At 43.3% G+C, this 72,089-nt stretch overlaps 2 protein-coding genes across 3 annotated transcripts in view; one reads left to right on the forward strand and one right to left on the reverse strand.

Moving 5' to 3' along the window:
- The first annotated feature begins 24,363 nt into the window (after window positions 1-24,363).
- LOC144109558 (uncharacterized) lies at window positions 24,364-51,077 on the forward strand. The gene is made up of 10 exons (XM_077642383.1): window positions 24,364-24,380; window positions 26,400-26,438; window positions 29,395-29,436; window positions 34,822-34,851; window positions 35,765-35,861; window positions 40,595-40,698; window positions 43,444-43,470; window positions 44,717-44,740; window positions 48,044-48,191; window positions 51,046-51,077. The coding sequence occupies exons 5-10, from the start codon at window positions 35,807-35,809 to the stop codon at window positions 51,075-51,077; spliced, it is 390 nt and encodes a 129-aa protein (XP_077498509.1). The 5' UTR covers window positions 24,364-24,380; window positions 26,400-26,438; window positions 29,395-29,436; window positions 34,822-34,851; window positions 35,765-35,806.
- Window positions 51,078-69,580: 18,503 nt separating this feature from the next.
- LOC144110150 (uncharacterized) overlaps window positions 69,581-72,089 on the reverse strand; it is a 20,282-nt gene continuing 17,773 nt past the window's right edge. For both annotated transcript variants that reach the window (XM_077642988.1, XM_077642987.1), the window contains exon 9: window positions 69,581-69,812. In XM_077642988.1, the coding sequence (XP_077499114.1) occupies window positions 69,648-69,812 (165 nt within the window). In that variant the 3' untranslated portion in view covers window positions 69,581-69,647. The remainder of the gene's footprint in view (window positions 69,813-72,089) is intronic.

A 72,089-nucleotide genomic window follows, 5' to 3' on the forward strand; every position in this document is an offset into this window, starting at 1 on the left:
AAGACGAGCACTGTGCTTTCTGCTCAAATTGTTATGAATGATGCAGCGGGCAGAAAAAAAGAGGGTAATATCTGGCATATCATAAAATACAAGAAAATATATTTCTCCTCCTTTTCCTTGCTACACAACTACTGCAGATGTCACTCATCCCGCCCCATTTATTACTGCAGTAAACACTGCGCTTGGTTCATTTCCATTTGTTAACTTTTTTATATGAGTGACCAAGAAAATTCCTTCGGAGGGCATGTTTGATATGTTGTGATTTTCACTTCCCGATGCTTCCATTTCGGCCGGTATGCGTAAAAAGAGATCGCTTTTCTACCCGCAGACTTCTTGTAACGGCCTTCCGTCCGGTTGGAATATAGTCGCGGCGTCGGCGGGCTCACTCTGCGACTTACAGTTGGGAACGCGGTAACGCCATGTTATGTAGAGTCACGTGGGAGGAGCTCCCGCCTCGGAAGCAAAACTTTTTTTCATAAGAAAAGCTGTCTTGAATATACGTAAAAGTACCCTTCATTATAATAACTTAAGCATATTTTGTGTTGTGTTACTGTCGCGTCTGGTTAACTATGTACGCGCTGCATGTGAAATCCTTGACCGAAAATTGCATTGCGAGGTGAGCGACACCGACAGCGTCACTATTCGCAATGCATTATCACACCAACCGCCCCAAGCATTCTTGCATAAGGACACACTTTTACCCAAGAGGTAACCCTCACGTGGTTTCCTGGGCAAGCCTCGATCCTCGGTAATCAGCGCGTTCATGTGCTGGCTCGAGAACTATTCCTCCCCGGAAGATCGGACACCCAAACCCACGCAGGAACCCACGCGGGATCTATTCAGATGCCACCCAATCCCCATTCATTACAAAAACAGCCGCTTTGCCCTCCCACCACCTCACAGTACACTAGATTAGAAATACAGCGTGGTCTGGCGGCAACTACGGACAAACTCCAACGTCTCACCTTACCTCCTTTATCGTTACTACTCTACAGCGACCCAGCCAGTTTGCTTAACGTGAGGAGGCTGAGGCCGCCATCATGCGGAGCCATTTTATTGTGCACGGATAGCAGGCCAGCTCACTCGCGTCGAAGGAAGGCTCTCTTGTTGATTGCAAAGCATGTTTCAACATATATGGAAACTACACGAACATACAAGGGCGTGTTCATTGCAGTTAATATTTACTTGGGGCTATTTAATATGAACGATATTAACATATTTGATATATGTAGAGAGGTCTCTTAAAATGTGTCACAAATGCATGGTCACGTCGGTATGTTAGACTAGTGCACTTCAACGTGTTCGAAAAGCCACGTAAGCACGTTTAGCTCTATTCATTGCATAATGTCTCATAAGCTTTTTATTGAGGTTGTGCGTGGTGGGGAAGCTTTGTTTGTCTCTGTTGTCTTGTGGAAAGCGCTGTGTTTGTCTCTTTCTTAATCCTGTCCTTCGTGCGCTGTGTCTTCAGTTTGAACCATGTACCGATTAGCCCAGACAAATACCTTAGTGTAAACAGGAGCAGGCGGGAATTTCCTGAGTTGCAGCGTTCTTTGGTTTTCGTCTCTGTCATCAGATGACAGTGTTGGGTAAAGGATACAATAAAGCACGAGGAAAAAACTGAGAGCACGCATAGCAGCATTCGGAGCACGCAGTTGGCAGGCAAGTGGTATTTTGCGATCTGAGCCGTTGCGCATGTCAAACACCTGTGTTGCTCAGCAACCGATTCTTTAATGGGTTAAAACAAGAATTGCCGGGAGAAAAAATGTAACGAAATATTGGGGATTAAGTTGTTAAATGCAGCGTTAGCTAGCAACAGACAGCCAGCGCTCCTCTGCTGAGCCAGTGCTTTTTCTCATTAATGTCCTGAAGGAAGATCCTACTGGCGAATATAATGTTTGAAAGACTGGTTACTATATTCAATGTACTGAGTACAAATTAACCCCAGCAACGCTTTCTGTTTGCCACTTAGCACGCATACAATAATCAGTGCCGAGCTATTTCCCGGAACACGCCATACGTGGTAAACGCGGGGCCGTGCACTTCCAGCTAGATACTAAGTTGAATGCTTGAACCACTCTTGCGTGTCTAAGAGACTGAAATCGCACCTACAAACCATAAAAAACTCTGCACAAAACCTTTCCGCGACGCCCGCTCCCTGTTCTCTTGTCTACCTCGAGCCCGCTAGTGACTGCAGCGCCACCTCTTCTGTTTGCAAACATGCTGCAGGCCCATATTCAACGGAGCTGTCCGGGCAGCGTTGCAAGAGGTAATGTTTGAGGAAATTAGCGCAGTAAGTATGCAGTGATTTCGTGCTCCAAGAACATAGTAATGCTGAGAATAAACGGATTAATAATTCTATCCATGGTATCTCGCCTATGCCTACCTGTTGGAAGAAAGAGCATGTCCCTATAGCGCGAGAGAGTAGCTCACCCGCGGCAATATTGTTTGAACGTACTAAGATGGATTCGGAGCTGCTTTGGCTGTTTCTGGCTTCATGCCCAACCTTACTCAGTGGCTTTTTTTGACGAAAGCTGAACATTTTATGAAGTCCTCGGATAGTCCTTTGACGACAATCTAAGATTAGAAAGGACGCAAAACACTTTCTTCTTTGTCATGCATTCATATTGAACTGATCGTGAGATGCATACGTGTTGGAACGGTTAAAGCATGCGAGGAAAGTGCAAAGTGCAATCTTTAATGAGTTATTTAAGCGTGAAAAGTGTTCCAATATCTTTTAGGCTACATAATGGGATTAAATGAGAAAGTATTGGAAGCTGTAAAAAATCTTTAATTCGACCCACTTTCTTTAAGAAAGGGCCGGTACCGTCAAACGTGTTAACTTATCTATACATGGTGTCGAGCCGAAATTTTTTCAAAGCTTTGGTTAACGTTCGGTTACACGCCTTCTAGGTTATGTCCCGTCTTAGGCTTTGGAGTGACATTCCGTTCCGGTTCGAATCGGTTCAAGCTGATAAAAAATTGAAACAGGAGGTATGAGCAGAGTTAGGAAGGAAAATTAGGGGTTGCTGTGAACTACCTTGTTTTAAATGTATGCTGTAACACCTATGTGTTTCATAAACTTTGTAGCTGCAATCACGCCGCATATCAACCTGTTCAATTCAGTGATCCGAATATTATATTTAGACCATATCATAGTCTTCTATCATATTTTCATGCTTTTATCCATTCGGCTAGAGTCAGTGGTTCTGCAGCCATTTTCTTCTTTGGGACCTGATTCTGCTGTACCTTCGGTCATACCTGATGCATCTGTAGATCTCTAACCGAATGAATCAGCTATACGCAACGTATTTAATACCTTAAATAATAAGAATACATGTTCCTTATATGTTCAGTTACTTGTTTGCTATATTCATCCACACTAATATTTTCTCGAATTCCCTGCCTATACTCTTCTACCGTAATAAATATGGCATCTTAACTGTGAGGGACAAAAATATAATTGAAACTTCTTTATTTTCCCTGAAAAGCAAGACAGAAACAAATCAGAATTATCTCATTGTCACTGTTCTTTGAAATGCAGAACTTCTTTAGTTACCGCTGATTCTGCATGTTTATAATGATTGGAAACGTCCAAATTTTCTCATATGCATTTGGATTCGTATTTGACAGCAGCGTGCTAAATTGTTAATTTTTAATGCATGCAAAATTCAGACACACATGCATCAGATACAGTGAATAGATGAACGTGTGTCTTTAGCAAGAACTGCCAGCAGGGAGCCACGGAGGAGGCCTGTTTAGATATTACATTTACAACCTCTGTGCATGGTTTTGGAAACGCTGCAAGTGCATTTATTTTTTTCTCTCTCAGCAATGTAAGTCCACTCAATGTAAAACCACTGCAGTGGGCTATTTTGAATAACTAACTAATGATGTAAACTATGCAATCTTAGCAGCTTGAAAAATGTAATTACGCCGGTTATATTTACAGACGGTTGTGAGCAGCCTGTAATGCAGCCTAGGTTGTTCTAGTGAATATGTTTACCCCGATCGAGAATTGTTGCTGCACGTCTGGGGCGAAGCGTGACGTTTAGTCACTTTTCAAGAAGATTACCCACATGAACCGAGATCAGAATAAATGATGGATACGTAGCAGAAATAAATTCGTGTGCTCGTTTCTGTCGCGATAACTGCAACTATCGCAATGAATGCGACTAGCTGCACAACGCACCGTTTGAAAAACACGGCGTGCGTAGTGACCAGGTCTACCTTTCGCTGCCTTGACGGAAAAGCACTCGCTCTGATCACACATTAACTAAGGGGACACTTTTTACTATGCTATGCAGTTTTTGCACGCACAGGAAATTCACCATGAGCACGTGTTACTCGCCGCTGTCCGTGATGGTCCTCGCAATGATTAGGAACAAAAACGCTTGCAGCAACCACCAACTGCTCAAAATAAACGCTTCGTGACATCGGCCACCGCGTAAATCTTGTTGGACGACACATATCGAACGTCTCACGACGCTGCTTGCACATGTCCTTGGAAGCGACGAAGTTTAAGTGTTCGGAGGAAAGTATCCAGGTTCCAACTTAGCTGCTTGGATAGACCCTTGAAACCACTTGCACTTTCGCACAACAATTTAAAATGGAGTGATACACCGCTGCCGCACATAAAGCAGCCATTTATTGCTGTCGACGGAAGTGACGTCACGTCACGTGATCGCCCTCCTGGGAGTCGTTTGCTCGAGTGCGATTAAGGGATATGGTTTGACAGTACGCAGCCGGGGGCGGGGAGCAACGGCTTCTCTGATGAAAAAAAAAAGTTGTTCAATCAATAAATAAATAAAATTGGAATCAAGTAAACAAGCTCTTATATCGCTAGTGTTGCCCAGCAACAAGAAAAAACTCAAACGAACAAATAAAAAAAATAGAACTGCTAGGTACTGCTACCTCTAGATGTTATCAAGCACTGCGTTTAAAACAGGATGTCTAGCAGCGCCCGTAGCTGAATAATATTAATAATAATAATATTAATAATAATTGGTTTTTGGGAAAAGGAAATGGCGCAGTATCTGTCTCATATATCGTTGTACACCTGCACCGCGCCATAAAGGAAGGGATAAAGGAAGGAGTGAAAGAAGCAACGAAGAAAGAGGTGCCGTAGTGAAGGAGTCCGGAATAACTTCTACCACCTGGGGATCTTTAACGTGCACTGACATTGCACAGCACACGGGAGCCTTAGCGCGTGCTGTGCGATGTCAGTGCACGTTAAAGGGTCAGTAGCTGAAGGCCATTCTCTTTTCCCAAAGAGGGCGGAGAGAGAGTGACAGAGCCGACTGAATGGAACTAGCCGCTCTCCAACTCGTCCGCTCAAAAACCGGAAACCTGCCCATCAATAGGTGGTGGTGAAAAGCCTTTATTGAATGAAAGAGGTGAGGCTCTTTAAAGAGCCCCGCAATGGGTGGAGTCCTTATTCCGGGACCCCATTGATCGAAGCCGCCAGCTTAGCCCTCTTGACCAAAGCATTTTGGGCCTGAAGGTCTGAACAGCCAAGCAGGGCCGCCTCCCATTCCTCTGTGGTAGGGTTAAGGGGGGGGGGGGGGGAGAGAGAGAGAGAGCTGAGTTGCGCTGGCAAGCCCAAACCATGTGGTAGGTGTCAGCCACCTCCCCACAATGTTTGCACCTGCCAGTGAACGCGGGATGGAAGTGTTTTAGTACTGCCGGGCACAGCATTGTGTTCGTGAATAATCGGAGTAGATCGCGTTCGTTTGCTTTCCCCAGTCACTCTGCAGGGGCCGGATAGAGGCGATGCCTATCCTTATAATACGATGTGATAGCTTTGAAGGAGAGTAGGCAGCTACCTTCAGGCTCCAGGTGCTCAGGAGCCAATGGGAACGCCCGGTGAATGAGTGCTCGGGCCGCCGCGTCTGTAGCTTCGATTCCTGCTAGGCCCTGATGGCCCGGAGTCCAAACCAGGGAGCGGGGAGTAGGATCGGTATCCCGGCGGCAGTTTCTTAGTATTCGTTCAGCTAGTGGAGTTATCGAGCCAGCCACATAATTGCGACATGCCGAGTCTGTGATTATGTGCTTGGATTTTGATTCAGAAGCAGCTATGGCGATGGCAACCTCTTCAGCTTGTGTTGTGCCTGGGCCTCGAAAGGAGAGCCCATCCACCTGTATTTCTTGATGTATGACCCCATCAATAGCAGATGCTGCTGGACGCGCGGTATATACAAGCCCATAGACCACGTCCGCCGGGAACAGCGTTTCTGCGTTCACGCGGCTACACCAAGAAGGAAAGGAAACCCACGTTGGATGCTACGAGTACATCCGTGCAAGTTTTGGATTACGTTATTCTCATCAGCCTCACCGCCGTCAGCTTCGGTAAGTGAGACATCCAAGCCTGCATAGTCATACAGGCTTAAAGGTCTCCATGGTGACGTCACCTTATTTGATTATTACTCTGGCAACATTTTTGTACCGTACTCTAAATTAAAAAAAAAAAAAACTTTAGGGCCTTCCCGACCAAATTCTTAAAGAAACTACGACAGTATTTAGGTTGCCTGCAGTGACGTCTACAACGAATGTCTAATGCTCTTGTAGCTTTTGCGCGAAAACTTCGGTTTGAACCGGTTCCATTGCCGTTGCATTGTATGCATCAAGCATCACCTGCCTAAAAGTAGCCGCAGCGGTTGCTGAGTGATTATGGCGCTCGGCTGCTGACCCGAAAAACGCGGATTCGAACCTTGCTGCAGAGGTCGAATTATGATGGTGGCGGAATTCTAGAGGCCCGTGTACTGTGCGATGTCAGTGCACGTTAAAGAACCCCAGGCAGTCGAAATTTCCGGAGCCCTTCATTACGGCGCCCCTGACAGCCTGAGCCGCATTGAAAGGTATAATCCCGCAAAACAAATCATAAAACAGGGAGGAACTTTATGAGATGTAAAAATTCTGACGGCACTAAAGTCTGCCTATGTGGAAAACTGCGAAAGCGTGTGTTTCCAGGAAAGGAAAGGTTTTTGAAGACAGAAAAGGACGCAGTGGCTTGCAGATCAAGACATCTCGATGGACACCTCAACCGCACCTTAAAGGATGCCACTGAATTGTAATTGAAATTGTTTTTTGTGGAAAGGAAATGGCACAGTATCTGTCTCACATCTCGGGGGATACCTGAACCGTGCCGAAAGAGAAGGGATAAAAAAGGGACTGAGAGAAGAGGGAAGAAAGAGGTGCCGTATGGAGGGCGCCGGACTAATTTCTACCACCTGGGGATCTTTAACGTGCACTGACATCGAAGAGCACACGGGTGCTTTTGCATTTCACCTCCATCGAAACGCGGCCGCCACGGTCGGGTTCGAACCCGGGTACTACGGATCAGAAGCCGAGCTCTCTAACCACAGAGCCACCGCGGCGGGCAGCAACTGAAGGTGCTTATGTCATTGGTCCGAACCCTCAGAAAGCATTCAGTTGAAAGTACACATGCCAGTACATATGCTGTACAACAAACAGATACTCAAAATTTGGTGAACGTATTGAGCCATACTGCCGCCACATTGAGGTCAACAAGGCATGACTTTGCTGGCATTTCATCTGCACCTGCGACATCTGTTGCTCAAACCAGCGCCATCGCTTTGGCGGTCGAGATTTTGCGCCGCGCGTCTCTTTTCGTATTTAATTAGTGATGACATCGTTTTTCATTTCTTTATTTTCAACTTTCCTAATTTACTCGTTTTTTATGATTGCAGTAATTAGTTTTTAATTGTTTTTATTGATTATCGGTGTGAAGACATCGTTCTTCATACGAGCTCAAAACACCATCAATTTATTACTCATTGTCATTAAACATTTACACCTTCGTTCACCTGGAGAGACGTCACAGTCTGGACAATTTGCGCACAAGTTTTGCTGACAAGTTTTGCGGACACAACTTAGCCATATAATGCTTTCGCATTATATGGTGCAAGCTAGAAACGTGGTTCATCAATTTTGAGCTGAGCCTTTACATCTGCGCAAGATTTTTAAGCAACTGTGTTTTTCCGTCGTTCAAAAAAAAAGTTTGTTCTTCCACTTTCTAACCGAATATTTCAGTTTTGGCAAAATCAGCAATTTCAAAATAAGTTTACTTAAGGTGGCAACTAAATAGTAAATGGCAGACACCCAAAACCCGACTCCAGTGGACACGACCACAGGTATTGTGACGAGTTCTTAGATTTTTCCTCTAAAAATCGTTGCCTTAAAAGCCCTCGTGGACGAAGCCACGAAGCCTATCAGGTCCCAAGTTATTGTCCCACGTGGATCAGAACTAATCGCAAGATACACCGAGATGTGAAATCGCCAAATACAATCGATGTTGATGAAAATCCTTAAGGATGAGATTAAAATGGCGAATACCATGGTTCAGAAGGGAATGATGGACGCAAAAACTAATGATGCTGTAAATGGTTTGTGATTATAATAATCACTACGGAATGTTGCTAGTGCAACCGTATGATTGCGCCACGCATTATTAGCACTAAGGGTGTAACGGCCAGTTCATTGTGAATGTGTTCACTAATCCCGTATTTATGTCACAATTATCACAGTAGCCACTGGGGTCTATACTGAATCGGCTGTAACATGAACGACAGCAAAAAAGAAAACTATCCTCAACAAGCGCTGAACTATTAGCTGAAATTTGTTTGCAAAGAACGAGTATTATATATAAAAAGCACGTTTGCGCACTGGTTAGAAACCTCGAAACACAAAATCTTAAAAGGAATAAAGGGCACTTGGTTCACTGGTCCAGATACACAAATTCACTGCCGCGTAAGGCAATATAAGCCTTGCTGAGACTAATGTGCTGCGGGTTGTTTATTTCGTAGGTCTCAACTATCTACATGGTATTTTCTCCTCTACGCGGCAGACTATTACAGCTGTTGGTCAAATGTTTATGACTATTACAGCTGTTTAAGACTATCACAGCAGTAGCAACCACAGTTTCAGGAGCGAACCGCTAAGTGGCAGCCAAGTATGTAAAGATATATATGTGTTCTTTTAACTTTGTGTTTATACACACACCGGGTTGGCCAATGTAGACGAGCCCGCGCCAAAAACGAAAGCCATAAACAACCAATGGGGACCCTTGAGCAAATTGGATGTCGTGTGCTGCGTTACAACCTTCGTTTGGATGCCTTCTTTCATCTATCCGCTTGCGAACCGATGGTCAAATATCGCTTATCTTATATCGACCGGAAAATAAAACCTCCCCGCCGTAACGCGATGCCCAGCGTCACGGGGTGGACAGCTGGCAAACTCTTCTACACTCTGTCCTGCCATATTGAACAGCCATAAGCAAAGAAAAATTAAACGAAGTCACCACGTAGAACTTTCCCAACTGGACACATCACTCGCAGCTGCTGAGGCAACTCGGTGATGGTACTGACAAAAATGAAACGCAGTGCGTCAGAAGCAGTGTTTTCTTTCCTCTGCGCACGGCCCCAAACATCGCAGTTAATCGGCCCGATAATGGAATAGGATGGTTTAACTCTTGTACTTTGTAGGACCTGACTTTGCCAATACAAATCCAATACTGGGCCGATTACATGTTCTGCTTGTGAAGTTCCTTTAAACAGCCATGCATGCTCATCATCTACAACACTCGGCTGCAAAAGCTCTGAAGCGCGTGAGGCACCGTAGACCTAGTGTAATTTAAGAACTGCTGTGCATGCGAAGAAATTTCAATATAAAATGCTGTCTTCATACACAAGCAGGAAAGAGATATTTGAGAACTAATTCTTATTTTCGAAGGACACACCAATAAGATCACAAGAAATGAACCCTGTATGCAAGGGAATTAAAATTTCTTCCCTAATGTCGTCTTCCATAAACATATGATGAAAGGAGTGAATATGAGGTATGCCCATGCCGTCATTACGGGATGTAATGTTAAGGCGACTATGCAATAAATTAATTGAGATTACGTAAAGCAGACGGGAGTTAGGCATTTCATCACTCGTCACCCCAACGCAATAATTTTTAAGCTAGCATCGATAACAACGAAGATATAGATGATTAAAAATTACGCTCCTCCTCTCCCCCCTCAACTTGTACATGCGGGGCACCAGACAAAAATAAAGAAAACAGGTCTGTGACTGGGCCCCGCCTCTGAATACGTCATCAGATGACGTTCGCTTTGTAACTTTCGGTTGCCGCTCCTAGCACCCCAGCAGCAGCGTCGGCGGCGTGGTGGCATCTCTCCGGTCTCTCTTCGCCTTCCTGGATTGCGGCGCGCGTCGGGTTTCTTTGCTTGTCGTCTGTTGTAGTCAGCAGTAATAAACCCGGACCTCGAGGCGCGACTGCTCGCTCTTACGGCCGCGATGGGCATCGAGCCCTATGCGTGCCCACGAAGAGCCGTGCGAGTGGCTCCGGAACTCCCGACAGAAGGATGCGGCAGAGGAAAATTGAAACCATATGCGCGAAGGCAACGCCCTGGCCCCCGCTTGCCAGAGAGGGTCGGGTGGCGGCACGAGCAGATGATTTTCACGGCTACCGGAAGTGTGCCGGTGACGTCGTGGCTGCCGTGGCTCCAGCGAATGACAGCGTGTGGTGGCCTGGCGACGTCATGGGTAGTGTGACGTCTTTCTTCCACGATTTTAGTTCCAAAATCGGTCACTACGAGCACACCAATCGGCCCCCGAATTAAAAAAAAACACGTTTTTTTTATTTTATAATAAATTGTCGGCTCACTTCTGAAGACTTATACTTGGTGTGAATGCTCATTAGCATCATTTCTAAACGTATAAAACATTTACAAGCGACATTGAATTCTTTGCATAGTCCCTTTAAGGACTCTGAAATGCAGTACAGTGCGAAGACTGGCTTTCATTGCCCTGTCCGATTTAGTCGAAGTAAAGCCACATAGTATGAAGACAGGTGTCCAGGAGCGCGCGAACGCTTCGTGCTTAATAAGCTGCTCTGGTGCTCAGCTTAATTAGAATTAAATGCCTAGGACATGAGTGTCCAACACCATCTCGTGTAAATGAAAACAATTTATGGCCGGCTTTCCTGGCCACAATGTTTTTGCATCATACAAATTCATCATCATCAGCATAAGTTTCAAATAGCATCATGTCAGCTTTTCCACGAAAGCGTCAACATCGCAGCAGGTTCGAGAAAGGTTTTAATTGTAGTAGAGGGCCCTGCAAAAATCCTCTTTGAGTAAGTGAAAGAAACTGCTTTATTTTCTCTTAACGTTTGAATGACTTTAAATTAACTCAGACTACATCGAAAACCTAACCGTGGGCGTGATGAAATCTCTGTCAGGAAATTGTATTAAACGCCACAAGGAAGGTATAAAAAGAAGCGTTAAAAAAAAACTCCCTGGGCTGGAATGTATCATTGGTTGGTGTTTTATGGCTTGCTTTATAGACTTTAACGTCTCAGAGGGACTCAAGCTATGAGGGACACCGTAGTGGAGGGGTCCGGTAGTTTCCACCACCTGTGGTTTTTTAACGTGTACTGACATCGCACAATAGACGGGACTCTAGCCCATCACATGTACTGAATTGCGACCCCCACATTCGGCTTCCCAACACTCCCAACCGACCTCCCAACACTCCTGCATGAAGGCAGCGAGATGTCGATTCAACGCGTCATCCAAGTTTCTGAGAATTCGATTGGAGGCCCCGTCCGGACACGCGGCAGCCTTGGTTCTCATTCCGTTTGTTTCTGCCCGGACTTCGGCAATCGTTATCGGGCTACCTAGGTCCGAGTTTTCCTGTCCCTCGTAATCGGGCAGTGCTTGACATGTACCCTTTGCGCAGCTCAAATATTGGTTCCGGACATGGGATGTGAGAGTAGCCGTGGTAGATGTGAGAGATGCCGAAGAGAATGCCACGCGTGCTCGCCTTCTCGATGTTGGGGTCTAGTTTTTCGCTAATGTTGCACCAGTTTTGCCTCGTTAAAACGAGCGCGTACTCTTTGATTTCCTTGTTAAGCATAGCTAATTGACTTCGCAAGTTCCTGTTGCCCTTTTTCTGCGTGAGCCGGTTTCCCGATCCTTCTTTTTACGACAGAGACTGACCACGTGGCGATGTACTCCTTCGACATCCTCGTCAAGCTCAGCCTCCTCCTCCGCATCGCGGACTGACTAAAGGACCTTTTAACTCCAATCGCAAATGTTATTGATGCTTACGTCCTGACCGATGCGGCCATTTCGGAAAGCCACCCAGCTGACCGACGCTGCCTTCTAGTTGCGGAAGGCGGTTTTTGAAGATAATCGATACTTCTTTGCTAACACTCTTAATTTTTTTTTAGGCAGCCCTTGCAATGTAGATGCGGTGGTGCTTAGGCATGCACTGTTTGTACACTAGGGACCACTCCTGGGTAGCGATTTGTTGAGGGTAACTTCTGCATTAATTTTGTAGACAAATGGTCAAGGTTCATTTCCAAGTGCCACAAGGGCTTTCTTTCCTTTATAATGTTTCAGGCGTTGATCTTTTTTTCAAAGCTTAGTGTTATGTCTTAGTACATGAAAATATTGTGAAAATGTTATTTAATTTAAATCTTTTTTATTAGGTTAAACCTCCTGCCGCTTTTATGTCCTTGATCTTCTAGGCGTTTCCTTTTTCAGCCGCTAGATGCTTCTCACCCTCAAACTTTTATTATTCTGGCCATCGCTACCTACAGTGCACGACCAAGGGCCTCCGATATTCCTCTGATGTCACCCTCTTCAATGCCATCTCTGCCCATGTTATCACGTTGCGCTCCCTCTGTCCATGTGAAATTTGCTTCCATTGTTGCTGAAGTAAGCAGATTTGTGCACGCAAAAAGTCAGGTCAAATATTCCCGCCTATTTCCTTATCCTATACCAGCACTACGCCCCCTGCAAACAAGTTCCTATGGTTGCAGTCTCGCGGAATCCTTTTAACTACCCGAAGAGCCATCTTTCAATCGCTGTAATTGCACGGCCGGTTAGTAATTGGTAAACGTTAAGAAATTATTATGCAGCTAAAGGAAGGACGCAGATGAAGAGCGGCTTTTCCTATTCCACATTGTTTATATCATGATTCAAGGGAGACAACTGCTCAGAAAAATTATTCATGCTACTGACCAAATGGGTGGGTATATCATAACGATTTTTTCCCAAATCGATTACATGTTTGAATTGCCCACTTAGTCATTGGCAGGAGAGACGTCATGCACTAGGTTTCGGACAATATCCAAGAGCGAACGTGGGGCGTGGTGTGCCTTCAGCTAATGAGCAAGGCTGGGAAATTCAAAACTATCTCTTTTTTGGTTTAGTAACCCTAATACTATACCACCGAGAGTATTGCCAAGCCAAATCTCTACAACTATCTATTATGTCTTTTCGGTCAAAAGTTTTTTAATCGGCCTTTAAATTAGTGTATACGTCCACTTTATGGCCCACAAAGAAGGCGCAAAGCGTGAAGGCTAAGCATAGTCATGCTATTAGCAGATGGTAGGAAGTTAACTGCGCTTTTTCAGCACTCAATTCGAGTTTGCGAGCAGCTGTCGTGGCATTATAAATTCTCCCGCTCGTGCTAACACCGAGCAGTTGTAGATGCCTGCCCCCCCCCCCCCCTCCCACCAAATCATTTCTTCCTTCCCGCAATGAAGTTTTCTCAGTGGCTGCTATTAATTTTCTCGGTTCTACCTGGTCTCCACCTGCCTGGAGAATCGCTGGAATCACTGGAGTCAGGTAGGACTGGCTGATATCTTGCTTTGCTTCTTTAGAAGCAAAGTCGAAGTTTTTCTTTCATAAATCTCGCTTGTGCTATCAGCGTCAAATGAAATGCGTAAAACGAAGCGCGTGTCCAAAGGTCCATTTTACGCCGTCTGCCTGTCCTCATCAGAGAGAGGAGCTGTCATCCGGTTTGCGATACTTTTACTTCTATTTTACTTGACATTAGGCTTATCGCTTTGCCACTGGAGCGCCCCGTGCATCTTTCCACCGATCACAACTTGCGCAGCGTAGTATAGTATACTACTGACGGCTACGCCTGTGGGACGCTTCCCTGAAGGGACCGCTTTTAGCTCCCTGGAGCGCAGAGCTTTCATTTGTCTGCAATCCTCGGCGTGTTATCAGCGCCTGGTCGTGCTGTGAACAAATAAAGGTTGACTGGTTGCGTGCATTAAGAAAACAACTAAGGCCTCTTCTACTCAGTGAGATGGCTATAGCATTAAAGCAGTCTTACCTCAAGCATGGCAGGCCGACATGCACATGTGGCAGGAAAGACACACCTGATGATGGTGGCTCTCCAATTTCGTTGACCCTAGTCCCAGTGAGTTGAAAACGTTGAATCGTAAGAGAACGTCACACAGCGACAGGTCTCCGCAGTCCATGATGCATGGCCTCGTGAAAACACAAGCCTTGCTTTCGTGTTTGCTTCTTTGCTTCGAAGCCGCTCGGTTTTGCGACGGTACAAGGCTTCGCAGAACAGCCTCTTACAGATGACGTCCAATGGTAAACGTGGTGGCACACAGTTGAAAGATGTCCTTTAAATAGCGAGACATAATGCTGGACGTGTCTGCCGCAGCGGCCACAATAAGTAGGTACTAACCCTTGCCGGTAACGCGCAGTCTGGGGAGCCTGCCGTCCCACTCTAGCCCTGCTGCGCACCGCGACGGAAAAGAGAAACGATTCGCGCTATCGTTTCATGCCTCACACTGAAGCGTGAGTGTTCGCGATTCCGGGGAATTAGAGTGGTGGCGACGAAGTTGTGCTCACTACTAAGAAACACGTGATGCGGGAACTGTCTCGTCTGGCACCGACCGCAACCCGATTGGTCTCTTTCACTGCTCGCGTCGCAACCAGACGCTGATAACACGACGATGATGGAAGCGAAATGAAAGCGCTGCCGGCCAGGGAGCTAAGACCGCTCCCTTCTCCTACGCGGGCCACAGCCGGTGCTGCCAGCGAAACTGCCCTGAACCAGTTGAGATCGTTGGAAAGCCTGAGTGTGGCGCACCAGTGGCAAAACGAGAAAACGAAAGTCAAAACAAAGGCAAAACTTCCGCAAACTGGATGAGCGCGGCTATCTCTAATGGCGACAGGCAGGCGTATCAAACTGGATCTTTTGCCACGCACTCGGCTGTTCGCATTTCATTCGACGCTTATAGCAAGTACTTTAACCGATGTGCTTCGCCCGGCTACCATCGGGTTCTTCCACGTTATTACTCTACTGAGAAGGCCAACATACGCCAGCACTTTTTTTTTTGATAAATGTCTCCCTCCCGAAGATGCCGAAGAAAATGTATTCAGGCGTTCCGAAAAGCATAATTATTAACTTCAATCGATTTCAATCAGGGCCGCTTGACGAAATATTGGGCCGCTTGACGGGCCCCTAGAATTTCGCCTCCATCGAAATTCGACCGGTGCGGCTGAAATCGAACCAGCGTCTTTCTAGCCAGCAGCCGAGCGCCATAACCACTGAGCCACCGCGGTGGCTCCAACAGCTGTATCTAAACGGTACTCATATTTATTGCGGAATCAGGTAACGGCGAAAATGCGACTGGCGAAAAGCTCCTTTTACGCACGACAGTTTTTACTGAACAAACATGACGGAAAGAAAACGTGGCAAATTGCCAATGAACTGATGGGTAGACAGAAAAAGACTTCCGTTGATGAAGCAGTAAAGAAAAATTTTCCAAATGAGATCGTGAAAGTGCTCTGCGATAAATTTAATGATGTATTTATAAACACAACAAAAATGTTGCGAAATATAGCAGTCAGTAGGCCTGTACCACATCGACCGAAACGGGAATGTGTGCATACCGCATATCTGCCACTGATAACAGGTGACGAGCTGTGGAGCATTATATGCAGAATGCAGCAGTTCAAGCCACCGGAATATGATGGCATTCGTCTAAGAGATTTTTGCAGAAATTTTGATGTTTTGAAAGAAGTGCATATGAACATACTGAATGGTGTATTCAAAATTGGTGATATACCTCAAGAACTTAAAATATCTGTTGTCAGGCCAATCTACAAACACGGGAAGAAAGGTGATTGTACAAATTATAGGCCAATCGCAATAGTTTCATCAATAGCACATATTATGGAAAAGCATGTTGCATATGTTATGAATCATTTTGTGAAATATACTCTTTGACCAATGCTGCGCAATTTGGCTTCACAAGGAATAGAAGTACGACTTCACTTCTTGAAGAATTTTCTATGTTTACAATTCACTAGAAAATAATCGCATTGTGTTAGCCTTATTTCTGGACTTAACTAAGGCATTTGACAAGATAGACCATACGCTACTACTCAAAAAATTAAGCTCAATTGGTTTTCGCGGTCATTTTAACAAGTTTTTTGTCAATTATTTTACAGATAGGTTGCAGTGTGTGATGCTTGATAATACGCACGGAGATTTAAAAAATGTTAAATTCGGTGTACCTCAAGGAAGTACACTTGGCCCACTGCTTTTTAATGTATATGCATCTGATTTGGGTTTATTACAGCTTAAGTCAAACATTTATTTTTCAATAAGCTGACGATACAGCGCTAGCACATGCAGCTAATGATGATAGTACAGGCGTGGAATCATTTCAAACAGATATAAGTGGAGTGTTTGACTGGTTCTCGCAAAATTTCATTTTTTTTAAACGTTAACAAAACAAAACTGATATGCTTTAAAAAACCCATAAAATTGTTATTTTAAACCAACCACTGTACCTTCACGCATCCCATTGTTGCCAGTGTAATTGTAAAGCTATGCAAATGTAGAGAACAGTTCTCTATCTGGACATCCACGTTGACGAACACCTCACACGGAGCGAGCACATCGTCTACCTCTCTAGAAAGATAAGGGCCATTGCGGCTGTGATGCATCCCCTTCGTGGAATATCTCCGCTTCATCTTAGACGATTGATCTATACCGCATTAGTAGAACCTGTTTAAAAGTACGGCATTACTGTATATGCTAACTGCTCCGAATACAAGAAAGAAGAAATAAATGTTAGCCTAAAAAGAATAGTGAACACTATTTCTTACTCCACCAGACTACACTCGGTTGACATGAAAGGAAAATACGATGAGTTAGGCATCTTTCAGATTCTTGAACTCTTCCACTTTGCTGTGTTAACGCGGTATTATTATTCAAATGAATATAAGACTCCCGTAAAAAAAGATGTCACCTTGAGAAAAACGGAACGTTTTGTTAAGCCACGTGTTTATACAAACTATGGTAAAAAGATACGTAAATATTATGTACCAGCTGTATTTAATAAAATTCCCGATGATCTATGTATTCAAATAACAAGCATAGGATGATGATGGACATAAGAAATTGGTGTGCAAATGTATTGCCTTGTGTATAGCTTGAGTTCTTTCATATGTGCTATTTTGTGTTCAGACTTTTTTTCTCTGTCCTAGCATGACTGTTTAGAAAAGAAATGTATTCATACAGAGTTATTTCTCCACCTGCTGCCTGATCGGCCAACAAGCAAAATGTGCTTAGGCAGATCAGAATGTATGAATATGTACGCATACAGACGAATAAATTTTGATTTGATTTGATTTGATATACGAGGCAGAAACGGGGAGGCTAACGAAAAAAGTTCAGCTTAAGTTAAGGACAACTCCGCGAGCCATGGAAAGAAAAATGATAGGGGTAACGTTGAGAGACCAGAAGCGGGAAGAGTGGGTGAGGAACAAACGCGGGTTAATGACATCCAAGTGGAAATCAGGAGGAAGAAATGGGCTTGGGCAGGGCATGTAATGCGAAGGCAAGCTAACCGCTGGTCCTTAAGGGCAACGGAGTGGATTCCAAGAGAATGCAAGCGTAGCAGGAGGCGGCAGAAGGTTAGGTGGGCGGATAAGATTAGGAAGTTTGCAGGCATAGGGTGGACGCAGCTGGCAAAGGACAGGGTTCGGGGCTCGAACCCGGGACCAGCACTTCACCGGAGCAGTCGCTCTATTAAATGAGCTAACCGGGATGACAAGCTTATGATAGGGCGAGAGAGAAATGATCAATAACTCGAAGTGGGAACATGGTTGGAACTTTTAGCCCTAAGGCAGCGCTTGGGTGGATGGCAATGAGTAATTACTCCCTTATTTATATGAATACATGTAGCACCACTTTGTGCATTTTCTCTCTGTCATGCCTACGCTAGTTGCAAATACAAAGTCTGTTAAATTTTCGATTGCGACAATCTGCGTATATTTATAAAAGAAGAAAGAAAAGTGTCAATGGGGTGCATCTATAGTTATCCAAGCCCAAACTTTGAAACAAACCTCATTCAAAAGGTGTCATATTAATACCTTTATGGGACAATCTGCGCGCCCGTCTGGTAACTCATGCCGTTCATGCTGTTTGCAATTTGTAGAATACGGAGGCTTTCGCTTCAAATGTAGTTTACTCAATTTCAGCAGCTTGCTTAAAGCTGAACAGTATTAGTTGTGACGTCAGTTCGCATTAAAGTGATCATTCTTCACCTGAATAATATGAACAGAGGAGGCAATCACTGCATAACTGCGCGTTTTTTTTTTACAGATTGCAGTTTTGTGAGTCTACCCGGTCCAGGAATCACTCCCGTATGGTTTGTTGTAACGTAATAATCTATCGTGCCACTTTCCTTACAATGTACACTACTCGGACCTGAACGCTGCTATTTCCTGCCTCACCTCTGCTGACAAGCAAAGTGATCCAATTAGGAATATGTTATGCCGTGGAGGACAAATTCACACGCTTGGCATGAATATAAAAAGGAACCTAAAGAGCCTGCGCCTAATGCGGTTACAGGAGATTATGCAATGATTTCTCTTTCTTTGATACGCTATCTTGAGCATTTTAGTGCAATGTGCAGAGTCTGATATTAAAAAATACGAGACCATAAAGGCGAAATTCAACTTTCGGGTTAGCCGAAAAAAGAGTAAATAAGGGAGCAATTGCTCCCTTAACAGGGAGTAATGAGTAACTATTCTCTTATCAGAAATTTGGTCCGCTTTGGGGAATCCCTCTAAACACTTGACCACCCGAAACAAGGGCTGCAGGAAGAGGTCAGTACCGGTAATAAATAGTTATATATTTTCTGTCGAGAAAAATTTGCAAGATAAGTAAACGCGATTTCCTATTATAGGAAGCGGGAGAAGTGGCCTATAATAGGCCGATTTGAAATACGTAACTGAACCTGAGGGTATTAACTTTCCTAATTTTGAGAAGTATTATGCCTAAATAGATGTCTAAAAATTCACTTAGTAGAAAAACTTTCGGAGGGGAGAGGGATACGCGGCTAAACCATGCAAATGACTACCAGCGTTCTGAACATAAAAACATTTTCTCAGATATAATATATATATGACTGTTGTGCCACATAGGGCAAGGTGTTTTAAGCCTCATACAGAAAGTCAGCGATGTAACTGCTGCAAGGGTACTGGGAGGAAGGGATTTTCATTTTAACCAGTGCGTCAGATTAGACATATAGTATTCACCAACGAAATACTTTCACTTGCGCCTAAAAATGCTACAAAGCCATTTACGGTGCACATCGGTCTGAATAGATCAGGCAGTGCTGTCTCCTGTAACATAAAAAAACCACTTTTTACACCTGAACCGGCCATAGGTAAAACAAAAATATTCAATATTTTACGCAATTTTGCACTGTTTGCTACACGTCTTCTCTCTTTTGTGCTCTTACCTTCAAGGGATAACTCGTGAATGAGCTATATTTATGCCAAAGCCTTTTAATGGCTCATGCTCGCGTCCGTCCGTCCTTCGGTTACGCTTGTCAACTCAATAAGAAAAAATATTTGTGCACGATTGGATTCGGACAACCATCCTTCCATTTCGCAGCCGAGCGTGCTAACGACTACGCTACTTCCTGCCAACGCACATTTAGTTCGCCTTGTCTAGGACGCTGGAGAGTGTTTGCGTCGAATCAGACGGATGCCTCCCAAACACCCTCCAGTGTTTCCAGCATTTAAGATGCAAAAACAATTGTGTACTTGATCAAAATCTTAACCGCACATCAGTGACACAAGCAGTAACACCGCGCTAAGGGCTTTCGCCTCAGCGCACTTTAGGTAAACAAAGTACCGTCCCCCCCCCCCCCCCCATTTTTTTATTGACTTAAAGGTCGTGTACACAAATCATGTGTTGGGTTCTAGTGTCCTCCTTGTATAGAGCTTGTAGGGAAGACCACGAAACAGCGATAGGAGATTTCTTTATCTAGTTCCAAAGTTTCAATTATTCCGTAGTGAATATACAGCAGAGCTCCAGCCTATGCGCACTACAATGTATTTGTGTGTACATCAGTGTGGTTGATTGTACCTAGCATCGATGGTGGCTCATGCAGTATCACTCAAGATTTTTATCCAATCCCTTCAACTTATGTAATGTTATAAGCTATTGCTATGAAAAGAAAAATTTAATATAAAAATCGTTCTTAAATAGGTGACCGTTTTTCATGATCATTGTTGCTACTGAGAAAACAAAAGGTTGAAAGGTTGAAACGTAAAAACCACCACGTTCATCTAATAGTCTCGGAAGCCAAATCAAGCTATTAGCAGGCAAAAAAATATATTTGTTACCTGCGTGTGTAGGACTTGTGCAAATTTAAAACCTGATGATACTGAAATACAAAAGATTGGTACAGCGGCATCTGTAGTAAAAAGTCTAGATATTTCTGATTTATTTGGTATATTTACAATCAAGAGTTTTAAACGTTATTTTTTGTTTTTTTCATGGAGAGACTGGTGCACATATTGAGAACTCAGCTTTTTTCTTACAGGTCTTTTCTGCACGCATGATGCAAACCATTAATCCTGTGAGTTTTATATCTAAACGCATGACCACAATGTTCTTCTGAACCACAGAGGATGTATGCTTCCTTGCATTCCTTGTAATGTAGTCTTTAGAGGCTCCCATCTTTAATTCAGTAAGTGCAGAAGGATTCAATGGGAGAAACTAAGAAGTCAACCAGGCTTCCCGAGATAAAGAGGTTTTGCAATCGCAGAGCAGTGAATGCTTAAAAAGAATCTCACAAAAATATGAGCAATAAGTCTTACTGAACAAGGAAGGGTTGATTCTATTATCCAAAGCCAAAGGTGCGGCGATGTGCGAAATGCCAGGTGGTAATACCCTTAGTGGAAGCCATTGAACTTAGCTTGCAGCAGTATAGTTGCAATCCAAACTAAACTCTACTGCTTCTTTATATTCAAATTCTTTATTTATCCATGAAAACACAAGAAACGTGTGTCCAGCACTGTTTGGACCCGTAGCCGTAGGCTAGTTATGGGTCAAAAAAATTGAAATTCTATAATGCAGACACTTCGTCACATGCACAACAAAAACTATTGGAAGAGTGGAGAGAGGGATATATGCATAATACAAATCACAAAAGAAAGCATAAAAAGGAACAGTCGCTTCAATTCAAAACCATCGTGCATGTTCAGTTACAATAATGAATGGGAAGCGAACAGCAGATAGATGTCCTTTAACATATTTAATGCATGCGCTGAAAGAATTTTTTAGCTGTAAGTGCAAAATGTTGAGCGTATTTTATTTCTTGTGGAAGAGTATTTTATATCTGAGCACCAATGAAAGAGAACCGTCGCTCTCCATAAACGTTGTGCGTGGGCGGTAGATTTAAGTTGCCTAATGCTACATTTCGGGTAGTACGCGATGACGTATGGAAGAGGGACATATGGAAGGGGTGGTTGTTTCTTACGATACTGTTTGCGACAGTTGCTGTTTTTAGGAGGCGTAGTGAATCGAAGGGTAATATCCGTAGGTCGTGGAATAATGAGTTGCTCGGGTGATCCTGCTTAGAATGCGTTATGATTCGTGACGATCGTTTCTGCAATTTTCTGATTGTCTGGATATAACTATTGTAGGTCCATCCCCATGATTCCAGACAGTGTGAGAGAAGACTGTGGATAAAGAAGAAATATAAAATACTTAATGTACTTGTGTCAAAAAATTCACCTGCTTCAAGCACGTGAATTTCTGGATGGGTGGTTCAAAGAACGTAATTAACAGTCTGTAATCCCTCTTTGGTAGTGTAAAGCGCATGAATAAGACGCAAAGCATGAAACCGGCATAGACCAAAGGCAAATCTCCATCTGAAAGCAGTTTGATTTACATGAGCGGCATTTAATCATTTAGCATACAAAAGAACCATCGGAATTTGTGCCAACAATTCGTTTAACGTGCATATCGTCAAAACGTAGTTGATAGAACTGACAAAGTTAGACTGCCTGATGGATATTCTGATTCACGGTTGCATTTGAATACATTTTTCTGGCTGTTGCAGCATAGAAAGGGATGTTATTTTATTTCAGCTTAGCTTTCACTCTTGGTTCAATTTCTCCCTCCTGCACCTAGCATTGTGTCGGTGGCCGCTGGGAAAACAAAACCGGGGTGCTTTACGGATGCCTCATAATTCAACCCCGACTACCCTACTAAATGTGAGCTTGGCACAAATACAAGGCAGGTGTGTCCACAAGGCAAGGCTGCCTCTATTCATCGCACGACACCCCGCCTCAGCCATATCTGTGGGCCTCGTGCTGCCTGCCTGGTACGCCACGTCGCCGGGGATAGCTTTACCATAACTACGGCAGCTGTTACTGAGCAGGGCTGCAAGATTCTGCGTTCAGGGTGTTTTCTTGCAGGCGCACATGGGGCGACCATGCGACCTAGCAGATTATGACGAAATTAGCGCGAGGCACGGGCTGTGTCCACGAGGTGGTCACCTTAACGCAGAAGCTCGACGTTGGCTTCAGCCACTGCTTTACACATACGCTAGGTAACTTGATAACAGATAGCGCTGTAAATGTCCTTAACGACCGAAAAGGTAGGGCGTATTCGCGCCGAGGCAGCTACCACATGCTTAGCCACAGCATCCTAGTCTATCTGAAAAAAACTTGGGGGAGAGGGGGGCGGCAGTGTGTTGAAGTGAGCCACTTTGCTGAAAAATTCACAGGGACACCTAATTAGAATATGCGTTGGCACTGCGATAGCATTAGGATCTCGATAGCTTTCCTGGAAGCGACTTCACTTCCAGTTTTGTAAGGACACTTCAATCCACCCAATGGGAATACTCGCTCTATTAACGTCACTTATCTACAGTCAATTAGCGAAGTTAAGTTCCGACGACGAATTTTTTTCCTGGTGAGAATCAAGTTCTATCTCGTTAAAAACAAGGGCGGGTTCGGGGAAATATTTGTGGCAGTGACTTAAAAGGGGTGTTCTGATTTTGTGGGAAGTCAAAACTTGTTTTTGTGCGATCACCCTACCCTCGTTGCATTGTCAGCGGAGGCGATCGGGGTTTAACCAAATGTAGGACATGCAGTAGTTGTTCGAGTGTTCTGGGGGGCCTTTACCTGTACGTGGTGTCTTGTCCACATTAGAAAGAGCATGGTGCAGCTAAAGCTCATCGACTGAGACACTACGCCCTGCATATTGTATTGAAGAATCATCATCAGGGGCACCGGGAACGTTTTGATTCGACCATTTTTGTTTTTTTAGTAATGACCAGATAACACCGTGTATAATTTTCAGTTTGGTTTTATATTCGATGACTGCTTGCATAACCGTGTAGTGAAGACGACAAAATTTTATGGCTTGTAGTTTCTTCTCTTCACATAATTTCTTGCGGAACCTCTCAGGATAAAAGCTTTAATATCATAAACACGAAAGAGCATAACGACCCTGCGAAATACAAGATGTTTTAAAGCACACCGGATATATATATATATATATATATATATATATATATATATATATATATATATATATATATATATATATATATATATATATATATATATATATATATATATTTGTTCGTGCCAATAAGCCATCAATTGAAGTCAGCGTTCGTGCAGTGCCTGTGTGTAACTCCTTTCTTTATTTGTCCTGTGTGTGCATCTCCTTTTGTTATTTGTCCTCTGTACTTCGCGGTGAAAAAATACGCCGTTTACGTACCAAGACCAACTAGCCTCTCTTACCACTTTAAGAAGACTAGAGGGACTTGCGTTTTTCGTGCTGCCGCTGCAGTTGTTTGTGACGAAATCAGCAAAATCGAAGATCTCCGCTCAACGAAAAGCCATTACTTTTAAATGTAAATGTAAACCTCAGGGACACATGTAACGCTCTTACTTAACTGGCTAATTATAAGCTCCGTTACCGGCCTCAAAAAAAGAAGTCACATTTACTCTTCTTATCTGCTTTGCGACAAGCCCCAGCTGACCTCATTAGAGGGGACTACGACTTCGAAAATGAGAAACTAGATTTGCCAGTAGCTACCAAAATGGCCATTATATCGAAAATAGGGCAGTTTCTCAGTAGTACCGTTGAGCCTAGTGGTTTAAGTGGCTTTATTTCGCTCGAGGAATTTGCGTAGATAATGACAGATGAGCTTGTTTTCTTTTACAGGGCCTTTCTGAGAGCGCGGTCAAACACTTTCTGGAGGTGAGTTTTAGTTTTAATTGCTGAAAAAAATTTCTTCTGCAGCTTGCAGGCAGGATATTTCCTTGCATTCCTACGATGCAAAGTTTAGAAGGTCTCATATTTAACTTCGTTAAGCGTGGAGGCAGCGAACGGGAGAAATTAGGTGGTAAACTGCGCTTCCTGAGATGATAAAAAGTTTCTTATTTGCAATAGAGTAAATGCTGAACATGGAGCTCGTACATAGAATAGAAAATAAATTCGATTGCAGAAAAATATGAAAATTGGTTTTTGGGGAAAGAAAAATGGCGCAGTAAATCTCTCGGTGTAATAACTCTCTCGGGAGTAATATCTTGTTGGACACCCCAACCGCGCCATAAGGAAAGAGATGAAGGTGAGAATGGCAGAAGAAAGGAAGGCAGATAGTCCCCTGACAGTCCTCTGGCAGATAGTCCCCTGAGAGCAACCTAGGAGGCAGGTGGGCCACCTAGGTCACGTGACCTTGAGGCGTCATCGCAACCTGCCCACCGAATAATGAGCGAACTGCCCACCGTGGCAGGTGTCAGTTAAATTAAAGATTGCACATTCGGGAAGAGCAGCCAGGGCCGCACAAGGAGAAATGCTGGGAGCACCTGCCATCGCAGGGCAGTGGCGAATGGCTCAACCGCTGCACCACTGCGCCAGGAGGGGTATGAGGACTATAAGTATGAGGGTACAAGTATGGGTATGAGGGATCTATGAGTGTAAAGTATAGGGTGACCTTCTGCATATATGAGGTTAACCCACTGAACTATCGCGTCATACCTTAAGCAGCCTAAGTTTCCCCTTCAATTTTTTTACTACATCCCCCGCTCTCATTTTTCTGTTCCCACATTTTTGTTCACGTAATGCCCGTGACTAGTGGGTGTATAAAGGCGAAGGTGGTTAAAGGCGCCTATGAAATTAGGAGAAAAAGGGGAATGCAACGCAAGATTATTGTTCTTTTTGCATGACCGTTTTACTTAGCGTCGTCCTTATCTTGGTCTTGATCTCGCGCAGGAAGATATATGCAGCAGCGAGGGGTGCCAGAAAAAACTTCGCAACAACTCTCTGGCGCGGGAGCAAAGTGAAGAAGGGTATAAAAGGGTGTATGTAAATAGCAGCGGGTTAACGATGAAGGAAGTATATTGAGGCCGTCGTCTCCATTACAGCTCAAGCGAAATCACGTTGCGGACTTTGCAGAATTAAGATATTTTTTTTTGAGGCTGCCAGAATAAATATGCAACAATGATAATCAAGCACAGTGGAATAAACAGTTTAATAAATAATAGAATTTGATCTCTAATCTAATGACAGTTTTCAATTCATGGTTCAGCGCTGCGGGATCTTTTTGACCCGGTGTAATGCTGCGCTTATGAAGCTTTCTCGGATACCTTTTGGAACGTTCCGTATGGCGATTTTGCATACTTGACGATGTTTTCCGTGTGGAACACATATTTATAAGTATCCTGTATGTTTCCTCTATGAATTGTGTGGAAGAGACAGTGTCTATAGGGAGCTTGCGTATCGGGTGCCGTGATCATCAAGCACACACACTTTTCACGAAGCTACCACGGAGGAGGAAATGGGAAGAGAATAACAAACAGGCTTCTGCCACTCTGCTGGTACACAAACATGACGACCAGTCTGATCTAGGTACATGCTATTTGCAGGGACAGTTCGGATCATGCATACTAAAATACATCATACACAGACTGCGTGTGTGACGTAATGAGTAGGATGGAAAAATTCTGGAAAAACCAAACAAAACCTAAGTGCAAAAACACTAAAACCCTGTGAAAACAGCGCAAAAACATACGAAAAAAATGACTATTGCCATGCCCTTTTTTACGTCATGGGAGATTCCAATTTTTTAGTCCATTGTCCTTGGCTGGCGAGAAAGGTTTCAGTACAAGTTCTCTACTACAATACCGTCTTCCATCTCGTAAATGAATCCTCAGAAATACTGTATTACTCACCCAATGACGATTACGTTGCCTGTTGTTTTTTGCTTTTTTCTTGCAGAAGGGTGTGATTAATATTGCTTATTGCTCTGAATCGTGGGTGAGTACGAAATCAATAGTATTGTCAGCTATGTTTGTGCGCCATGCAGAAAAAAAATACCTTTGAAGCCTTTTATTGAAGCGTCAAAGTACTGCTGTCATCGTGAGCAGGAAAATTCGATAGTATTCGGCCCGAGGAAATTCTCACAAGCTTCGAGCAACAGTCAATATAGGTCCCGAGCTAACCTAACGGGAAAAAAAATTTTACTCAATACATGCAGGTGTAAGCATTACTTGCGCCGTTAAGCAAAAATCCGTGTCTGTATATGCGGTGACACTTCATGGTAGCCATAAAAGAGGGCGTCCGCATGCAATCTGGCAGCTGGCGGTTAAATTATTGACTGGTCGCGCAAGGTTTCTCAGGAAGAGCAACCTGCATCGCACAATTTCCTTCGACGGCAGCGGCTGTCATCACAGTGGAGCGGCGGCACTCCATTGGACCCATACAAGATGGCGTCCGCATGCAAGCTGCCAGGTGGTGGTGAAATTATTGACTGGTAGCGCAAGGTTGCTCAAGAGGAGCAACCTGCATCACACCAATTCAATCGATAGCAGCACGTGTCATCCCAGTGCAGCGGTGAATCTCCATGGTACACGTAAGAGGTGACATCCCCATGCAACCTGGCAGGTGGCGGTTAAATTAAAACGTTTCGAGAGAGGCTGCTCAGGAAGAACAACATGCATCGCACAACATCCACTGGTGGCAGCAGCTGTCATCCCAGTGCAGTAGTGACACTCCAAGGTGCCCATGAAAGATGCCATCCGCATGTAACCTGCTAGGTGGAGGTTAATTTTATTTACTTCTGTATTGATACCTCAAGTGCTCTTTTTGTGGTATCGCATGAGGGGTGGGTCGTTTCAGCATGTCGATGATTTTTTCAATGAACTCCTTGAAGTGAGGAATATAGGTATGGTGAACTGAGTCGACAATTGATTGGTCGGCAGTTGATCGGCAATAATTGATCGCGCGAGGTCGCTCGGGAAAAAAAAAAACTTGGATCACACAAATTGCACCGGTGGGAACACCTGCCATTCCAGGGCAATGGCACACCACTTAACCGCTGCATCACTGCGCCAGGAGTAGTATGAGGACTCCCAGAGATCTATGAATGCTAAGCAGAGAAAAACCAGTTCTGCGTATATGGGCAATAGCCCATTAGCTATCACGTCACATCCTTAAGAAGGATCCTCGCGGAGATCAGAAGTGTTGTGGTGCCGTCGCGGCGGCGGCTATGCAGAGTCATGCAGAGGTAGAATTTCCAGCTGCGTGGCATCGGTTCACGTCACGCCGCAGCGAGCGGCGACTGCGTTCACGGAGTGAACGGACGGGATGCGCTTTCTCAGAAGTAAGCAGTCTTAAATACGTGTCCCCTTGAACGATAGAAACACTGAGTAGCCAATAAAATTTAGCTGTTTTTGCAAGTGTTGGTAATATGGTGCATGGCCTTGAACTTTGAAGTTGATTCACAAAACTGTGAATTCACAGAACTGTGAGTTAAAGTGGCAAATTGCAAATGTATTACATTAGACGTCGAATTTTCAGGTTCAATGACGCAATGCGTTGTAATGGTTGTAATACACGACGAGATTTATCTCGATTGATCGCACACACGCGGATTCAATTCTGTATTGTTCTCAACTGTTCCAATGGCTTTGCTCCTCACGTCTCTAAAGCTCGTCCTTAGCTTTAAAGTGGGTACGGCCTTGAGCGGCGGGTATTCTTCTCAACGCCCGCTGAAAACGCTTATTGCTGCGCCGCCGCCGAATCATTTTATTCAGGTGCCGCGAGCGCTACAAACACTGATCATACATGAATGATCATTTGGCAACAATACCCTAGAATCATTTGCCACACTGGTACTTGAGCTACATGGCTTCGTTTACACCAATATGCGCTTTATTCACGTGGACCATAACTGTAATAACAAGTTAAGTCAACTTGTAGACATCATGATTATTACTACTCTTAGGTCACTTACCTGCTTGATTTGAACATTTTGTATTTGTAGGGACCAATTATAGTGAATTCATTCTGCATAACATATACAATGAAAAATTACTATCTTGAGTTCTTGTGGCCCTGCAGTGCAGAATATACAGTGCAGGCAAAAGACCAAAGATAAAAACTTTTTCATTTTAATTATCACGTCGCAATTTATCCAACTTAGGTGCAGGGGGCATCACACTTACCTGCCCCCCGGTGCTGCATGGATATGCGAACAAAAATTTTCGCTTTTGTAAAAGGGTCCTGTCGCCCACTCGTACTGTTTTGAGGACGCTCTTTACAGAGCCCCGTCCACATATCAACAGAAACTAGTTATAGTTAAAAAAAAAAGAAATTTAAAAGCCTGAGCGAATAATAATCAGATGACAAATTTTTGTTCAAGCAATATTGTTGCTGATAAATGAAAGGGAGAAATTTCTAGCCCACTGTAGGCTGTGGACAGTCACTGAAATTTTTGACACACTCAACAGTTTCGGGCAAAATTCTGAAAATTAGAAAACTTCAGATACTTTTCCAGAAATACTGAGGGCAATGGTCCATTCTTGTGATATGTAGCAAAATCTTTCTTTTAAAGTGTTTTCATCGGTCCCATCGAACCGTTAAGGCTGCCATAGAAAACCAATAGGGAACAGTTTTGACAATAGCAAAAATGTCAGGAGAAAAAAAAAATTCAAGACTCCCGTCGGAAGACGTGCGGATATGTTGATTGTTAACTGAACCCTTACGTTACATGAAAACATTGCGTTCATAAAAGGTTTCCCCCTCAGAAATGCGTTTGTACAGAATAGCTGGGTATTCCGTCTACAGACAGTATGTGTGGTATTTTAAGTTCAATGAAACTGCACAAAATACAAATGAGACCAAGCTTTCGCCATTAACACATCGTTAGTTGCGACTTACAAAGCATACGTTTGCGTTTTGAAAAATGACCTTGTTTTCGTTCCTTTTACAGCGTCCTACTGTACATGACCGCCCCTTAGGCAGATACGGCTACGTGAGTACAGAATTGCAAACGCACAACCTCTATTCCTATAGAACAGGAAGAGTTCCATATAGAATATCGCTGCTAATAATGATTCAAAACAGCTCAGCAAACACGAACAAAAGGGAGCCTAGAAAAAACAAGAGCTCTAGCCAAGTGGCTAGAGAAATAATGGAACTGTATTACATGCATAATTCTGGAGACAATTGCGTCAATCGGCAATCAGTAGTGGTTTCACAAAACGAACTAGATATCCTTAACGGAGCATATCTCGATTGATAGCGTTCATATGGACGCATCCAGGGTTATCTTCCTCTGGCCAGAGCATTTGTTGTTGGACACGTGTGCAGATAGTTCGCGCTTTGTATACCAGTTTTGTTTTTCTTTGCTTTTTATCTAGGCTTCTTAAATTGTATATTCTTCTGTTCCCGTAGTAAATTTGAGTAAAAGTCATCGCTTGGTTTGTCTACGCTGCCTTTTGTTTGTGTTTGCTGCGCTGTTGTGAATCATGATTATCGACCAACTCGGCCAAATTTCTTCACTCATCAGTGGGATAGCTACAAGATCGGTGTACATGAAAGGAGTTAAATAATTATGTGAGAATTACAGACCGATTACAAGATTGCCGTCAAATGAACGCACGTTGGAAACAATTGTGTCCAGACATATAATGTCCGGATAGTCTAAAAATTATATTTCCAAAAATCAGTATGATTTCTTCGCACATCGTAACGCAACCACACTGCTCGAAGACTTCCCGGGTTATGTGAGTGCTGGAATTGTAATAGCTCTATTCGCTGATCTGCAAAGGGCTGTCGAGTCGATGGGTCACAAACTACTTATTAACAAATTAGAGCCTATTGGATTGGAGCCTATTGAAAACGTTTTTCACTATTTTTTTTGCCTAGTGCACACCAAGCTGTTAGTGCTTTCAGGGTAGTGAAACACGGCGTTCGAAAAGCATCTTTTGTATTGGGGCCAGTATATTGTCGCGAAGTGGTAAAGGCAGTCCAGCGGTCAGGAAGACAGTCAAAGGGGCTTCCAAAAGAAAATGTTTTTTGGGCAGACCTGCGCCAACAAAGAAATGAATGACTCGGCGGCGGCGTACCAACAAGCGTGCTCGGTGGTCGTCGAACAGAACGCCTGCGGTTTTTGGCCACGCTCGTTTTAAAGCTAATAATGAACTTTCTAGATAAGAACCAAATCAACTAGAACAATCTGAAAATATATAAAAGCAGGTGCTTATGCCCGCGATCAATCTAGATAAGCCCGGTCACACCTCGCCTCAGAAACAGAAAGATGTAGCCGCGCGCCGTCGGCTTTGGGCGTCAACAAACAGAAGACAGATTCGCTTGTAATGTTTATCTACAAAAATGACCTTGGGGAACTGCCAACGAACGGAAGAGTATGTCAATACGCCGTCGATACTGGCCTGGTTCTTGCTGATGAAAACTAGAATGATACTTTAGATGTAGTGCAATTGGATAGTTATACAGCTAGAATTCTTTGAAAAGAGTTATATATATATATATATATATATATATATATATATATATATATATATATATATATATATATATATATATATATATATATATATATATATATATATATATATCTGAACAAAGATAAATTGAAATTTGCCTGTTCTCACGATAGTGGTGTTTAATTCCAAGCTATATTTTCACAACGAAAATTGCAGAAATTGTTACTGGGTTGGCGTTAAATATTCGACGACAATAACAGACCTAAGCTTCTTTTTCGATAATACCTTGTCACGTAAGTGCCACATTAAAAACTTTGCGAAGAACTTACATGCGGTGTCGGCTTTATTTATTTATTTATTTATTTATTTATTTATTTATTTATTTATTTATTTATTTATTTATTTATTCCAAATACCCTCATGACCCAGCGGGCAATATTGAGGGGAGTGGAACAAGAAACACACATAACAGGAAATTAAAATACGTTCATGGGTTACAGCACACATACTGCACTGCACTGCACTGCACTAAGTTGTACATATATTCAGGAATTGTGCACATCCATAGAAAGCTGCAGAATAAAAAGGAAGAAATAAAACAAGAACTAACAAATCACAAAACTACAAATCAACAAAACAGATTTCATGTGGGACTGCGAACCGAAGGGCACACATATCATGAACAAGAAATGCAGGCACTTAACTTGTTCTTGAAATTCTCTAGATCGTTGGTGAGTGCTACATCTGCTGGCAAGTGATTCCACTCGTACGATGTAGTTGGGATGAAAGAATTTAAGCGAGCGGTAGTGTGACAAGGTGGAACGCCAACTTTGCGTGAATGGTCAATGCGCGATGAAACATAGGTGGGCGGAAGGAGCAAAGCGTTTTTCAAAACAGGATTCAGATTGTAGATCTTAAAAAAAAGACACAGTTGTGAAATTTTTCTGCGCAATGAAAGTAATGGCAGTGACAAAGTATTTTTCATTATTGTGACACTTGATGTGCGGTCATAGTTGTGGAGGATAAAACGAGCGGCATGGTTCTGAGCAGCTTCCAAAACAGATATAAGTGACTTAGAATGAGGGTCCCATATCGACGCGGAGTATTCAAGCTTTGAACGGACCAGTGTTTTATAAAGAAGGAGTTGGACTGAAATGGGTGCATTCGAAAAGTTTCTTTTTATGTAACCGATCATACGGTTAGCGTTTCCAGTAATGTATGTAATATGCTGGTTTCAGGATAAATTGTACACCGAGGTATTTATACGAGGTAACCGGGGCTAACGAAGCATTGTTGATGCTGTAAGAGGCTGGTGGCGAGACGCCTTGACGTGAGAAGCGCATGGATTTGCATTTTGATTCGTTTAAAACCATTTTCCATTTTATACACCAGTCAGTAACGAAGTTAATATCTGCTCGCAATAAGTACACATAATTAGGGTTTTTAATTTCACGGTTTTTAGTAACATGTCTAAGTCTACCTGTGGTATTGATGTTCCAAAAAATGATTTAGAAAGCTGTCGGAAAAAGAATCGTTAAGTGTAGAATTACAGTTATGAATTGGTGTCGAATTATATCAAGAACGCATTGCGCTCAGTTTACACCTCTTATTAAGCTTAGTTACGATGCATTCCAAACTCTCCTTATTAATCAAAAATTCCTCTAATTTGCCAGCTATATCAGAGTTGATGCCAAATCCCCTCACCCAGTTCCCGTCTCTCCACTAACGTCAGCATAGTACGTGCCCACCCTTTAGCACTGTATACGCCTCATCTCTCCTTCTAATCTCGCTAAGCCCTAGCTCATCTCTTGAGCCGCCGCGTTGGCTGAGTGGTTACGGCGCTCGGCTGCTGGCCCGAAAGACGCGGGCTCCATCCCGGCCGCGGCTGTCGAATTTCGATGGGGGCGAAATTCTAGATGCCCGTGTACTGTGCGATGTCAGTGCACGTTAAAGAACCCCAGGTGGTCGAAATTTCCGGAGCCCTTCACTACGGCGTCTCTCATAGCCTGAGTCGCTTTCGGACGTTAAACCCCAATAAACCAAACCAAGCTAGCTCATCTCATTTAACACCCACTAGTTTCTCGAACAGCATTGCTAGACTGACCTCATTGGATAAGATTCTAGAGTTAAACGTTGCGAGTTTTAGTTTTCAATGGCGGCCGGTCTGGAGCCAGCGGTTCCTATCACCCCCCCCCCCTCCCCCCCGTTTAGCCGCAGGTCTGATCGCCGCCTGGGACTCATGGCCGAAGTAGCTAGTTGATTCATATACGACGTGTGGCGAAGTATTACACCGGCGGGGATAAATCCAGTTCAGGCGAGCGAGTGCGTTGTTGACTCGTCACCGCGAGCAAGCCGCACTGCTGGTCTGCTTAGGATATTCCAATGACTGGCGGATGTATTATTTTGTCGGGTTGAGAATTGAGCAATTTTGCGATTTGAACCGTGGTCCTGCTGAATGCTGGGCAGATGCTACGCGCCTACTAATTGCTGCTTTGCTCTCGGATCTGCTTATGTGACATGAACATCCATTTTATGCTCCTACGACGTGATTGCGCCGAACTGAGAGCAAAAGCATGCCGACAATTGTTGTCGATGGAGTTTGGTGATTCGCATTTACTGCTCAGTGATAAGTCCTCAGTTTTTTAAAGTGAGCGACATCGATAGCAAAATGACTACACTGGCAAAGTGCGTCTAACATGAAGAAGCCAGTGCAGCGTAAGTTGCACAAAATCGACTGTCATCTTTATTACCGAGCTGCTATTCGTGGTCCGCTATTTCTATGAATTCAAGCATCTGGCCTCAATAGGGGGAAAACGAAGATCCCTAAGCCCCGTGAACTACACAGATCGAATCTCTTTTCAATTTCTTAGCCGGTGTCTATTTCCCTTTGTACGAAGTGAGCCGCGGACGACATCGAAAACAAATTAGTGGTTTTTGGGGAAAGCAAATGGCGCGGTAACTGTGTCACTTATTCGACCAGGACGAGTTTTGCTTTCACTACGAACTTTCTCAGAAAGCTGTATAGCTTTCTTTTGTAGCCATATGGCTGCGCTTTGGTGCCTGCCAATGAGCAATTACTCCCTTATCAGAAATTTACTCCATCTCGGGGGATTCCCCAAAACATTTCACCATCACTGTTCCCACTTCGAGTTATTCATCACTTCGCTCTCGCCCTACCATTTGCTCCCAGTTAGCTCAGTGGGTTGAGCGATTGCTCCACTGAAGCGGTGAACCCGGGTTCGAACCCCGGACCAGGAGGAAATTTTCTTTAACTACGAAGTTTCTGAGAAAGCTGTATAGCTTTCGTTTGCATCCGTATGACTGCGCTGGGGTGGATGTCAATGAGTAATTACTCCCTCATTATAAATCCCCTCTATTTTGAGGGATTCTCCTCAACCTTTGATCAGTAACATCTTTTAAAGAGTGACGCGCAAAACAGCGCTGTTCGAGGGCTTAAATTTGGGCATGGGTTTTATTTTCTTCATTTATTAAGGTTGTCTATCCAGAGCTAAAAACACAACCCATTTTCATGTTGTGAAGAAACGTGGTACTGTTCGATTGGCTCTTCTAATTTCACCTTAGAGATTTAGCAACATAAAAATGCTAGGTGCGCCCAAAGAGACCCGCCCAGGATTTATTTCAACCAGATGAGGTTCTCGATTGTGGACTGGCATATAAAGACACAGTACCTCTTGATAGAACAGCAACCACTTTAGCGGCTATTCAATATCGCCACATTTGTCGCAGCAGCCCTGTTCCATAGCCCCTGAGGTACAGCTATGTGTCAATGATGCTTGTTTCTGTATCCGTGGTATTCTCGAGCCGTCCTAGCGCTCTGATGAATAATAATGAACGCCTTCTTAATTTCTTTATTTTCTTTTGTTTTTCATTCACTGCGCGCTGCTCTATAGCTCGCCTACATTCTCCAGCAAATACTCAACGTAAGTGCCAAATAGTTTTTGCGTTCAGCACAGATTTACCTTTAACTGGTAGAGATTTATTTGCATTGGTTCGCGAACACAAATTGATTACCGCAGACACATTAAGTAACGCTGCACGTACTTTCTGCGAGGCTTGAACTGTCTGCTGAACACCAAGCAACATCTGTACTTCATTTTGGACAGAAGAGGCTAAACAGATCGAAGATAAAAAAGGAACAAATAACGCACAAACGACCGTGTGCATGCACTTTCTTTTTATTTTCAAAACCACACACTTATAGCTACAAACCAAAGACCCTACAGCTCTCACGCACTCACTCAGAGTAAAATCTAAAAACCACATCATCAGTCAATGTCAGAACCTTTGGAATAAAAAATCAAGAAAAATTTGAAAGCGAGTACCACATGTATTGTCAAGGAAAGCAATTATTTTACTTTGTACTAGTAAGGGTGGCTGACTAACGCATTGTTTTCTTTTATGAACAAAATTTACACGCATTTTATTCCCCCTTGTCTGATTTCAGTGACAAAATCCGCCAACTATTACCACTTAGCCAAATTGTTCTTCGAATCTCTCTACACTTTCCGTTTCGCGGCAATAAATTTCTTGCATGCCAATCTCAGATTTCTTGTGCTGAAATATTCTTATTGCTTTTGTAACTAAGAGCGCTGAGGCATCATCAGCACACGTTAGAGTTGCCATTATTTAATTTCATAACAATTTAATGCTGTTTTCAAGGCCGTCAGCCAATTATTACTTTATATCATAAATGTCTATTGTAGGTTAACTTAAAAACAATTTCTCGTGTCGCTTCTACAGAGCGGCGAGATGGCGAAACTTGAGTACGATCCCTGATATCCTATTTGCCTTTTCGCCCAGTCCTTGATAGAAAATACCAAGTTTTTGTTTTAGCGCACGTTATATGCTACGCACTGGGAGAGTGCTGAAGCCACGATGAGTGTGTTCCAAGGTTTCATCGTGCGATTAGCCAGAAAACTTCAGTCTGACGGTGAGTTACTTTGTTGTTGTCCGCACAAATGAGCGCACTTTGGTTGAAAACAAAAAAAGATAGTTTTTAGGTTTAGATTAGTTCTCCTTGGTGTATGGAAGCCACACAATCGGCGGCCGTAAACCTCTTAGGGTGGTTGCTGTGCTTTGGAAAGACTAGTGATTATCCAGGTTGGGCAAGCGCAGTCATCTTCCGTACGTTGACTTGGCGGCGCGTCGTATGAACTTCTAAACTCGTACTTTCGGACGTACTTTCATCCTGACGGGTGGATTTAGTGGAAGGTTCGGGTATCAATATCTGGACCCATTCCTTTGTGTCGTTTTTTTTTTGAGGGGGACGGGGCTGCTGATACGCAAGAACAAAAGTGAAGATAACGCCCCTATTTTTTAAGACACCTTCTCTGTATCAGCACAGCTTCACTCTTCGCAAGAAGACGCCATTGGACACTTCTGTCCATTTACTCGTCGCATCAAGGCCACAGGAGGCAGAGGATTTTAAACGATCAAGAAATAGCGGCAATAGCAGCAGCCGTTGAGGAAGCATTTAAGAAAGGCTCCGTGATACAGTGGGATTATAATGACTTAGGACGACCTTATCAGTTAGAAAGTGAAACAAATAAACGGGAAACCACTGGACAGGAAAAAAAAAGCCATGAAGCTCGTTGAATAGGGTATTAAGGGGGTCAACAAATAGCGGCGGGTGGTTTCAAGGAAAACAAAGAGAGGCAAAAAAGACGCAGCTTTCTCAAGAGGAAACAGACTTCAAATAGAAATCTTATCGAAAAAAGAATCCTGAAGTGCAGATCTTCGCCCAGGGCAAAAAAAAGCAGTCCATTTATTGCTGGTTGGCTAAGATCGCAATGAAACTAAATTTGGACAAAGAAAAATCTCCAACCGTATAAACTGCTTCGGGGAAAATAATGAAAAAAAAAAGCAGGAACAAATTCAAGATCGTGATGGAAGAATGTTTTGTTTGACAATGCTGCAAAATACAGCAGTTGCAGCCACAATACCTCCCCGAATAAAGAAGCAGCATTGGACGGCATAATCGAAAGGAGCATAGAACTGACCAGTCATAACAAGAAAAATTCGGACGCTAATAATCTTAAATGTACAACAGCAGGAATGGACGAAATTTCATTCGAGGTGATCAATGTAATTGGCCCAGACAGCAAAGTAACGTTGTTAAAAGCACTGGGTACAATCATATCATATTAGGGCCGGATATGGCGCCCGGCTGCTGACTCGAAAGACGCGGGTTCGATCCCGAATTTCGATGAAGGCGAAATTTTAGAGGTCCATGTGCTGTGCGATGTCAGCGCACGTTAAGGAACCCCCGGTGGTCGAAATTTCCGGAGCCCTTCACTACTGCGTCCCTCAGAGCCTGAGTCTCTTTGAGACGTTAAAATCTAATAAACCATAAATCTTATCAAATTAGGCAAGTCCGGACTAGTGGCGGCCGAAAGAGCGAAAACCAAAATAAAATTTTTAAACCGATTGCGAGCACGATTGTTCCATACAGGCCGCCAACACAGACAGGGAAATTGAAATTGCAGATATGGATAGAGAGTAATAACATACCCGGAAAACTGCAGGACGGGTTCAGAAGTGATAGGCACTTCGACGATTGTCTGTTCGTGCTTATCCAACGCATATGAATAGCTAGGTCGGAAAACAGGCCTTTGTATTGAGCCTTCCAAGACATGCTAGGTGTGCACGACAACCTTAGCTAGGAATTCCTGTCGAACAAAATTGACGATTAAGGTATCGGTCATGAGATAATTGACTTCCTAAAGGAAATATACCGAGATAAGAAAGTTAAGAAAGGAGTAAGGCAGGCTTGTCTTATATAACCAATCGTATTCATGGTATATATAATTATGAGAAGAAGGCAACAGGAAAATAATGTGTGCAATATTCTATCGTACAAGTTGCGCGGAACGTTCATAGAGCAACGGCTTTCCTCTTTAACACAAGCGGACGGCATTTACTATTAGCAGATAGCCAGGAACATGTTAAGACTCTGGTTATTGCCTATGGAGGCAAAGGAGCGGCTACAGGCTTCTGTTTTAGCCCTAACAAGTCAGGTCTGATGATTTTCAATGCTTCCATTGATAACAAGCTTACAATACAAGGCGAAGGCATGGAAAGATTGTCAGAAGACGAGTATCTACGAGTAGGGGGAATTGGAGCATAGAAATAGATGAAAAATCACGAACTGACTGTTAGGGAGGAAGTTTGGAGAGATGCCGTGGTAGTGAAGCATAGTTAAATATGAGGGCCCAACTGGTGTGAAGTACTGAGAGGCATTTAGAAAAAAAAACGTACGAGGGCTTATTCTGCGAATGGAATTGGGTGCCTAAGGACACAAAATCAGTCGGGTCAAGAAATAAATCTCAGAGATGATGGGAGATCACTGCTAAGGTGCCCACGGCACAACCACGGACGTGTCAGTACACGACGGCATTGGCCGGCCTTTTTTCGAAGCACGGGATACTTAGAGCAAAATATTATATGAAGAACGCCTAAGAAAATTTGACGATAACAATTTAAATACTTATTCAGAAAGAGCATCGATTCATAGTGGTAGAAAAAGGACCTGGAAACTAACCAGTTGGTTTGCAGGAAGCATGGACGGGGAAGTTAAGGGCTTTGAACGACAGGGGAAAACACGCAGAAAGTAACAACTGCATGTAATACATGAGCGGAAAAGAAGCATACTGTATAACTGGATAGAAATGGAAAAAAGAAAATCTGTAACGAATCGTTCTATGATAACCCAAGAGGTGGAGCCCGTATCATTGAATCTAGATCAGGTGTCTTAGAAAGTGAAGTTACAGAAAGAAATATTACGTAGATGACGCATATGAGTAGTGGCTGGTAAACTTGTAGAAATAGCTTAATATCTTATTCTAGAATTTGGTCCTATTCATCAGAACGTCGTTGAAGGCACAGCCACTTTTTCTGGGGCGCCAATATTTAGAGATAACAACGGTTAAGTGAATGAACCTGCGGTAAACTTTAGCAAAAAGCGATCGTATAATTAGTGGTCCTAAAAGCAGGGGTGATGACTTCAGGCTACAAGTTCAGGATTAAAACATGTATTGTAACAAAACTAGTCAATTTAGTAGAATATGCCGAAAGGTTGGAATGATTGGTAGAATATACGGCAAGAAAGCATAACATATTTGAGACACTAACCACACCGTTTAGAAGAGTATGCTTGTAATTTTTATTCTGCTACTCTTGATTCAGTGCCGTATTATAGGGAGAACTGCTCCCAACCTTGGGGAATTCTTTTCAATAAGACGCTGCCTCCTGCCGCTAGCAACAGCAAAGATCTCCCTCTTGGTGCTCGCTCTGAGTGGGCACGAAGGCTGGCAAATATTAAAGCATCAAAGAAGTCTAGTAGGAAAAGGCATATTTATTGGAATTGCAGAAAGTGCCTGGTTTGTTTATATGGACTTGTTCATTTGATGTAAATGCAGCTAGAGAGCACGTCGGGCCGATATCTAGTGCCCAATATGCTTTCTGAGCTTTGGAATCAGTATCAGTGACGGTCAGCCACACTCGGTATTTCAATGAAGGTGAAACGCAAAAGGCGCCCATGTACTGTAACGATGTCAGTGCACGTTAAAGAACCTCAGGTGGTCGAAATTATTCCGGAGCCCTCCACTAAAACACCCCTCTCTTCCTTTCTTTCACTCCCTCCTTTATCCCTTTCCTTACGGTGCGGTTCAAGTGTCCAACGATATATGAGACAGATACTGCGCCATTTCCTTTCCCAACAGCCAATAATAATAATAATAATAATAATAATAATAATAATAATAATAATAATAATAATAATAATAATAATAATAATAATAATAATAATAATAATAATAATAATATCGAGCGCTAAACACCTTAATGTCCCGTTCTCTCCAGAATCAGATGGACGCTTTCTCAAATTTCGTCACATCTGCAGCAATTAAATTGGCATAAATTTCGGGATGTATGGTACACATACACGAGAAGAAAATAACTGCAATCACACAGACCTCCGCTTGAACCCACGTAAGCGTGAACCTATTGGGTTGCTTGACTGAAGTCTCAAACCACTCAGCAATACCAAAGTCAACTGGTGGGAACTCAATAGTTTTTTCCAGTTTATTTTTTAAATATTGCCACAACCCACCGTCTAAAAAGTCCAGGATGACGTGTTAAGTCGGTTATGGGTTTGCTGCTTATCAGTGAACTCTTGACGGAAATAAATTCCTTTTCTTCTTTTTAGGTAGGAAGTTCTGACTTTCAACTTGTCCGTGGGAAGCCGGAAAAAAGAATCAGTTTGGGGCTTCAACAGTCTCTTATGGGTGCCTTACGTGAAAACACGTACTTGATTTTTCTCACACTGGCGGCTTTAGAGAATGTCTGCAGTCCTTTAAAAAAGTGTTATAACCGCAACTAATGTCTGTTTTTCGAACTATAACTAGAATAAAAGCCGCAGTTAGCAGAGTAGGCCAACTTAAATGGTAAAAAGTCATCTTTGCTAACTAGGTGGCTGACTATAATTCCATTTATATACAGACCACCCAAGCTAGAAGTTCGCGAAAAATCTTTTTCGACCGTGTTATTAATTAGAAATTTGTGAAAGTGTTTATTTTGCAATACGTGATACAAACATAAATCGTATAAGTTGGCATTCTATTTGTGGAATTTCATTCTAACTGTTTTACACGTCTTGACCTCTAGTGGCCGACCCCCTCGAAAAGGAGCTAAAGAATTTAAAACCACCACAGAAAGAACTTAGCTGCTCCTTGTTTCCAAAAATTTGTCTGCCATCCTCTCTACACGTGGTAAGCACGTCATCTACGCAGCTTTACTGTTCTCATCTTTTTGAGGCCAGTGCGCCTGAAAACATTGAATCACTTACTGATTTATGTTTGGTTCATTGAGTCACCTTGCAGCAATTTCTGAATATCCTTCGCTGGACTGACATTTAGTTTCCTGTATTATGCATGAACGTGAGCCCTGGCAACGCCGGAAATTTGAAGAGGAAATTCCCTGCTTTTTTAGGGCCTTGAAATGATAAAAATCTTTATTCTTGTTTTTAACCCTGATGAGTGTGATGGTTGGGGCAATTGGGTGAGTCACATGAGGTTCCATAGCTGGAAAAGCAGGCACAAGAGTGAAAACAAGCACTCTCCATCATACCTTTGCCAATTTTGTCAAATTTTCTTCCGTGACCTATTGGGTCTGACTGAGTTTTTAAAACTATTCCGAGAATTTTAATGCGTGCCGCCCCCGCGGTGGCTCAGTAGTTTGGTGCTCGGCTGCTGACCCGAAAAACGCGGGTTCAATCTCGGCCGCGGCGGTCTAATTTCGTTGCAGGCGAAATTCTAGAGGCACGTGTACTTTGCGATGTCAGCGCACGTAATGAGAACAGGTGGTGGAAATTTCCGGAGCCCCTCACTACGCCGTCCCTCATAGCCTATGTTGCTTTGGGACGTTAAACCTCCATAAACCGTAAACTTTTCAATGTCTCTTCTTCTATACCTTCTATACGCGAGTTGTGTTGGTTTATGCGAACAGCCCTCTAGTAGTCTAGTAACCACTGCCATCCTGCTGTGCGCATGCGGTACGAGTCTTCTGGACGAGAATACGTAAAAGCCATGCTCTTAGGAATTAAATTACGTAATCAACGAAGTATACTAGCGAAATTTGATTATGTCGTTTCTGTAGGAAGAATCACAATGAAATGTTTTCCAAACAAGGCGTTGCACACTCTAGGACGGCTCATAAATGGTGGCTGTCTGATTCGGGTATTCGCAATATCATTGTGGCCTCTATGCTCTGTATATCATCTACAGTTCGACAAAAAGCTTGAGTGGCTCCAGGCGTCCTTTTAGTTTTTCCCAACCGCATGAGTTTACAAACGTTTGCAGTCATCCGCATGCGTTTACATGCGTTTACAATCATCGCAAAGTGGGTGGTTTTGCATTTCGCCTACATCTAACTGAGGTCGCAACTGACGGAATTTGAGACCTAGACCATGAGCAAAGCAGCTCAACCCTAGAACACCTGGCCCGCAGCTTAAGGTGCCAGTTGGTTTGGGTGCTGTACGTGCCATCGCATGCGCCCATTTCTGTTCTAAGAACTCAGCAGTGAATCACGGTCTCTCACTGCTTTCATAGCATCAGGAGCCACCGCTATCAGCCGCTTCTTTTATATCTGGACAGCAACATCGACACCACAACCACTTCGTCGCGTTGCTCATAAGCAGAAAAAAAAACACCAGAGAGCGCTATATACCAGCACCTAGTCGCTGAGAGCCAAGCCAATTTGATGGTTCTGTATTTCATCTTTATTGATTATGTTGGCTCTCTTTGAGGTAGGGCAGCAAGTTTTAGCCAGGAAATCATGCCACGTCCTCCGAAGTGGGGCCAACGTTCTTTTTTAAAGTGCTAGATGATAACACGAATGGCTGTCAACATGCAGCGTCCGTTTTATTTCTTAAATACAACACAAAGATCACAAGGATGGTGATGAGACGCAAACCCGGACTTTGACCTAAAACTTATATTTAATTTTGCTCACGCTCATAAAGAGTGGCAGACGCGAACATGATACAAAAGAAGGAGCACACAACATTACCAAAGATAAATTCGCCACAAGTGTTTTATCCATTAGACAACAGCAACATATAATCTTTTTACGACAAAAACGCGATGCCACATTGACGCGTGTCTTTACTTACCTTACTTTGCTTTACTTGCTTACATCATGACTAACAAGCAATAAAATTAACTCTTAATGAGGTTGTTTGGCGCTTTAGCTGTCATAAGCCTAACGAGATGCGTATTTACACTGTCAAGGTAAGAGCACATGCACTCTTTTTGCTCGAATGCTGCGTCAAACGTTTGCATGTAAGCCATGCTAATGCAACGAAGACTTCTCCCGTCTCACTTGTGTGAATTGCGCAACAAAAATGCGGTGAAGAACCGCAATTTTTACCAACCGATAAATGCTTGTCCTCAGTAATATTAGGACGCCGCATGCGGAACGCCTGCACATTCTACAGTGCACCTACGATAGGCTGCAGCAATATTTTTTGATGCCTGCATACGCAGCAGGTGAAGAACGCTGCATCTGGCGAATGTGTTGAAGCGGCAGCCTTAAGGTTCCCGTTATGCGCAAACCGCGGCGTCGGCGCTAGTAACCCACGTCATCCCAATTTTGTGTCGAGAAAACAACGTCACGCCTGGATGTCTGGAAGCGTTCCAAATCGACTTTGCTTGATATGGAGTAGTGGCGCAGACATGTGGCGGTCATCGGAAAACTCCCGCGATCTGATTTACGCCGCTGCCCCAAAAGATGGCGCGCGGAGCCTGCGGCCGTGTGGAACATTCTCCGAAGAAAACGTATCCGCCGAATTTTTGACAGCTGCTGTTTCTGTGTTACCGTTCTGAGAGAGGCGCATTCTCTGGCGTAGTATACATGCTTGGCGCTGCCTAGCTTTCCTAGCAGTGTGCTGAATTAACCCGCAGCGTGTTGGATCATTAGAGTCACAATGTCTCCGTTCTTCCTTGTTTCTGCCACAGTGCTTGAACAATGAAGGATCCTGCTACGTAAGTGACTACTGAAAAATACTAGTCGCTGCCCGTTTAGGACCAAATTTTATTATTAACTATACGCCAGATAGCATTAAATAATACTTTTATTTCAGATTCCGGGGTGCTGTGGTGAACTGTATTTTCGCAATTTTTCAATTGTTGCCAATATTACAACAAAAGATATTACTATGTGCACATTTTGGAGGTGATGAATACCTGTTATTCAATTAAACTTATTGCTTACAAATAATTTTGAAAAGCAAGTACATATTTTGTTTTGTGTGGTGTCAAGAAGTATTTACCATGAATTAATTATTGGGCAAAAAACAAGATACTGCGCGCGTGTCGAAATAACTTGGAAAGCGGTGCTTGAGAGGGAGCCTGTGTCTTTTTCTTCCAGCTTTTGCCTTTTGTGATAGTAATGCGCAACATTCACACAGTAGTGGAGTATTATTGAATATGGGATACTGCTTCTTCATTTTTCAGTTTCTCTTGTTTGTTTATTCGTGCTAGAGTGCAACTGCTGGTCTAGGGTAAACACTGGTCCGAGGTGTAAAGCAAAGAACGAATGTAGACGGTTGTCACAATGAAATCCATAAACTATAGATATATAGAGGTATGCACTTCATATATAAAATAACCATGTTCGTGGTGTTGTAAACCTACTTCCGTGTCCAAGAATTTCTGACCAGAAAGGGAATAGGTAATTTTTCCAAAGCGTGTAACCCTTAAAATCTCGCATACACCCAACATACATACGTACACCTAAAGGATTAGGCAAACTAGAATAGATGGCAGTATAAGGGAAACATTTTTATTTAGCCATCGTATCTACATCCACACCTAACAAATGCAGCCGAACTGTCAGTGAGCGATTTGTTAAGTGCACCGTGAAATCTGAAGCAACGTGCTTTGGCTGAGAAGAATTTGATTTTCCCGCAAAAGTTCGCTTTCTCAAAACTTGAATCTTCGGACCACATACATGTCTATATGCACGCTTATGTGTGCATGTACGTTTATGAATCTAAATTAATATATATGTATGGTTACCACCTTCATGTGTCTTTAAATTTGTTGTCTTTGTTCCTTTGTGTTTGATATTTTAGTGCTAAAACTTTTTCTAACGTTTTGTAGACATTTGCTGCATTTTATACACGCCCTATGAAATACTGTGGGATATTCTAGAAGATTAATTATGGTAATCATCACATATGTACAGCAACCGTTATGCGTTTTTAATGCGTTTCTACATATTTTTCAGGAAAGGATGACTGCCATGTACTCGGTATGTACAGAAGATTATGTGTGCTGAGTCTAAAAACACTAAACAAACACATTTATTGCGTCAACTACGCATGCAAATTTAATCATAAATGAAACAAGAAACACGTTAAAACGACACAAGCAAGCACATTTTATCAAAAGTACGTTATTGAGAGGGTGGCACATAAAGAATGGACGGAAGACTTGCAGTCATAGAGAACGGCAGAGAAATATTCCCACCTAATACGAGTAGATCATTTCTTTCAACGCAGAGAAAGTGCATAAGGGCTGCTCAGTTTTATTGTTGCTTACGTAGGCTGCACTTTTTCTCCCAGTTATAATACCGATTGTCCCATGCTGAGTTTTGCCATTTTCTTCTTTCGCTCGTTTTCAGCTGTTGTCTTTTATTTCCTCTAAGTATAAACTAATCGGGAGGCAGCGAACAGGCTTTAGGCATCTGGAGTTACAAGGAAGCATTAATAATATGCATGCCGAGCCTGTGCACACCGTAACAAAAGTAAAGAGCGCAGGGCCAAACACAACTGAAAGCGGTCAGGCGAACTGCGCGCACCAATAGCTTCTCCAATATTATTGTCATATCTTCGCCCATTCTTGTCGACAAAATGTGTGCTATCATCACCGTTCCTTGTGTGCGGACGGGAAGAACCACACCTTGTGGAAATATTACGTTTGTTTACCTTGAAATCTTATGCCTCGTTTTTTTTTTTTCAATCGGTCGTGCGACGTTGAGGTTGCTTTTCTTGAATCTCTGCTAGGCTGTAGACAAACGGCTCGTAAAGAAGCGAAGTGATACCAAGCGCTCGCGGGGGCATTTGCTCCCTTCTGCCTTCTATTCGACCTTTACGCTCACCCCTTCCTGACCAATAACTTATACACTTGAAGGTATCAGTTTCAGTTTGTTTGCTGCATCCTCAGTGCTCGAGACACGAATAGGTGGGTCCTGGCTGCAAGCACAGCAAGTGCACACAGCACCTCCACCAGATGTCACGTTGTGGGGGCTGCACTCCGGAGAGCGGAAATACCGCGAAGAGGGCGTTTAAACAACACTGTTTATTGGGCTGACTTGCGCCAACAATGGACTGAATCACTCGGAGGCGGTGTAGCGACAAGCGCGCTCGCCTCGGCGGTCGTGGAGCAGAATATCGCTGCTCTCGGCCATGCTCAATTTAAAGCTCATCGCGAACTTTCGAGATAAGGTGTGCAGAGTTACTAGGACATTGTGGAAGAAGGTAGAATCGACACTGCCTGGATGCGATAAATCGAGATGAATCTGGTCGCGTCTTGCATCCACAAAGTGATGAAGTGGAGTGGCTGCTGCTTTGTAGAATTAACAAACACTACAAAAGTTCGCGGCAATGTTTAGCCTTTAGCACTTGGCCTATATGTGTAGGGGCTGAACTGTTCTGTTTTTATATTTGAAACGTTCGGCGGAGTTTTTATGTTTACATAAAAAAATGAAAGTTAGTTTTTTTTTCAGTGAATATTATTACGACGAATTAATTGGGTGATTTAATGTGGTAATTATGTGTGGCTTTGTGTTGGGAAGGCGTTGTCTTCCGAATTAACCGACTGCAGCACGGTGGCCGGCGTAATGCCACCACGGCGTGCTGCTAGCCGTTGCCAACGCGAAGTTCGGCCGGCATACATGGTAGATTATGGTGAAGCGGATTGCAGGGGCAGGAACCTAGGACAAGGATAGGATCAGCCCCGACCACGTTGTGATAGAATTAGCCCCGACCACCGTGTGCTCATCAGTGCCGACTTCGTCGTCGCCAGACTGAGCGCGGCGCAAGGGGCGCTAAAACCATGTGCTAGTACCTTCTTTGGACCTTACAACAACGTAATCCTTCCCCATTTCATGCACTCCTTCCTCTTCTTTAGAGCATGATTGCAAGCTTTGTCTCCACCTCTGTGCCTTCCCCTACCTGTCCACCTGCTCTCTCTATTAATGTTTCTAGGTTATTACCGCATATGCTACATAAGAACGGAGCTTTCACAGTCGACGTTTGTACGCCAATGTCCTCTGCTTAATTAGTTTGAAATACTTGACGTAATCACTGCGAAATGTCAAGCAGGATGAGAGAAATAATAAAAACATATTATCATAAAGTTCACAATTTTTAGCGAATGCATAATAACTAAATAATATGAAAATATGCTAAGGATAATGTTAACAAGACCGTTTATCCAAGAAAACAGAAAGGGATCAGTCAGCCAAACATTTAGGGGAGTCCCTTAGAATGGCGTAGATTTGTAATAAGGGAGCAATTACTCGTTTTCAACCAGCCAAGCGCAGGCTTACAGCTACAAAGGAAAGCTTTCTTAGAAACTTAGTAGCTAAAAATTATTGGTCCTGGACCATGGTTCCAACCGGGGACCACCGCTTCACCAGAGCAGTCTCTCTACCGACTGAGCTAACCGGGACGGCAAGCTTTTTGGTACCGCGAGAGCGGATTCATCAATAATTCGAAGTGGGAACAGTGTTGTTCAGATATTTAGAGGAATCCTCCAAGGTGGAATATATTTGTGATGAGCGGGTAATTAGCCATCTTCATTCAGCGAAGCGTAGCTATATGTCTGCAAAAGAAAGCTATACTGTTTTCTCAAAGGATTAACAATCACAAAGAGGGCAGCCTCCGTATTAATAACTGATGTCGTTCAACTCTAGACTGTAAGTTATTTCCAGCTCTTTCTCTCACTTATTTGGTTTAGTGCTTTTTTACGTCACCTATAAGACCTATTGGTACATAGGTAAGACCGTATTACCACACACGTCAGAACACAAGTACACTTGATCAGTCGGAGGACTAAAAGTTTACGAGGCTATCTTCACAAGCATTGTATTCTTCTTTCTTGTTAATTGCTACAGCTGTTTAACGCTTGGTGTGAATTGTAATTTATTTTTAATTTTAAAGCTCGCCCTTTGTCCAGTGCCCCATCAAGGGCCTGCAATGCAGTACGAAGGAATGAAAACGAATACCACGTGTCGTGTTTTGCTATTTCGATGCCGCGTATTCAAATTTTCAAATCCAAAATGTACTCTCTAGCGTTATATTGAGATTCCTTTCCAACAGACTGCTTAAAATGTTCAGAAGAAAGTAAGAAACAAGTTCGTGGCTACAGAGGCAGCACCTTTGCGTAGTATATGATGTTTCTTGAGTAGAATTGGCAGTGTTGGACTATTAAATTGGTAGTGAGCTGAGAATTAGCTTTTACAATGTGATCGCTTTGCGCTCCTTAAGATAAAATGATCAACGATGCATGATTTTCCTCAAGTTGAGAGATGTTTTTTTTCCTTTTACAGTGCTTTGTTGAAAAAGACTATCACCACACATATCAAATCTACAGGTGGCCTATCGCCTGCGAGTGGCTGTCCTATTTCCCTGCCATGATTCGCTCTAAAGAACCATGGAAGATGGGAACCACGTTGCTCCTCCTTGAACAGCTGCCATGTAAGTTGTGGTGTGCCGAAATGAAAGCCTTAGAAAAAAAAAACATTGGCCATGTTCCTATGGCAGCTATGTATGGCCATGTTCCTATACGGACTTCACGTCCCAAAGCAATTCATGCTATGAGGGATGCCGTATTGAAGGGCTCGGAAAATTTCGACCAATTGAGGTTCTTTAACGTGGAATGACATCGCACAGCACACGGGCCAGTAGAGTTTCCCCTCCATCGAAATTAGACCACCGTGACTGGAATCGAACACGTGTCTTTCTGATAAGCTGCCGAGCGCCATAATCACTGAGCCACCGCAGCGGCTCGCAGCCAAATAAAATGGGAGGAGTTGTTGATTGGATGGACTGTTCCCATATCATGGTTGCCGATGCCTCACACAGTAATTGTTGCCATTTCTAAAAAGGATAAAAATAAAAATATTTTACAAACTTGAGAAAATTTCGATAAATTACTCTTTAAGTCTAGGCTTAAACTTGTAACTCCTTTGAGCACCGTATCGATTTGCTTAGACGGAAATGCCGAAGTATATCGCTAAAAAAAAAAGAAACTAATACCATTTGAGGCGGTGTAATACGCGACGCTGCCAGCTCTATGGCAAGCACTGCGGCTAAAAATGTTTATGGTCGGAAGTGCCATGTGCGATTCTGTATGGTGATAATTGCTGTGCTTGGTTGTATACTTCTCTACATGTGTTTTGCACCCGCTGCTGTGCCGCCCAGTGGGGCCACGGCCTCGTCAGGAGACTAATTACCTCCTTTTGCCACGCCCCGCGGGCAGTACCTTGTATATCCCGTACAATAAATCATAAACAAATGATAAATTATACATAGTAGGTCGCACATGCGTACGTTTTTTGCTGCCCTGCGTGATGTGGCTTTTCGCGGCTTTAAGCATTTGAACTTGCGCCACAGGCATTCCATGTAATATGCATTTCTGGAGTGCTGATTTCTGTATCCTGTACAGCACATTCCAATTTTTCAATTCTTAAGCTCCCGTCTCCTTCTCCTGAAATGAAGACTTGGCTATCTAAGTGAGGTGCTGTGCTCGAGACTCGGGTGTCACTGGTATGAGTCAGACTAAATATTCGAGTAATATCCAAGGCAGCATAAAAAGCGAAGATCGCTGAATATGAGAATACGCACTTATACACGAAGCCGCTCAATATATCTCTTGAAAATAGCGGAAAGTAATATTATATAAGACCACAACTGAAAAACGAACGCAATGCGAAGCGCCGGTGAAAGGACGAAAATGAAAATGAAATCAAAGAAAACACCTCTGTAGATTCCTGACCACGGCAGAGTTGATAATTGGACCGAAAAGTGGTCAGAAGAATTAGATATGTGTTTGTATCAGGATATTTTTTATTTACAGATACATTAATTATATTCCGAGCCGCCGCGGTGGCTGAGTGGTTATGACGCTCGGCTGCTGGCCCGAAAGGCGCGGGTTCGATCCAGGTCCGCGGCGGTCGAATTTCTATGGAGGCTAAATTCTAGAGGCCCGTGTACTGTGCGATGTCAGTGCACGTTATAGAACCCCAGGTGGTCGAAATTTCCGGAGCCCTTCACTACGGCGTCCCTCATAGCCTAAGTCGCTTTGGGACGTTAAAGCCTCATGAACCATAAACCATTATTATATTCCCACATTTTCTTTTCTGTAATTTAAATACTCGTCACTCTAAATCTTTTTGTCTCAGTATACGGCATAACGAAAAACAAAATAACGGGGGCACGTAAGAAATTTACGAGCGAGTAATCTGAAGGCACTGCAATTTCCAGTTCCATTCTAATACTATTCCAATTCTATTTGAATCAATTTTATTTTAGTAATATTTGGATTGCACTCCAGTTCTTTTTTTAATTTTATTTTATTTCATTTTATTTGTGAGGTCGGACGGTTGCTTCGACCAATTAAAAGTTTCATAAAAGGGACTGTACTTGAGCGACGTTGTTTTCGAGTCGATGGCCTATCTAATGCTTTTGGTTTAACATACAGACCACACTGAGTGTGGTGTTAATGAGTAGCAATCGTCCTGAGAGATTTAGTTCTGTATATCTCCACATATGCTCTCAAGAGATGGACATCAGGTTGGATACAGGGTTGATACTAAGCGCCCTACTATGTATACCTTGACCTTAATTTAGCTCTCGACTTCTATATAATACCGAAAACGGAACGCGGCGGCCGGATATTGCAAGAAATATGAACCTCCTTAGGCGCACCTCATGTACGTATAAGAAATAAAATTGCCTCCACTAAAAGCTGTTCAGAAAGGTCATGAACTTTATTCTAAAGCACGCAACGCTTTTCTGTGAGACTAAGCGGATCAGTTAGATAACTGTATTAATCAGTACTCGGAGACTTCTTTTCTTTGTACCATTGCTGGCGCCACTTCCCTAAAGCGCTACTAATCAAGATCTACGCAACATTCTTGTTCGTAAACTGGAGTACAACGAAGTTATGCTTCCTTTTAAATCGTTTTTATTCGCGCCTGAGCCGCGGAAATAATTACGCTATATTCGTAAAAGCAAGCCAAGAAGTGTTAGAAGTATAGAATTACCAAGCTTGCAGGTCTAAGTAAATACTTGTCATGGCCTGTGGCTCGGTTGTTTGTTCCTAAGCTCGCCTTAAAAAAACTTGGCAGCCAATGTTCAAGCAGCCTACGTTCTGATTACTACGCACGGGAAGTGGTCTGTACCTAAAGGACGGCTCTGATTGAACTAAAATTTAACCATTCTTAGCGTAAAACTTTCCTGCGTTATATCGTTTCGATAGAACAAAGCATAAAATAAATGTTAAAAGATTCGTCAGCTTAACAAGTGCTTCTTGGCTCTTTACATGCAGGCCAAGCATTGCCCGAGAAATTCTACCCTTAGTCCGGGATATTGTCGGAACCAATGATGCTAATCTACGGCCATGCATTCCTCTTGACTGACAACACGACTATCTGTTGTTCCGGCTTCCTGAGCACAGTATTCTTCGGAGAGAATAAATATATATTCATTTGTTTAACATATAACAGTCTTACAATTTTTATCGCACTGGCCTCATCAAGCTCGGGCCAGTCTTCTAATTCGAATCTACATTTTGGGAGCCTGCCCTGCGGTTTGGAGCGTGCGTGTGCCGAGACGCAGTGCGACTTCGGTGCGTCGCCCGTTGTATTTCGTTGTTTGTTTATTGAAGACTTTGTGGCTGCTTTTTCAGCACTTTCCAGTTTTAACTCAGCCTATTTATTTCATAACCTTATATTCTTATTTTTTGCAAAATACGGTAGGTAGACTTTACCTTCTCCTGATTCCCTTGCCTCCCTTTTCTTCTCACCTCTATCAACACCATTTACTTCTCCTTAATTCTTATATTGTGCACATCCTTATGCACTCTTCCTGATAAGGTCACATTATATATTTGTTGAAAGAATGACCAAGACTTTGTTTAAACCCTGAAACAAGAGATCTAGGATAGGCTCTAGTGTGCGCTGGTAAGGAGCAGCCGATATTTATAACGGTTGTGCTCAGCAATTCTGAAAAAAAAAACTTCCTTTAAAAGTGCGAAGGTTTCATGGAAAGCAGTTTTTACATGTTATAAGATTCCCCTATAACAACCATTATATCTTTAGATCTTCCTTGGAGAGGCTCGCATTTTTTTGCAATTAACGTTTTTGTACCTTCAAAAACTTTCCAATTTTTTTTATATGCCAGTCCAAAGTGCTCCATGCGATTGATTGAAAATGTTTGTTTAAAAGAAATATTTTGCTACACATCGGAAGAAAGGCCCATTACCATCGAAATATACATAAAAGTAACTTACAGTTTTCTAATATTCAAAATTTTCGTCCAAAAACATTGGAATTGTATTAAGCTAGTAACGGTATTTGCGGCTCCATGTTCGGCCGAACTCCTTATTCGCGCGCATGAATCAGCGGTACGCATCAAACTATCGACAGCACAGCGGACAAGCGACTTTTACAGAAAATAACTGTATTCTTTTTTTCACCTGAGTTCGACATCGGCCCATTTGCTTCATTCATTGCATACTTCGTTATCTCTCACTGTATCGAAATGACTGAGTTTTTCCTTTACCGCCAAGACTGAGGCATGAACAGTCGTCCCTCCTCTGGAAGCCCTTCTGACATCTGGTTTCCTGCAGCTCCAAACTGTGATTTCTCCAGAAGCAGTGAGCGCGTGTGTGGTTAGTAGCGATTTTCACGTACAAGCTCTCTAATGTATACGAAGCAAGGCGGGTGAAATTCTTAACCCTTCCTCACGAAGAGCTGAAGACCTCTACGCTGGCAAAGCCCGAGATCGACACGATTTTCATTCATTAAAGTAATGTAAGGAATGTAGCCTTCTTAAACCAGAGAAAATAGGAAGTCTGGTAGATAGTCTACGGTTTTTTACAACGCCGCTTATGCTAGCTCCCACATGCTCGTGGAAAGATCTGAAAGAGGCTTCGGTTTGTAAGCGCTTTGGAGCCCGATTGAGAGACTCAACCCTTTCCGAGTCGCTTGATGTGGATGCCAGTCGCACGCTTCAGATAGCAGACGCGAAGGTGAGTCATGAAGCAATCATCAAAAGCAGCAAGACAATTAGATGACACGATGCGGACCAATGTCCATTACTCCTGCGATCACTAACGCCGGCTCTATTCGGAAGATCCAAAGTCAGGTAGTTAAATCTGAGTTGCCAACACCTTGCAAGTTGTGCAGATTCCATACCCAGCAATTCTGGGCAAAAACATTTTTGAGCGGTCAAAACATTTTTCTTGTGTTTGAAGCTTAAGAGTGCCAGGATTAGAGAACACCATTTCCACCAAAAGGAGTGCTCTTATGAGCATTTCGAGGTGTTTAAATACTATTCCAACCTCAGCCATTCATATTTATATGAAGTGTGACTTAAGGCATGATGCGTGTGCGTAGCGCCTTTTGCCCCGGAATAATGGATATATCTCGTAAAGTGTATCATCCTTTTATAAACTACACACAACACACTGGACAAAAGATTATGAGTTTTAATAGTTCAACTTTTGGTCCTCTGGTTCTGCTTGTTAAAGGCGCACCTCCATCTACTGTCTCGCTGATCGTGCAAATTAGTATTATATGAGTTTACAAAACCTGACGGCTTCTTGATGCTTTCTGAATATATCGCTACGACAGCAATGCCTCATTTAACATCCAATACTGCAGAGAAGCGTCTGTTTTTAGGGAGTTAGTGTACTACACCGGATGAATTTCGTAATGCATTGCTGAAATACATGAAGAAAAACCTGATAACAAGGCCATACATTTGTGGCTCTGCCGAATGTAGGAATAGGTAGCAGATGAACTCTGCACGGAGCGGCTTTATAAACCACTATTCTATTCCTACTATTTTTCTGTTTTTTCTTTAAATCATTCAGCTTATTATCTATTTTTGACGCTTACGTGAACGGCTAATACTCCTCATGGCTATATGCCTTTTTCCAGGGGCACAACAACAACTTCAAACAAATGCCGCTGAAGGCTAAGCGCCGGGCACTTTTCAGAACTGGTACTGAACGACCAATGTTTTTAACGTCAATTTCTGAAAACGCACTTTTTGTGCTTTTTAGGAACACTTCCTCTTTAACCTTTAGAAAAAGCTTTAGAATGAAATTCACAGGAATTTTGAAGGTACTTCTTTTTTATCTACTTTTATAGAAAGACCTGACTTTTTCACCTACTTAAATAGAAACACCTGAAAACGATCAATTTTTAAGTAAATGTTTATATCACTGAAGAAGCTCAGATGAATTAAACGCAATATTCAAAGCTCTATTTTAGCCAAATGAAAATCTAGGGCGTTTATTCTAGTTCAATTTATACTTCGCATGTTCAGGAAATTTGAAGCAAATTTTCCTCCTACAAGGAATGACGAGAGCGCGACGAAAAACGGGCAAACGCAAGCGCTTGTGTTTGTTAATTTTTCATTTCTTAATGCGCTGACGTCGTTCGTTGTAGCGATGAGCCAACTAGCTCGAGTCACCACTCTGTATCAGCTCAAACGTTTCTGGTTGTGATGGGAAAAGATGGCTTTTAAACCTAGCTTTCTCAAAGCTCTACACCACGAATATTGTTATTTTGTTAACTTCAGATGAAACCAATATTTTTTATATCAACTTAGCTTGCTGTACGGAAACTCACAGCAAACTTGCAAGCAAGTTTCAGCCTTCTGTATCAGAATAAACTGTGACCACAAAAAACATTCTTGTCGATACGTCCCGAGCTACCAGCCCCTCTAAGTGTTTGATGATGAACCTGAAAAGGTTTCTTCTCAGATGAATGCAGTGACCAATACCCCTGGTGTTTTTTTCCGTCAGGGGAAGATTATCTAATGCTGGAACTCTGCGTCCAAAAGTACACTTTCTGTTCACCTCGAGCAGAGGCGAAAAAGATGTGTGCCGGTAGTGCTGACATGCTGGAGACCATGTCATTCCGAAGAGCGGCGAGAAGGAGTTAGAAGCGCCACTCCCTGCCCAAGACTGTGAGCTTCAAGATAAATTTCTTTAAGTGTTTTACGCGGACCATGATGGCTTTCCTTTCATACAATGTTTATGGCCAAGACCTCAGGTTTCGGCTTTGGTTAGAGGATGATTATCTGAACACTAGGACGCTGCATCCAGGAATATTAATTCTCTGTCATCCGTAGGGCAGGCGCAAATCAATTGCGGAATTGTCGCGTCGGTCTCGCAGAGCGAATACATTTGATTCAACGTCATACCGAAGAGGTACGAGTTGGTGAGATGTCGTGGCCATAGACTTTCGTTTTTATCTAGCCCACTGCCCTTATTGTCCTTCAAGACATGAGAAGTTTCGTGTTCTTCATCAGATGCTTCCCTCTGTATTATGTAAGACTTATCATCCTTCCAGCTTTATTATCCACGGGATATGGACCAGTAAGTACTTCATTAGAGTGACAATAGTTCCTGCTTTGATAGAAATCAACAGACAAATCGTCAGGCACTTTGGAGCTTTTATCCACATAGCCGGTGGTATTAGTCTCTCTGATCACGACTCGTTGCACCGGATATTTCTTCTGCTTGATTTTTACCTATGAAAAACACTAAAAACGTTTTATCCATCGAATGCTTTCAGAATTAATAATTAAAATTTGAAGTCTATTTTTAAATATTAAGAAAACTTTCCCTTCTGCTTAGGTAGATTTCAGTGAGTGTTTGTTTGCTTCACATGCATATCAGAAGCCCCTCAACTCAACTGGTGACGTATGCTCAATAATTTTCTGTTCAGGGTTTACGCTTCTACATTTATAAGAAGCATCCTCTATTCCCTTTTCATTCTGATTCCTTACCTCGCTTCGAAATGTGCATTTGACAGACCTGATCGAAGTGATTAATCTGTGGGCTCGAGTCATACTAAGATATTTTTTAATCTTATCGGAGCACTCAAGGAATTGTTCGGCAATATTTGGCTACCAATCCTAATCGCAGGTTCTGCTGCGCTACTCAAGAGACGATCGAAAGGAGAGACATGCGAATAGAGAATATATTGGTCTATTGCGGACATAGTGTGCATATATGGAGCCTTAGGTTCCCAGTGGCCTGAGGCGCCCATACGACGGAAAGTATGATTCTGACGCGCCTTGAGTGGCACCTTGAGCATAGCATTATATAGTGTACACTTATCGCTCTTTTGTGGACAACGTCATTGATCTTGTGTCCACAGTTCAGCGACAGAAACGCGCGGCACTTTTTCTTGATGTCAAAGTTGCTTACCATAACGTGACACATGAGGCGATTCTTAATGCGCTAGAGGCTGTTGAAATCTGAGGATAGATGTTTGCATAAATGCGATTGCTATCTGACCAAAAGGACATTTCTTTTGTGTCTGAAGAGGGCTCGACACCTGTGCTTTACATCTACTGGGGCGTGCCACAGGGCGGAGTGCTCAGCCCAACCTTGTTTAATCTGACACTTATAGCACTCTCGGAGAACCTACCTAATACCGTTCATATCTCTATGTATGCCGATGACATCTGCATCTGGGCCTCCTCTCTGACGTGTCTCCAGGTGCGAGCAAGACGCAACCATAACTTTCTGCTATCTCCGAGAGGCGCGACATAGTGGCATTTACGCGCAAAAGTATGACTCAATATCCGCCAACTATCGACGTCCATACATACCGCTGCGATTAGTGCTTCCATCGTTTTTTAGCGATTATCACAGACCGAAATATATCATGGAACCCATATTGCACCTTTTTAAAGAAAAACCTAATTTCTATCACACACCGCCCCAGAGTTCTTGGCGCAAAATCATTACGTCATCGATTCAGTCAATGCTGCAGCTGTGCTGAGCACTCTTGTGGTGATTTTTGTGGTACAGTGCAGCAGTGCTTTCAAGCACATGCAAGACGAATTTGCGTGCCCTCCAAGCTATACAATGTCAGGCACTTCGCGCGTGCTTTGGTCTCCCTCGCAGCGCATCAACAGTTGCTACCATTGCAATCGCCCAGGACTACCCGCTCTCGACGTATATAACCCTTGACGCACTGCGGGTCCACATACGTCCACTAACAAGGATTCCCCAGCATCACCTTGTGTCAGCGGTGACACAAAGACCACGCGCAGTGTTCTCAAAGGTAATAACAGCCCACCAGTCGTCCATCCTTTCACAGTTCACCCCGGCAGCACGGCCTTCCTCGGCGCTGTGGTGTCTGCGGGAGCCATGCGTGCGGCTTACAGTTCTGGGCATAGCGAAAAAAATCAAACTTATCTACGCGGGCCATTAAACAGTTGACACTGTGCATACTCTAAGCCGAATATAGTGACCGCACTCATGTTTACACAGATGATTTGTAATCAGCTCCAAGTTCGACTTGCGCCATGGTTATTCCTGCAAGGCAGTCCAGTGTTAACCAGGTAAATTCACATCGGGCAACCTCCAATGGGTCTTAAATGACCGCTCTTTGTGCGGCTGTGCAATATATTGATGCAAAAGCTCCCCAGAAATGGACAGCGTTCTTCGACTGAAAAGCAGCGCTACAATATCTTAATTCTGCTTTACGTCATGGCGATCACGAGCAACTCGTAGCTGAATTAAGACATCTTTAACACCAGGCACAGGAAGAGGGTCATGACATCGTCATTCAGTGGATACAGGGAAAGTGTGGAATTTCCGGTAACGACGCATCTGACGCTGCAGCTCGATCGCCTCACGGCAGTGCCAGCATTGTCCAGATACCGGTGACAAGAACCGACGCAGCAATAAATCTGCGAATGTTTGGCCTAAATCAGATTCTAGCGCCACGGTCTTCTTCTGGATACTCCGCATGCCGTCTGCACCACCTAGACCCCTTACTTCAACTCAGACCTCCGTCCGGCCTCTCCCGCTGCGATACTACGCTGTTGTGTCGCCTGTGGCTGGGAGTGGGCGTTTACAAATGCCTATACTCACACTTATTCGCAATTGCAGATTCTCCAGCATGTGAGAACTGCAGGTGCGACGAAACAATAGAGCACCTACTCTGGGACTGCCATCGGTGTCAGTGTGAGCGTGACCGCCTGGCTGCATCCCTCCGCCGCTTAATTCCTTGGCCCCTTACTGAAGCCAAGATTCAGGGTCCTTGGAGTACACCTTCCCCGCCGCGGTGGCTCAGTGGTTAGGGCGCTCGACTACTGATCCGGAGTTCCCGGGTTCGAACCCGACCGCGGCGGCTGCGTTTTTATGGAGGAGAAACGCTAAGGCGCCCGTGTGTTGTGCGATGTCAGTGCACGTTAAAGATCCCCAGGTGGTCGAAATTATTCCGGAGCCCTCCACTACGGCACCTCTCTCTTCCTTTCTTCTTTCACTCCCTCCTTTACTCTTCCCTTACAGCGCGGTTCAGGTGTCCAACGATATATGAGACAGATACTGCGCCATTTCCTTTCCCTCCAAAACCAATTATTATTATTATTATTATTATTATTATTATTATTATTATTATTATTATTATTATTATTATTATTATTATTATTATTATTATTATTATTATTATTATTATTATTATTACACCTTTATCACTGAGGACAACTATGAAGGCACTTTTCAAGTTCTTCAAGGAATAACGACTGAGTGAAAGGTTGTGAACTATCAGTGTGAGCCTTGTGTATCCTGCATGTAATGGCCAAGGAACCCTTGGAAAAGTGATCTTCCTTTCCTCTATCTCCTTTCTATCTCTCCTTCTTTCTTCTTACCACGAGTAGGGTAGCATACTGGGCGTCGCCTAGTTAATCTCCCTGTCTTTCCGTTCGTCTTTCTGTCTCTCTTTCTTTAGGTTGCGAGTAATTGTTGAATCTCATCAGCTTCAGCATAAACTCTTCGGTTTTATAGCAAGCCTTGCTCGAAAGACATGCTGTGCGGGGTCTTGTCTTGTGTCACGAAAACGTCACGAAAGCGCTTGTCTTGTGTGTTCGTCTCTTCCCGTATTTTGGCAGCGCTCACCAATACCTTCAAGGATGCTGTGCGGGAATCCTTCAAAGTTGAGTGTAAAATTGTCCTTTGTTTTAGTAAGAAGGGCGTGCTACAGTTTCTACCGTCACCTCGCGAATATGCACGATGTACCCACTGTTTCCATAAATGGTAATTGGAAAAGACATAAGAATGCGAAGCATTTTGTTAAAAGACATGCAAGCATCTTCATTTTCCCAGAATTCACTGAGGCCATGGAGTCAAAATTGTTCAATGTCGTGGACTTTAATGGTCTGTGATTCGTTTAGAGGTGGTAAGGCGACGTTTGAGAGCGCAGTGCTGCACGACACTTACCGATGCTAGCAGGATGCATGCTACGCTGCTAGCCAATAACAGCGATCTTCATGCGGCAGCCACATTTGCGGCGGCTTTTTCTCTGCTACTTGCACGCGGACAACACCGACGATGCTAACGATGCCAACGTCGACGCAGAATGCACGAACTGTCACCTTAAAGCTTCGGTCTAATAGAGAGTGGTCGGAAGACAGAACGCATGTCCTTGGATCAGCGTTATGTCCGTTGCCCAGAAACGTTAGAGATATTGAATCTTTTCGAGGAGCTAATGGAGTACCGGTTGAGCACCCTTCATCTTTGATTCTTCGCAATATTACGATTGAAGCGAAGGTCGTGAAATTTGGCAGGAAATGCTCACCGGAAGCTTGCCAGGAAGGACGATGGGAATACCGTGCACCGAGTTTGAATTGTAAAGCTAGGAGTTGATTAAGAATTCGCAGAGTGAGTTCAGTAAGTGCAGAAACAGGACATTCAGAATTACCTTATCCTTTACTGTTACACGTTTAGAAAGGGGGTAATGTTTGCAGAAGAGATAAATCCATACCGAACGCCTGAGGCACTAGTTAAACAGTATATTGCTCTTAGATCGCCGTCTTTCAGAAACGTTGGATCTGCAACCTATATGAGCAACAAAAATCTATAGTTGCGCAGTGTTTAAGTTTGTATGACAAAATCCAGCATTTCGCCACTTCGACATACATCTTTCACTTCTTTAAAGAAGAATAAACACTTAATTTTGATGGCATGCTTTCTTCTCTATAATGATGCTGAACACATTACTATACTTGGATCACCTTGTGGTATTCAAATGAGACCGGTGAATAATTCATAATCGAATTTTGTTGTCATGATGTTTCCATTTCGGTTTCAACAGCCGTCGATGGCTGTGACGTCAAAGAGAGGTTTCAGGTCACGTGAGGTATAGAAAAACTGCAATACAACCGCTGCTTTATCGCTTTAATTCACTACACTGCTGAAGGCGACGTTCATCAACAGCCGAAATGACAACGAATGTAGAAGTACCTGTTAAGCACCCTGGTGATGCAAACTCTTGTGGTGACGTCACGAACCACAGCTACAAAACGACAACGTTTGTGATGCCAGCTCGCAGTCCGGAGGAGCATCATGGGGCGGAATACAGTCTTCTCTAGTTTTAGGTAAGCAGTCTTTCTCGTAGAAGTTGTGCTCTGTTCTTTGCTCCACCAGACTGCCCCATTCATTGAGCTCAATTTGCTCAGTTATGCGGCAGAAGTGTGTGACATGTTGTAGATGCATTGAAAAAGATGAACATCCAATTTGCGGTCGGTGCAAGAAAAGGTATCATGCTAGAAAATGATCTGGCGTGTACATTAAGGATTTGAAGAAAATGAATCGCGTTGAAATCAAGGCTTGGAAGTGTGACACATGCAACAGAAAAAGAAAAGAGAATGGAACAGATTCACATAGCAGCGATGCAGAAGAGATCGCAGGAAATGCATTATCCGAGTCAAGTGAGCAGAGCTTTCTGGCTGTGATGATTGGTGACCTAAACCAGAAGATAGCGTAAGTTTTGGGTAACCTTTAGAATCTTGAAAGAAAGGCAGACAAGCAGTGCAACCCAACTTAGGCCATTGAAAACTCGACAGAATTTTCAGCAGCTATGTTTGAAGAGCTCTTGACAAGGGTAAACTATCAGCACAGCGAAATTGCTGAACTGAAGAAAACTTCAGAAGAACTGCAATAAAACATGAAAGAAAAAGACAATTACGTCGCAAAGCTCGGAGAATGTGTCGGAAGTGGAGCGCTGTACTCAAGACGGAAGAATATTAACATATACGGCGTTGCAGAAGCAGAGGATCAGGATCTGTACCAGGTCCTAGCAGACCTTAGCAGCAAGCTTGATCCGCCGGTTCCTGAAAAGCACTCATTGGAAGCTGTGCACAGTATAAAGGCACTGGAAGACAAAATTGCGCCTAAAATTGTGAAGTTTACGGAGAGGAAAACGAGGGGCTTGTGGCTGACAAATAAACACGCGCTACGAAGCGAGAACATTTTCGTCAAACGAAAACTTAGACCATGCCAGCATATGTTCCAAGGTTACTGAAACGTTTACGACGATATACGCAATGTCAACTAAAATTGCAACAATCAAACAACGCAACCCTAAGAAGAAATAGATCACGCGTGATATTATTGAGTTCTGCTTACAAAGAGACAACGCATGGCAAAAGTGTAGAAAAGAACCATGCAGAGAAAAACGCAGAACAGGATTCCGAACATTGCGAAACGCTGTGACGGCGAAGTTAAGGCCGGAAAAAAGGAAATGCATGATGCGTCGATTTGTAGACAGTAGAGTTGACATGAAAAAAAAAACTTGGACTACGGCGAATGAATTGATGAGCAGATGCAAAGGAGCCGGCGTCGATGATACTGTAAAACGAAATTCTTCAAAAGAGATCCCTCCGACGTTGTGTGATAGGTTGAACCAGACTTTCATCGCTACAGTCGAGAAGCTGAGAGCAACGCAAAGTGACCGACATTGCGAATATGAGCCGAAACGCGCATGTGTCCACTCTGCATATCTCCCAGTGATGTCTGAAAGGGATCTGTGGATAAGAAGCATGAAGAAGTTTAAACCACCAGGATTTGATAAAATTCGATCTCGGGGTTGCTACTCGAAGTTCGGCATCATCAAACAGATCCTCCTAAATACATTGAATGGGATATTCGAGACAGGCATAATACCTAAAGAATAGACAATTTAAATTGTGAGGCCGGTTTATAAAATGGCACGAGAAATGACTGCGCAAATTACAGGCCGATTACAGGAACACGGTGCTACCGGAAAAGGAGGAAGCCACAGCCGGAACAACTCCAGCTCCTTCCCGCCCCTGGGGAACCCTGCAGGGAACGACAAGAGAAGCTCAAGCCGCGGACGCAGCGATAGCCGCTCCAATAAAAAGGTGAGCTGGCCAGCAGAGGCCTCCCAATCTATTGACGCTCGAGAGAAGGAGTTTCGGATCCAACTACAATCCCGAGACAGAGAAATTGACAGCCTTAAAAAAGAGTTGGCTGACATTAAACGCCTGTTACAAGCGCATCAGGTACAGAATGCCACTGCGGCTAGAATGCCACCCACCGCGTCCCAGGATTCGATCAATAATGCGATGGAAACAGACGCTATTTGCCACACTCCCTCCAACGCGTCCCAGTCTTCAGCCCATAACGCGACGGACACAGACGCCAGAATAGCAACTAAAAGACCACATCCTACAAAAGAAGGCGAGGAATCCAAAAGAAAGGCCGAGGCTTCGGAAGCCGACACCCCGCAGCCGTCGAAAGCGCCTACCAAACTCAGGGCAGACATCAATACTCTGTCAGAGAGAACTAGCGCTATATCAACAGAACAAGCAACCTTCCAAAGCCTCGTTACTACCAAATTTGCAGAGATAGATATTCGCTTTGCAACACTAGAGGGACAGGTATCCCAAATAGCCACCTGCATGCAGCAAATAATGGATAGGCTTACAACTATCGAGGCCCGCCTACCCCCCACCTTGGATCTGTCCACGACGCCACAACCATCTATAACCCAACATGGCACCACGCCAAAAAATTGAAATTTGGCAATGGAACTGCAGAGGCTTCCGCCGCAAGCGGGCCCACTTGCAGCTCCACATCCAACAAGCACCGTCTGTTCCAACCCCAGACGTGATTGCATTGCAAGAAGCTAGCGGCAGGGCTACACTGCCAGGCTATAAAGCATATCTGCCACCTCATTATGATACTAGTAACGCAGCCGGCTCCTTCACAGCCACTCTGGTGCATAGAAATATCACCGCAATTCAACATTTTATAAATGATTCGGAAGAAGATTACACCCTACTTGAAATAGTACCAAGGCAAAAAGGAGGCTCAAATCTCTTCATCCTTAATGTATACAACCCTCCCAGAAACAAAGGCAATGGACTCCCACACTTGTTGATAAACACAGTAAAGCTGGCTGCTAGGGCTCAACTATTAATTGTGGGAGACTTCAACGCTCAACACCCAGCATGGGGATATACCAAAGCAACTCCGAAAGGGAACCTGCTCTGGCAAATCGTACAGTCACTAGGGCTCACAACGCTAAACAACCCGAGCGACCACACACGCATGGGTAACAGTGTATGTGTAGACACATCTCCAGACTTATCCCTCTCTAAAAACGTCAAGGACGCAAAGTGGGTCAACACCGGGCAAAACCTTGGTAGTGATCACTTCATCCTTAGCATCACCTTCCCCACGACAAAACTTAAAACCAAAGCAAAAGAAATACGAACCACGGATTGGGACAAGTTCAGGCAACTTCGCGACAAAACAGCTCCAAAGGAGATCTCTAACCTTAGCGACTGGGTTATCTCCCTGAATGAGGACGTCAGTTCCACTAGCGTTGTGGTGCCAGTTGAGAAGGAGGAGCAGATTGCAGACTCAAAACTGTTACACCTGTGGCAGGCACAAAAAGGCCTCCAAAAACGCTGGAAGCAGCAAAAACACAACAAGCGACTACGCAAAAAGATCGCTGAAATCGAGAGGCGAATCGAGGAACATACACTTACTCTCCAAACACAACAATGGAACCAAATATGTGAAAGCGTCAATGGACAGCTCGGAAATAAGAAGACATGGCATCTTCTAAGACACCTGCTCGATCCAGAACAAACACGTCCCGTACAACAAAGTCAACTGTACAGACTCATACATAAATATGAGGGTACAACTGAAGACCTAATCAAAGAGCTAGCAGAACGTTATCTAAACACGGATGATAGTACCACACAACCAGACTACCGGGGGACTCCTAATCCAAATTTAGACGCAGACATCACAGACGCAGAGGTCTGGTACGCAATTGGAAAACTGCGGACAACATCTGCGGCAGGACCAGACAAAGTAACAAATAAGACTCTCCGGAACTTAGACGCAAAGTCGATCGCGGCGGTTACAGACCTTATGAACAAATACTGGCATGCAGGCAACATACCACCAGAGTGGAAACACGCGAAAATCACTTTTATTCCTAAAGCGGGTAAGAAACTCAGCACTGAGAATCTACGCCCAATTTCATTAACATCATGCCTAGGCAAACTCATGGAGCATGTCATCCTCAATAGGCTCCAAAACTATGCGGAGGACATGAACCTCCTACCTGAAACAATGTTAGGATTCAGGGCCCAACTATCTACCCAGGACATTCTCTTGCAGCTTAACAAGGACATAATTGAAGCTGACGAGGGAACAGGAACGAAAGCAATATTGGGTTTAGACCTTGTTAAAGCTTTCGACAACGTCACCCACAAAGCCATCTTGACAAACTTGTCAGAAATCAACCCCGGAGAAAGGACGTACAACTACATCCGATCCTTCCTCACTAACAGAACAGCAGTGATAACGGTCGGAACAATAGAGTCTGCCCCAATCAAACTAGGAAGTAAAGGAACGCCACAGGGCTCCGTCCTGTCCCCTTTCCTTTTTAACCTCTCCCTCATCAAAATTCCCCCCAAACTGGCACAAATACCAGACCTACATCACACGTTCTATGCAGATGACATCACACTTTGGGTAACCAAAGGATGCGAAGGCTACATAGAAGACACACTCCAAGCAGCAGTGGACATCATCGAGGCATGCGCATGGGATTCCGGCCTCACTTGTTCTGAGCAAAAATCTGAACTCTTCGTGATCCGTCGTAAACAAAAAGGTAGGCGTACCACGACATCCCCCCCGCAAATAAACGTCTATGTTAATGGACGATCTGTCAAAGAGGTACAGACCATGAGAATACTGGGGTTGTATTTACAAACAAATGGAAAAAATACTGACACACTCACTAAGCTAAAACGCACGGTAGAAGCGACGGCGCGATTACTCCGCCGCATAGCTAACCGCAGACAAGGGGTGAGGGAAAACGATTTATGCCGCCTAGTGCAGGCCTTTGCGCTGAGCAGGATACTCTATGCCACCCCTTATCTGAAATTTTCGAAAGCAGAAAAGGACAAATTGGATAGCATGATACGGCAGGCCTATAAGGCTGCGTTAGGACTCCCACTAAATGCCTCAACCGAAAGGCTTATGAGGTTAGGAATACATAACACCTACAATGAACTGAAAGAAGCCCATTTAATGGCTCAAACAGCGCGATTAGCCAATTCCAGAACTGGCAGGAGTATTCTTACCAGTCTCGGAATTAACTTTCAACCTACGAATAACGATGCTAAAGTAGACTTACCCCGCGCCTATAGGACGGCCCTACTAATCAAACCACTCCCCAAAAACATGCACCCCTTACACCATGAGGGTAGAAGACAAGCACGAGCCAAAGCCTTACATAAGAAATACAGACAGTGCGCTGGAACACTTTATGTAGATGCGGCAGAATACAAAAATACCAATGCCTTTGCAGTTGTGGTTGTGAACGAGAATGGTGACCACATCGTCTCGGCGACAATCAAAACGAAATCCTCTGAAACGGCAGAAGAGGCGGCTATAGCCCTCGCCCTAGCACATACCCAAGGGAGCATCATCCTCAGCGATTCCAAAATGGGTATCAATAATTTCGCTAAAGGGCGAATTACAAACACCTCCCTTAGAATCCTTAACGCAACCAAATTCTCACCAAATTATTCCGAATTGATATGGGTCCCAGCCCATTCGGGGAATCCGGGGAACGAGGCAGCCCACAATAAAGCCCGAGGTTTCGTCGACCGGGCAGTGGATGAGTCTGGCTTCCTGAATTTCACGAAGGACTCAATGATCACATATCATGATCTCACCAATCATTTTAAACTAGAGAGGAGAATTTTCCCCCCTCCAGACAAAAGACTTACTAAAGAACAAGAGGTTACGTGGCGTCGTCTACAGACGAGATCGATACGCACCCCATCACTCCTCGCGCACATTTATCCAGATCTTTACAACCCAAACTGCAAACACTGTGGCCAACGTGCTACCTACGATCACATCCTGTGGGACTGCAAAATAGAGCCACCTCCGGGTGATCTAGTTACAGCTCCTTCTCTCGAGCGGTGGGAGACCGTGCTGGCTAGCTCTGACCCCAGAACGCAAGTTTTGGCGGTGGAGTGGGCTGACAAAGTCGTCGAGGGCTATGTACTCTCGACCACTTAACGCGACCTCTTGCCAAGCTCTTCCCGGCGAATAAAATGTTTTACAATCAATCAACAGGCCGATCGCGATATTGTCTACAATTTCACATAATGGAAAAGTATGTCGCCGTTTGCGAAAAATATTCTCCGAATAGCTTGACGCAATACGGGTTCACAAAAATAAAAACTGAAGTTCTTTGCTATACAAATTCTCTGATTATATAAACACATCAATAGAAAATCATAATGCAGTGTTAGCTTTATTCTTATACCTAAGAAAAGCATTTGATATGGCAGAACACAATCTATTACTAACGAAGTTAATTAAGCTAGGTTTCAGAGGACGTTTTTATCAATTTATTTAATCGGTTGTTCTAAATTATTTTTCTGACCGACTACAGTGCGTTAAACTAGTGGGGAGATGCAGTAAACTTGAAATAATAAAGTTTGGTGTGCCCCGCAAAAGCACACTACGACCAGTCTTTTTATCATATATATTTTTGATCTGGAACTGCTACCGCAGAAATCATAATTTTTTCAGTACACAGATGGCACTCCAATTGAGCTTGAAATTCAGGATTTTAATACGGGATGTTAAAGCTTCCAAGAAAGCATATCAGCGATTGTAGACTGGTTCGCTCACAATTTAATTTTAATACATCCCCAAAAACGAAATTCATGTGCTTCGGAAATCGTCATACGACGCGTTCGTTAAATAGGAACGTATATTTGCATCCTTCTAATTGTGACAAATGCCTTTGGCAGCCATAACAGTTTGAGCCAGTGGTTAAGTATTTAGAAATATTTTTTGACCAGCATCTTTCCTGGATTAACCATGTCAACTACGTTTGCGGAAAGCTGAAGGCTGTCGTAGCCATGATGTATAACCTGCGAGGTGAAAGTCCTGTCAAGATTCGAAGAACTGTATATAAGGTATTAGCCGAATCAGTTTTCACTTACGGTATCATCTTAAACGATACACGTTCTGACCATAAGAGACAGACTATTAACCGCGTAGTTTAAATAATTGTCAACAGCATAGCCTCTGGAACAGAATAGGAACAAGCAGAGACACAGGAGAAATACCCCATTCTAGGAACATTTCCAGTGCATAAGCTTTATAAGTATACTGTGTTGACCCGCGACTATTATTGAAACATTTTAAAGGTATTAGTAAAAAAGATGTGTCATTACGAAAAATTGAAAAATATGTTAAACCGCTAGCTTTTTCGAACTACAGAGAGAAAGCTAGAAATTATATACCTGAGATCTTTAATGAACTCTGTGGAACAGTGTACAGTTTAAAATCACGAGATAAAATGCTGAGATATGTAAGAAATTGGTGTAAAACTTTGTCTTGTAACATGTGAAACTTTTTTTTCTGCTCAGTGGGAAAATTAGCGGTCTTCCGTTTGCTTTTGTGTATATATGATTGCATGATTTGAACCACCGTGGTGGCTCAGTGGTTATGGCGCTCGGCTGCTGACCCGAAAGACGCGGGTTCGATCCCGGCTGTGGTGGTCAAATTTCGATGGAGGCGAAATTCTAGAGACCCGTGTGCTGTGCGATGTCAGTGCACGTTAAAGAACCCCTGGTAGTCGAAATTTCCGGAGCCCGTCACTACGGCGTCTCTGATAGCCTGAGTCGCTTTGGGACGTTAAACCCCCATTAACCAGAAACCAAACCATTGCATGATTTGAATGTAAGTTGCAGTATTATTTTTCTGTTTTTGTTTTTGAAGCGAAAGCTTCACTACGCTAGGTTTTTAAGAGGATACCGTCAGTGCGCTCCCTGAACAATTTGGGTCGCACAATCTCTACGGGTGGCTGTGCTAGGAGGAGCCACCTGTCGGTGCAGTGGCGCATCACTTAACCGCTGCCCCACTGCTTTAGTAGTGGTATGAGGACTCCTAGGGATCTGTGAATGTGCAGGGGAGAATGAACAATTCTGCGAATATGGACATTAGTCCATAACATACATCGCGTCATGCCCTTAAGGCGGAGCTTAGCTGCCTCCTGCAATTGAAGAATCCTCACCTGCTTTCGCACGTCTGCTCGGTTCAACTAAGTTAAACACCTACAAATTTTTATGAATGTTTTTTAATTTTTATTACGAATGTATAATGCTTTATATCCTCGTATTTTATTTATTTATTTACATACCTATTTATTTATTTATTTATTACATACTGCAGACCCTTGGGTCCAAGCAGAGGGGAATTAGTATATATACAGATAATACTGAACAAAACAGGAACAAACAAGTACACATTTATACAATTTTTAGTCACACTGCAGTCAGCAAACCATGGTTCCAATCCGATACTGTCCGAGGAAAAAAAGAAAATTTAAACCTATCAGTTCGAGCATAATAGGGTGTGAGTGAGTCAGGATGAGGATGTCTTGTGAGGCGCGTTAATGCAGGCGTTAAATAAGGTTATTTATTCATTTGAAGTTTGTTGTTAAGAAGGAGGGAAAGTTTAACACTGGCTGCCTGGTCGTCTAACAAAAACCATGTGCTTAGATTGACGTGTCCATTTTTCTGTACGATTTTCTGGGAAATAAAACGTTGATTAATTGATATTGCTGTTTGTGCAGGCTCACGCGGCCTATAACCTCTCTTAGATGTCAAGTCACCGTTCGGCTGTCGAAACCGAAGCCGAAACAGCAAGAGAAAAAATTTAATTATAATATATTTAGCGGTCGTCCGAACATACCGCACAGTAATCCGCGTATAATAACGCCTTACGCCTGATTGCAAAAAAAAAAAAAAACACGCAACCAAAAGTTAGCTGTCTATACTCCTTTAACCATAAAATTCCGCCTAGCCTGAAGGTATGTAATTTGACTTACTACTCAAAAAACACAATTTAATAAGCTTATATTTCGAAAGCGACGTTTCAATATTCCGCGAAATGTGTAGCGGCGCTGGCATCGCCAGCGGCGCTTATAAAGGTGAAGTTGGCGCGACCTGCCTCGTGAAAACCAGAAGCTCTGGCTCGTGCAACAGAGAATGATTTCGGCAACTGGCCTAGCTAGCAACGTCAACACCCCGCTCCACAGTCTCAGCCGCCGCGGCTACCGGGACGTCCAATAAATGTGGTTCACCCTACCACAAGTGTACAGCTATAAAATTTATTACTGCGAACACGGGAACTCGTGTCAGATAGCCTCGACCCATCCTTGCAGCCATTCGCGGCGGCTCCTTTTCGAAATGCGGTGGAAAGGGTTACACCGCTTTGCCAGCCCCCTTCAAGCCGAAGGTCACGCCTGAATTTCCACTTCATTTATGAAAGCGTCGGCTGCGTGTCGCCTCGAGCAGGGTTCGAGGCTATCGGGCACGCGCTGTCGTGTTCTAGCTCATTTATTGCGAGGCTGTACGGCAATTGCATTTTTGCAGAATGTGCGCTACTCTGTTTTGAGGGCGTGGGAACTGTGAGATATGAATACGGCACAACAGCCATAACCCGCAGAATAACGTACGGCTGCCAAAGGAACAAGGCCATTTATTCGTTTTAGAAGTTTTCACCAAGGCTTTCAGAGGACGCACTGTTTAGTCCTTGCAAAGTTTAGGGGACAAGTCCAAGGGACGCAATGCCTCCTTCAACGCAGTTTCGTCATCAACTCTACTTCTTGCTTTGGTGATGAGCATAAGGAAATGGCAGATATCAGGGCGACTGATTCCCATACCAGCATCGAAGGCTTTTTCGAAAAGACACTGCGAAGGAAGAAACACGTCACCTTTGCTGAGACGCATGCATCACACAATATAAATGTTTCTAAAAAATCATGACCAGTAACTGTTTATACGACGAGAGCTCTCTGCTTTTTGCCCAGGCCGTTCTTATAGCTGTGGCACTGTTAATAATGAATGCAGAACAATATACAGTGCCAAGAGTACTGCTGATTGCAACAATATATATATATATATATATATATATATATATATATTGAACTATAGACTATAGACATGAACTTTAGTTTTCTGCATGTTATCCTTATACCCACCGTTAAGCATAGCTTAACGGTGGGTATGAGGATAACATGCAGAAAACTAAAGTTCAAGTCTCGGAAGAGAACGGCAGTTTCCAATTTGCTAGAGAGATGCTGGAGGTGCTAGCTGAATATGAATACTTAGGTCAGGTAGTGACCGCAGATTAGAATCACAAGGGTAAATTAACTGAAAAAATAACAACGGGTTGGAGCGGATTTGGCATTTGGTATTGGTTTTGGATTTGGTATATATATATATATATATATATATATATATATATATATATATATATATATATATATATATATATATTTAAATACCCTAAAGGCCCAAGTGGGCATTACATAGGGGGGGGGGAGGGCATGAAAACAACACAATACAGATTATTGGCACACAGTAGTTAACAAATACAATGAATAACTATATATACAAATTGCAAGTACACATCACTGCAGTCGCTGAAAGATACATAGGTTGAGCGTATAAGACTTAATGCTTCAACAATACTGAAAATATCACGTTGAATTTTGTAGGCCAAGGTGCGATGAAAGTTTTGTTTGGAAATGTGATAGCTCAGTTTCAGAAACTATGTCAGCCGGTAACGAGTTACACTCTGCCATATATATATATATATATATATATATATATATATATATATATATATATATATATATATATATATATATATATATATATATATATATATATATATATATATATATATATATATACTCGATTTTGAAATGTGTCCACGAAAAGTAATACATCATCATCAACTTAACTACTGCCATTGAGGGGCAAAAGTATTTCCCATATCCCCCGAACTAACCCCGTTCTGAAGAAGGTGCGGTCACCCTATCCCCGAAAACTTAAACTCATCTGCTCACATAACATTGTGCCGCCTACGGCGACGCTTGCCTTCTTTAGAGCTCAGCCCTTTGCCGGTAGGAACCATCAGTTATCTTGCCTTCGCATTGGACGTCCTTCCCGCGACCAATTCTTCTTCCTGATTTCGAGTAGGATGTCATTAATCCGCGTTTGTTTCCATAACGCATTCTTGGACCGCAGCGGTGGCCTAATCGATTGAGGATCCGCCTCGCGTGCGGGAGGTGCGGGGTTCGATCGCCAGTGCCACCGGGTACCCTCCTTTGATACAATGGGTACAGACTTTCTCCTGGCCTGGTGCTCGGTTTATTTAGGGTGAAATGCCTGAGAAATGAGTCTTTGAACACACCTTGAGAAAAAAGAGCTTGTGTCATGGCACTCTTTGATCACAGACGCCCTAGCGCATAAAAAATCCATAATCGTCATCATCATAACGCACTCTTCCCTCGTCCGTTCTCTTAAAGTTACACCAATAAATTTCCTTTCCATGAGTCGCTGCGTTGTTCTTAATTTGAATCCTTCTCGTTATTGTCCATGTTTCTGCCCATAGGTGAGTACCGGTAAGATGCAGCTGCTATATACCTAAGAAGCACTGGTAATTGGCCCAATATTGCAAAAGGATGGTTTCACATTGGTCCTTTGTAGGTCCAGCGTTTGCGAATACGTGTCCAATATTGGGCCAATTATTTTGCTACCTGGGTACATTCCCCTAGAGGGATATTGATAAACTGTCATTCATGATCTGAGAGAACCTCCAAATACCAAATGCCAAATGCGCTACACCCCATTTTTATTCTTTTAGTTATTTCGCCCTTGTGACCCAAATCTGCTGTCACTACCTGGCCTAAGTGTATATATTCCCCTACCACTTCCAGCATCTCGCTAGCAATTGTAAACTGCCCTTTTCTTCAGAGATTTGAACTTTAGTTTTCTGTATGTTATCCTTATACCCACCGTTAAGCTATGGTTCTCTAGATGGCTGACCATGCCTTGGATATCATCTCCTAAATGACTTAGCAAGCCAATCTCACAGTTAATCGCAGATTACTAAGGTATTTCTTATTGACTCGTATCTCCAACTGTTCCCAACCGAGGCCCCTGAAAGTATCCTGCAAA

The sequence above is a fragment of the Amblyomma americanum genome, chromosome 11 (genome assembly GCF_052857255.1).
Source record: "Amblyomma americanum isolate KBUSLIRL-KWMA chromosome 11, ASM5285725v1, whole genome shotgun sequence".
Taxonomy (NCBI): domain Eukaryota; kingdom Metazoa; phylum Arthropoda; class Arachnida; order Ixodida; family Ixodidae; genus Amblyomma; species Amblyomma americanum.

Bases quoted from the DNA above. Each gene is read 5' to 3' on its own strand.
- LOC144109558 (XM_077642383.1), top strand. From the start codon at position 35,807: ATGAGTGTGTTCCAAGGTTTCATCGTGCGATTAGCCAGAAAACTTCAG. The intron at 35,862-40,594 runs GTGAGTTACTTT...CTTGACCTCTAG, and splicing joins CAGAAAACTTCAGTCTGACG to TGGCCGACCCCCTCGAAAAG. The intron at 43,471-44,716 runs GTAAGTGACTAC...CATATTTTTCAG, and splicing joins ACAATGAAGGATCCTGCTAC to GAAAGGATGACTGCCATGTA.